This window comes from Moschus berezovskii, chromosome 17 (genome assembly GCF_049115385.1).
Source record: "Moschus berezovskii isolate FMDL1 chromosome 17, NW_MosBer_1.0, whole genome shotgun sequence".
Lineage (NCBI taxonomy): Eukaryota > Metazoa > Chordata > Mammalia > Artiodactyla > Moschidae > Moschus > Moschus berezovskii.
Window position 1 is genome coordinate 12,567,615 of NC_142476.1, and position 54,241 is coordinate 12,621,855.

Here is a 54,241-nt window from a genome sequence, read left to right on the forward strand (position 1 = left end):
GGACGGTGGGATGGTCCCAGGCAGGGCCGGTTCCAACAGGAGCAGCGGAAGACGGCGGGCGCTCACCCGGCTGACCTCTCTGGTGGCAGGAGGAACGGGCTTTCAGGACCCAGGCCTGAGTGCTGTCACCAAGCTAGTCTGGTTGGGTCAAGGACAGCAGGGTGGCACTCTGTGCAGCCACCCTGGGTCCGGAGCACAGTGTCCAGCTCTCTGACCTCCCGGGAAGTTTCAGGAGCTGACTCACGCCCTCCCATAAGTTGTTCTCTGCTTAAATCAACCAGGGAGGCCACTGTTGCCTACAACCAGGAGCCTTGCTCATACCCCCTGAATCCCATCAGTGCTTCCCTCCAGCTTTCCCATCAGCAGTTCAAGCTTATGCTCAAAGAGCCCTCTCACCCTGGCGGCCAGGCCCTGGGCAGTGCGGGCAGGGTGGGGAGAGCCGCCTAGACCCGGAGGAAGGGGAGTGGGCGGGAGTGGGCTCCAGGGAAGACAAAGCAACACCCCAGCTGGAAGTCTCCGCTTTCTCCTTTTATTTCAGAAGTTCTGCAGAGACACCCCACGTCTAGAGCAGGGCTCAGAAGCTAGGCCCCGGTCTCTGCTGCCACCAGAGGACCAGAGGACCCCGCTGCACCTCCTCTACAGTCTCATCTGACAAGCCGCGGGCTTAGAAGTAGGCCTTCCTCCGCCTCCTGGGGCAGAAGCAGGAGGTGGAGCTGGCGACACACATCTTCTCCTTGGCCTCCAGGATGTAGGAGGTCTGCGTGGCGAGGCAGCTGACTGTGGGGTCTGGGTCTGCCCGCATGTGCCTCAGGGCTGTGACAGACACACGGGCTGAGCAAGAGGGCCTAGGGTGCCGGGCTCCTGGGGGCGGGTGAGCGCTGTGCAAGAAGGGGAGCGCCGTGGCCCAGGGGCCAGCAGCTTGTGAAAGGGGAGCCAGAGTATTTCCAGGCCTGGGACCAGGCACTGCAGGGCTCCGGGAGGTGTGGCTGGGGCTTGTCCAGCCCAGGACCCACCTGGGGGTCCTGCCCGCTTCCCCGACCTGGCTCCGCCCTCCTCTCCCCAGAGCACCGCAGGAGCCCAGGTCTCCAGCTAGGGCTTCAGCCGGGACTCGCTGGCACCAGGGAAGCCCACCAGGCAGGGGTGTGGGGTTGGGAGAGAGAAGGGGAGGCGGAGAGGTGGGGGTTACAAGGCAGCCGCCCAGGCAGAAAGAAGGTGCCAGGAGCCCCCGTGTGCCCCCAAATGACAAGCCTCCCTGTCACTGTCCCCCGATGGTGACTGCTGTGAGCCCACTTGCCCTCATTTCTGAGCTCCCCCAACCACGTCTGACAGACAGGCAGCAGGCGCAGGCTTGCACTGACCTGCGTGGACCTCGTCCACCTCCCTGGCCTCCTCAGCGCCCAGGGTCTGGATGATCTGGCCTGCGGGGGGACACGGAGAGCCACACTGGCCCACAGAGGACCAGAGGACCCCGCTGCACCTCCTCTGCGCCTCTTCCCCAAACACTCGCCATGCCCGCTTTCTGTCTGTCCCTCCCACACCCGGCCTGGGGTCCTGACTTTCTCCCTGAAGCCAGGATGACTTCCCCGCTTCTCTGAAGAGTCTCGAGCAAACGGGGCGTCGCCTCTGCTGGGCTGTGCTTTCCCTGGGGACGTTGATGGAGCCGGCCACTCCAGTCTCTGAGCTGCCCGCCCAGGACGCGGCTTGTTTCGCAGGGGAAGGCCGCCCAGCCCAGGCATGGGCTCCCAGCGGGGTGGGGGTGGGGCAGGTGCGGACAGCGCTCCGCCCTGCTCGGTCACTACCCCAGGCCGTCTGCCCGCTGTCCCGGCTCCTTGGGCTGTGTGAAGGGACCCAGGACGGGGACACGCCGCCCCGGGCAAAGGGGAGGCCTGCCGTACCTGCGAACCACACGGCGGCCAGGCGGATGGGGACCTGCGGGCTCCTGAAGAGCAGCACGCTCTGCTTCAGGAACCAAAGGGCTCGGCCCGCCTCCTGCTGCAGCTGCGGGAGAGGCGCAGCTGCTTTCACCGCCCCGGCCCGGCCCCGCCCCACGCCCCTGCCCCGCCCCGGTACCACCCCGGCCCACGCCCCGCCCCGCCCCGCCCCCTCCCGCAGAGTCAGCCCCCAGGGAAGTCCGCACTCTGCCCGCAGCTCCTGCTCCGCGAAGGCCCCCCACACTGCCCGGGCTCCGGGGCCCACTTTCCCTGGGCTCGCTATTGTATCGCTGTGGCCGCGGGGAGAGGAACTCGACAGCTGGGTGCCCCAGCCACCCCCGCAAGAGCAGGTAGCGCGCGAGCTGCAACTCACCAGGGCACTAAGAATGGTCCACACGTCTTTCTCAGCGAAAGTCGCCCTGAGCTTTGACCAGCCCAGCAAGGTGGCCAGATGGCAGAGGGTGGGCCGGGCGATCTGGAGAGACAGGGAAGCCCAGCCGGAGGAGTCAGGGTGCTGGCCGGGCCGAGACCCCGAGGGCATGGGGGCAGAGACAGGCGGCCGTGAGATCAGCCCTGCGGGGACGGGACTCAGTGGACCCCGGGGACCCCCGACGGGAGGAAAGCCGGGCCATCCTTTGGCTGTTCCTGTGCCCTTCCTCCCACTGACGGGAAGCTGAAAAAATCGTGGTGGTGATTTTCCCAGTTGCTATGTTACCGCAGCGAGACCCACCTCCTCACCTACCCCACCAGCCCACAGCCCCCAAGCCACTAAAACAGCCTCTCGGAGAGTTCCCGGAAGTCCGGATCCTCCAGCTGGGGGGATCACTCCTCTCATCAAGGTCGGCTCCGCCAGAAAGGTGGCCAGCCAGCTGACTGGGACAGACCCACCCACAAAAGGGACGTCCCAGCTCCCTGGCTGGTCCAGGGCGTCCTGACACGTGCCCATGAGAGCCTCACGGGGCGAAGGAGCCTGGTGTGAGCAGGCCGGCCGCCGCGCTTCTCAGCAGCTAGGCTCAGAGCCCAGCCTGCCCACTGCAGAACCTGGGCCAGCCCTCTCTGCCCCCAGTGGGTGCCTCCCTGTCCCAGGACCCCATCTCCCGTCAGCCTCTTCAGCACCTCGACAAGTGCTCACTAACATCCCGCGAGCACCGCCCACGCGCGCCCCGTGCCTCCGCACCTGAGCTACCCTGCCGTTGGCATCCTCCAGGTGGAGCACGAGGGCGATGAGCAGGTTGAGGGCCTGGTGCCTCAAGGGGAAGACAAAGAGCCTCCTGTTGACCTTGGCCAGGAGAGCCCCGTAGACCTCAAAAGCTGTCAGGCGCAGATGCTCGGACTCCTGGGGGAGAACACACACGTGCACCCACGCGAGGGGCAGGCAGTGGAGACCCGCCTCCCAGACGGCCGCTCTGAGCCCCCCACCGTCTGCAGGCCCCAGCATGTGCTCTGGCCGCCCGGCATCACGACCCCACTGGACTGCCCTCTGCCCTCTGGACCATCCCCAGGCTGGGCACCGCAGCCGTCAGCCCCATCGCAGGCGTCCCCGTCTGGCCGGAGGGCCTCGGAGACGGTTCTGGCCACCCCGTTCCTGGACAGACGATGCCCCAGGAGGGAGACAGGCCTTGGGGGACGTACCTCCTCCAGGAAGGGCGTGAGGGTGAAGGCGAGCTGGATGAGGAAGGCGGCTGAGCGCTGCCAGGGCAGGTGGTCCACCAGGTCCCTGAGCACCTGGAAGGTCTCGGCCACGATGCTGCCGTCCGCGGAGTAGCAGCAGCTGAGCACATAGGGCTGCAGGGCACGGAGCTGCTTCCCCTGCGGACCGGGTGCCGGGCCAGTCCCACCCGCTGGGGAGCTGCCCCCACCCCACCGCACACAGGCCTGGGGGCACACCCCTCCTGTCCTGGACCCGGGTGTCAGCAGGGGCTGTGCTGGCAGAGAGGGGGTGCCAGCAAAGAGGGGGCTGGTGGCAGGGGTGCCAGCAAAGGGGGTGCCGGTGGGGATGTGCCAGCAGAGGAGAAGCCTCCCCGGGGGGCATCGCACAGCACCCCTCTCCTCATGGAGGAGGGAGGAGACACCTCTCACCCCCCAACCCGCAGCACCCTCCCCTCCGCCTCCTCATCCCTGGTGAGGACGCCCGGCTCCAGGAGACCCAGCGGGTCGGCGACCCGGGGCCCTTGTGGGAAACCTCCCCTTCTTTCCCGGGATGGTGAGAGCAGCAGGGGCTCTTTCCCCAGCCCCATCCTCAGTGGGCTGGCTTCGTGGGGACTGCCTCGGTGTGACCCTGTGAGAGGGGTCTGCCCCGTCCGCCCCTGGGCCTGCAGGTCCGGAAGCCCGCAGTGCAGCCAGCTCACCGTGTTCTCGTGCCTCGAGAGGATCTCCACCGCCCGCAGCAGCAGCTTTACAATGGCCGGCTCCTCGCGCTGGAACCAGTCGGCCAAGGTCCTGACCATCTCCTTATCGGCAGCGGCCGCCACGTCCGGGCACTGCAGCAGCTGCGCGAGGACACAGAGACAGTTGGAAAAGGCGGGCCCGGAGGAGGCGTCCTCGGCGACCCGGAGTCCACGCTCCTGCTCAAGAGTGAGGAAACGCTCTTCAGGATTTGGAAGAACTGCTACAGGGGCCAACGGTCAGCTGGAGAGTCACGTTCACAGGCTGTCGTTCCGGAAGTCGTCCCTCCAGCCTGCAAGTCTCCCTGGGGGGCCTTTGACAAGGGGAACCCCAGGGGATCAAGGTGAGAAACACTGGTGCGCACACGCGGAAGGAGGCATGTTTGGTCGCTCACATGTGAGAAGTATGGGTGCAGGACTGGTGTGGTTGGAGGGAGATGGAAAAATGGGAAGGAAAAAAAGGCGACGGTTAAAAGAAAATAGCAAATGATTTAGAAAATAGAACATAATTAGAAGAAACAGAAATTTAGAATTTGGAACACAGAATACAATTAAATTTAGAAAATAGACTCTAGTTTCAATAGAATGTACATTCAATTTAGAAAACAAAATACAATGAAAAGAAAATAGCAAACATGATTTTATTTGTATATTTATGTAAATTATAACGTATTTATATTATTTAAAATAAAAGTGAATAAGACAAAAGCTAATCCGATACGTTTAACCAACACGAGCTTGTTTTGTGTGCATGCAGGTGTGATGTGTGTGGGTCTGTGTCCCCACCTGTGGTCCTGGTGATGGGGGTGTTTTTGTGGACAGCTACTGTCTCTGACTGGCAGGCAGGCAGATCCACCCCTTGGACTCACTAGCTGAGCACTTTTCTTAAATTCTTTGAACTTCAGTTTCATCCTCTGCAAAACAGAGGTAATAACACCTTTTTTTTCACAGAGTTACAGCAAGAGTTAAAATGACTGAGCTCCCTGAGAACCCTGGACAAAAGCTCACAGCCCTGACGGCTTACATATTTCTACTATGGTCCTGCCCAGGAAACAGATGAGGATAACTGAACGATAAACAGGGCAGGTGATAAACACGTGGATTATCAGGAGTTTTCACAGCTGTTCTCTCCCCTTAACAGACCTTGATCCACTTCTTCAGCTGGTACCTAAAGCCCCACTGGTTTTCCACCTTAAAACTGACTGGACCACCCTTCAGTGGCTGGTAGTTAAGTTCACCCAGCCCCCTACCTTGTGGGGGTCCAACCTTCTCCCAAGATGCTGACTCCTCCCTTCCTGCTTCCCAGCCCAGAAGTCCAAGAAGGGTGGGAGACGCGAAGGCCCATCTCCACTGTTTTCAGCAGACATTATGCATTTGGGGGAACTTCTAGAGAGGTTCTCCGTCCTAGCTGTATTTCTAGAACACAGCTCTAAGCTTGGGGCCTTCTCAGGCAAACGCCCGCCAGGACCCCACCCCAGACCAGTGGCAGAGAGGACGCGTAGGCAGGACGGCGGAGGGGTGGCGTGGTGGTCAGCCCTTGGTGTGTTTAAAAGTTGCCTGGAGGGTTCCCAGGCACAGCCTGAGTCCAGGACCCCTCCATCCAGGGGTCCCCCTGCAGCCCCGGCGTGTGCCTCCTGCTGCCTCCCGAAGCTGGGTCCCAGGACAGCCCAGAGGTCCCAGGACCTCTGGAGTAGATCCAGAAAACGAAGCCCTCCCCCGGGCCCTCGGAGTCCAGGCCTCTGCCGATGGGGCGCAGGGGTCTGGCGTGGGCAAGCTCCCGAGAGATGAGGGGCACTCATGCTGGCCAGTCATGGCGCATGGAGTCCCCTTCTGGTCATCTGTCCACACCCTCCATCCTCAGCAGGGGTTCTGACAACATGACACGTATCCCTCTCTGCCTGGTCAGCGCCCCACCCCCCATGCACAAATCAACACAGGTTCTCGGGCGGGGTGGGGTGTGCTTCACAGACAAGACACTGATGCCCGCAGCCTGCACAGACACAGCATGACCCAGCAGGTTCTATCCGCCCAGGTTCTAGGACCAGCACCGTGCAATCTTCTCTCTCTGTTACTTCAGAAGAAATCCACTCCTATTGAAAAAAGCTCAATGGCTTCAAATTACAAAAGGAGTTTATTTAAAGCTGTGGTGAGTCAGAGATCCTGAACTCCCTTTAAACACCGCTGGTGGGATTATAAGTTGGTACAACTTTACTGGAGAACATTAGGCTAATTAGACAAATCAGACTAACTTGGCATTACCCTCAAGAGTCACAGAAGACATTGATATTTTTTGAACCAAGTCTTCCACTTATTATATTTCATAGTTAAGAAAATAATCTAGAATATGGACAAAACTTTCACAAAGATATGTTCACTATAGTGTTATTATAACAGTGTAAAGTGAGAAACCGAATGTCAAGTCAATCATAAAATACCTTTGTGATGAGACATTACATCCCCATTAGAATTTATGTATCAGTTCAGTTCAGTTCAGTCGCTCAGCTGTGTCCGACTCTTTGCGACCCCATGAATCACAGCACGCCAGGCCTCCCTGTCCATCACCAACTCCCAGAGTTCACTCAAACTCATGTCCATCGAGTCGGTGATGCCATCCAGCCATCTCATTCTCTGTCGTCCCCGTCTCCTCCCACCCCCAATCCCTCCCAGCATCAGAGTCTTTTCCAGTGAGTCAATTCGTCACATGAGGTGGCCAAAGTATTGGAGTTTCAGCTTAGCATCAGTCCTTCCAGTGAACACCCAGGACTGATCTCCTTTAGAATGGACTGGTTGGATAACACCCCAAAAAAAACACATAATGACATAGAAGATGCTCTAAGACAGCAGGATACAGAATATGAACAGTGATTTCAAACATGACAAACACACCCACAGTGGCGGATAAGTTGCTTAGTTGTGTCTGACTCTGTGTGACTCTATGGACTGCAGCCCACCAGGCTTCGCTGTCCATGGGATTCTCCGGGCAAGTACACTGGAGTGGATTGCCATTTCCTCCTCCAGGAAAACACCCCCCCCAACCCAATTCAGACCAAAATCTAGAAGTGGTTTCTTCCGAGCATCACTATTATTCATGGTTTTGTTGCTTTTAAGATTCTTTTCCATAACTTCCAAATTTCTATACCTTTTTCCTGCCAGGTGACCAGAGTACATTGAGCCAACCAGAGAGCTGAGCAGAGAGTGACCCTAAGGCAGGGCGGCTGCGGCGTGGGGTGGGGGGTGGCGTGTTGTTCTATGAAATCAGCCGAGATTCAGTCGCAGCAGGTAAACTGAAGGCCTGAGACTCCAGGTGACCAACCAGGTATCCTGAGCACCGTCTCCCAGCCTGATGTGAGTCAGGCCACGGCCCCCCGGAGTAACTGCTCCCGGAGGGGCAGGGGCAGCCCCCCCGCCCCCGCCCCCTAGCCCCTGCCACTTGCCTCGGTGAAGAACACGAGAGCCGTCATGTGGTTCTCGAGGTCGGGGTCCTGGAGGATGCGGACGGTGAGGCGGAACACCGGGCGGGTGTGCCAGCAGTTCCGGACGACCATGGCCCTGTGGCGGGGAGGGGCGCCGGGGTCAGGCCTGAGTGCAGGGGGCCCTGGGGCGGGGCGGGGCTACACCGGGGGCGGGGCTCCACGGGCGGGGGTGGGGGCGGCACGGGTCCCCTGGCAGGCACGGCCCAGGCGCACCTGCCCAGCAGGGCCACCCCCTCGTGGTGTCTCTCCGGACTCGTGAGCAGCTCCCAGCCCCGCAGTTTCTGAATGTAGGACACGTGGTCACTGTACCCTGCGCTCCTCATCAAGGTCTTCAGCGCCTCCACGGAGCAGCTGGTGGGGGGGCAGAAAGCAAAGGAAAGGTCGTCCCCTCCTCACCGGGAACCTCCTGTCCACCCAGCCTCCCGAATGGCTGCCACCTGCTGGCGCCGCGACAGCCCTCAGGGACCCTGGCAACGTCCCACGAATGAGGCACCTGAAGCCAAGACAGCTGGGGCACCAGGGTGGGGCAGGGGACTCGGGAGGTTGGGGAGCGGGGTTCTGCAGACTCGGGCGCATGGTGTCAGCTTCTGCACCGATGCCACGGAGAGACAAGATCCCTGCGTCTGCCCAGAAAGCCTGACGTACAGAGAGTCTAAGAAGCCCGGCAAGGGACCCCCCTGGCAGTCTAGTGGTTAAGACTCCGAGCTCCCAGGGCAGGGGGCCCAGGTTCCATCCCTGGTTGGGGAACTAAGATTCCACGTACCCCACGATGTGGCCAAAAATAAGTAAGAAAAAAATCATCAATAAAAAGCCTTGGCAAGAGCTGTTGGAGGGAGCGTGGGAAGCACTTCCGGGCCCGGCGGAGGTGAAAAATAACAGACGAGGTCCCTGAGCGACAGCCGGAGAGGGGGTACCTGACGGGGTCCATCCCCTGGCTCACGGGGGGCTGGGCGGCCCCCGCCCCCAGGAGGGAGGAGATGCGGAACAGCAGGGCCAGGAACAGGTGCGGGAAGAAGGTCTGCACCTCCATCCTCCTGCTGGGCTCCAGCAGCAGCTCGTGGAGGGCCCTGGTGGCCTGCGGGGAGGGGGGCGTTGTCAGCTCCAGCCCCCAGCCCGACACGACCCACGGCCAGCCCCCAGTGCCCCCCGCCACCGAAGCCGGGAAGCGCAGGGCCGTGTCTGGGTTGCTCTCCGTTTAAAGCCCTCTGGGGGCCCTGCTGGTGGCTCACTTCTCTCACCGTCCTTGAGGGGTCAGGGGACTGGGGTGCTGGTCTCACTCTGTCCTGCCGAGGAGAACGAGGAGCCGGTTCTCCAGCACAGCAGGCTCCCTGGGGCCCCACCCAAGAGGAGGCCGTGAGGGTGTTCAGCCTCCTCTGTCCACAGCAGCCGCTCGAGAGCTCCGGACAGCCTGGGACGGACCCCGGGGCACCCCGCCCACCCTGGCCCCACCGCGGGCCCGCGTACGATCAACGGAGAGATCTGCGCTCTGCAGCCGGGCTCCTGGGGCCGGGGCCTCTGCTGGGGGGTCAGCCTCTGCAGGAGGTGCTCCATGATCACTTCATAGCCTTTGGGGAAGGATGCCAGGATCTCCCAGGGCTTGCGGGCCCCCCTGCAGGGCGGAAGGCCACACGCGAGGTCAGCCTCCCGGGAGGGGCTCTGCCGCTCTGCTCAGGGCCCAGCGCCCTCTTCGACCCCTCCCTTCTCCCCTCTCCTTCCCTCCTTCAGCTCCTTCCGTCTCTCCCTCTCCTCCGCACGTCCTGTGCTCTGCCACCTCACATGCGGGTGGCTCTGAAAGTGCTCACGCGGCCTGTGAACCGACAGGAGAAAGCAGCTGAGGTCCCACTCCAGTGAGTCCCGCGGGCCGGAAGCCTCCTCTGCGGCCGTGTCCCAGCCGGCACTCCAGCCGTCGGCCCGGGCCCAGCAGGTCACCTCCCGCACAGGCCCTGCCAGCCATGCCTGAATGCATTTCACTTATGTTTTTCCTTTGCCTGGGATACCTTCCCTACTCATCCCAACCTGACCAATTCACACTCAGAGGAAGAGGACAGATCTGAAAATTATTTCTCCAAATAACAGGATACAATTTCACCAAGTTTGCTTGCTGTACCCAAGAAGCCACGACGTTTGCGAGACAGGAGGAGAGGGTCGTGAAGGAATGAAGGGGAGCCTGAAGACGGGGTGAAGCCAGTCTCCCTGCTGGTGATGCGGCGTCTCAGGGCTCTCGGGGCAAAGACGAAGGGAAGAACCCAAACAGAAAATGTGGGTGCTTGACCGGTGCCTCGAGTGTTAATCAGTGGAAGAGACAGACCAGTGATGCCTTGCTCTGTTCTGGCCAGCAGAGCCCTGGCCAGGGAAGTACATAATTTCTTAACTGGGAAATTAAGATTGCTTACTAATTTCTGATAAATGCTCTTCATCATGGTAGGGAAGTTTTTTCCCATGATAGGGGAGTTTTGGTTTTTTTTTTCAATTAGTAATAGACTTTAAATTCTTTTGCCAAATGCTTTATAGCTTCCCATGATAAGTTAAAAAATATGTATGACTATTAAAGCAAAATGGACTTCCCTGATGGCTCAGACAGTAAAGCGTCTGCCTACAATGCGGGAGACCCGGGTTTAATCCCTGGGCCGGGAAGATCTCCTGGAGAAGGAAATGGCAACCCACTACAGTATTCTTGCCTGGAAAATCCCATGTACGGAGGAGCCTGGTGGGCTACAGTCTATGTGGTCACAAAGAGTCGGACATGACTGAGCGATTTCACTTCACTTCACCAACCTTGATAGTATATTAAAAAGCAGAGACATTACTTTGCCGACCAAGGTCCGTCTAGTCAAGGCAATGGTTTTTCCCGTGGTCATGTATGGATGTGAGAGTTGGACTGTGAAGAAAGCTGATCGCCGAAGAATCGATGCTTTTGAACTGTGGTGTTGGAGAAGACTCTTGAGAGTCCCTTATACTGCAAGGAGATCCAACCAGTCCATTCTAAAGGAGATCAATCCTGGATGTTCATTGGAGGGACTGATGCTAAAGCTGAAACTCCAATACTTTGGCCACCTCATGAGACGAGTTGACTCACTGGAAAAGACTCTGATGCTGGGAAAGGTTGGGGGCGGGAGGAGAAGGGGACGACGGAGAATGAGATGGCTGGATGGCATCACCGACTCTGAGGACATGAGTTTGAGTGTACTCCGGGAGTTGGTGATGGACAGGGAGGCCTGGCGTGCTGTGATTCATGGGGTCGCGGAGAGTCGGACACGACTGAGCGACTGAACTGAACTGAACTGAAAACTATTTTTGGTGGTGTTTCTTCGTGTGTATAGATATAATATGTATGGCAACCATACCATAAGTAAGGAAGTAACTTCCTTACTTACTTCCATAAGTAAGGAAGCCAAGGAAGCTACATGTTGAAAGCTTCCATGTTTTCTTGAGGCTGTAAAATATTAATTCTAAATGAACTATGAAAGTTGGAGATATCAGTATACTATGACAATTGAGGTTTGTAAATCCCTAAGACTCCACTAAAAATTTATGGAGTCAAAATCCAATGGATAAATTAAGAAGGAATACCTTAAAAAAACCACAAATTATCCAAAATAATTCAGGAAAGTGGAAACATAGGAGCAAAAACTGGAGGAGGCAAACAGAGAACAAATCATAAAATGATAGACTGAGGACCTGGCTTGATGGTCCAGTGGTTAAGAGCCCTTCTGCCCAGACAGGGGACAGGGTTCCATCCCTGGGTGAGGAACCAGGGCCTGCATGCCACAACTAAGTCCCGGCACAGCCAAACAAATGAAAACAAAGACATAAACATTAAAAACACTTTAAAACAGTGAAAAATGCTTATAAAAAAGAAAGAAATGGGTAGAAGATTTGGAGATTTGGCCAAAGCAGATATGTGGAGGTAAATGAACACAAGAAATCATGGTCAACATCAGTTGCAATTAAGTTAGTCAAGCACAAGTAAAAACAACAAGATGCCTCTGCACACTTGTTAGAATGACTAGGTCTTTCTTACTGACGATACCAAGTGTGGACAAGGGTGGCAGCCACCCGGAAGAACTTTGGTAAGCTGCTGGTAGAAAGGCAAAAGCTGCAACCACGGGTGGAAAAGCTTGGCGGCTTCTCTGAAGCTGTTAAATGGACAGCTCCCATATTACCCCGAAACGCAACCCCTAGGAACTTAGCCAAGAGAGATGAAAGCTAATATTTACACAAAAGCCTATGCACAAATATTTATAGCAGCATTACTTGTAATGGCCCAGAACTGGGAAAAACCAGAAGGTGACTGATGAACACACTGCGGTCTGTGCACACAATGAGGTGCTGTTCGACAGGGAGCGGGATGCACTTCTGACACACACGACGCCCCGGATGAATCCCAAACACCCGTGTAAGCGAGAAGCGAGAGAAGCCAGGGTCAGACGCGCGACTCTGCTCTGTGCAGTGTGATTGCTGCGTGGTTCCACTTCTAGGCCGTCCTGGGAAAGGCCCAGCGGCAGGGTGGAGAACAGACTGGGGGCAAGGCTCGGCAGGGGCGGCGGTTGATGCCGGCAGAATGGGATCTGGGCGGCAGTGGAAGCGCTTGGTGTCTTAATTGTGGCGCTGGTGACTGTGACTGTACATTTGAGAAGACTTGTGGCGCTGTGCGGCCAAAGGGCGAATTTCACTACATGGAAAATTCAAATGTTTGATGGCCTAGTACATCCATACTATATAGTATCACATGGCTATTAAAATTATTTACAAAGTAGTTTTAATTTTGAGAAAATGCTGTGAAAAAACTGTGGGGAGTGGTATATACGAGTGTGATTGTACGTTTTTTAAAACCCTTTTTGTGTATGTTCATTTGCTGTGTTTGTAAAAATTGAACAAAATCATATTTAAGAGGTAGACACAATATAAATTATACCTAAGTAACAGCAGAGGTTGCCTTGGGGTGAGATTTAATTTTTTTTTTTTTCAAAAATGTACATGCTTTCAAAATTTTCTGCAAAAAGCCGATATTAACCGTACAGTCACCTAGCCCCAAGTAAGGAACTTACTTGTACTAATAAGTTGGATGTATTCTAACAATAAGCAGATGGGCAGAGTCTGGGGGCTTGTCCACCCCCCCCCGGGGCCCCACCCACCTCTGGGAATGCTCGTCCATCTCGAAGAGCGTCAGGACCACCTCATCCGTGTAGGTCTGTGCTAGCACGTGAAGCACCTTCCGGATGGTCTCCTGGGCTGCAGCGTCCGTGGCGCTGTGCATGTGCCGGTAAACGTGCTTGATGATCTCAGGCACCTGCGGGGGGTGGGGGCGGAGCACTTGCTTTCTGGGTGCTGGACACCCGCTCGGCAGGAGCCTTGGACCCAGGAGCCCAGGTCGGGCTGGGGCTGTCCTCCCACTGTGGTTTAAGGGGCACAGAGTAGAGGGTAGCAGGGAAGAGGCTATGGAGTCGGGCCCGGAAACCAGGTCACAAAGATCAGAGCAGGGAACCAGGGACACAGAGACTGCTGCAGGGGGAGGGCAGGCCCGTTGCCGGCCGCGTGGACGGGAGGCTGTATGGGCCTGCGGTCACTCTGCCTGGATGCGACCCCGCCTCCCTGCTGGCCATTGTGCGGCCTTGGCGACGGTTCAGCCCTCTCTGCTCTAGTTCCCCATCGGACAACGAGGGCCAGGTCAGTCTCCTCAGGGGTCTGAGTGAACGCGTCTAGTGCACGCCGCATGTGTGCTCGATAAAGTCCAGTTATCCGGGCCGTACCCCCCGTGAGCTTCTCCCCAACTGCAGTTACTTCCCTGCAGACTTGTAAGAAATAACATACCACATGACTGCGGCCAGCCCAGGGCAAGGTGCCCGGCGTCAGTAAACCTGAATAGTAACCGAAGTCAGCCTAGCGTCGGAAGCTGAGCTGGGCCCGGGAGCCACGGGGGTACAGGTTCCAGTTCACCACGGGGAGAGGGTTCCAGTGACAAAAGTGGTGCTGGAGGAGACCCGAGTTCTGCGTGGGGTGGGGAGCACAGTCCAGCTGCCCAGGAGCTGGGCAGGGACTCCACGTGGGCGCTGGGGGGCTGCCCTCCAGGGTGCCCTTCGACTCAGGAGCGTTCAGACGGCGCCCCGGGGCCAGAGAGAAACGAAGAGCCCAGGAACTGCTCGTGGAGCTCTCACTGGTATCGGGGTGAGGTGGGAGCAGGGGAGGCCACTGAAAGGAGAGCGAATCTGTCTGTCCATAGGAGCTTTGAAAATGGTCCAACGAAAAGGACTGATAAAAGAGACACTGTGCTGGCTTAACTTCTCTGTGAACAAGTCCCGCCTCCAGCGCAGGGCTGTGCTCCAGGAAGCTCGCGTCAGTGTGTCCTCGGTTTACCCGTAGAGACAGACATACAGATACCCGGATATGGACATGGGTGTAGAGAACAGACAGACAAAGAGACGGAGACAGCTGTCTCCTGATCCTGCTGGGAGTTCTCCCACCAGCCTGACAGAGCACTCAGAGGCCTCATCCCATGTCTGGGCGTGGGAGGGAGGTCTGACGTGTCTCCTGGTCCCAGGAGCCCACGCGGGGCTCCTGCTGTAGCTCTGATGCTAGTCTTCCCTTCCTGGGGGAGACAGAGGCCAGGTGATCACCCCTCCCCACGGAAGGGCCTTCCACACAATTGCAAAGCACGCCTTGTTGAACTTTTTCACCTCTGGATTCAAGGATTGCGACTCCTTAACCCCAACCAGTAGAAGGTGAAACAGAGCAAGATCCAACACGGAATGGAAAGGAAGAAGCCCCAAATCGCCCTCGGCCCTGGCATCCCTGGAGAGGATACCTTGCCGATGTCGGGCACGGAGGACTTCAGGACTGTCCGCAGCACCCTGGAGGCGGCCCGGACGTCGTGCCTGCCGGGGTCGGTCAGGGCCTCCATGGACACCAGGATCAGGTCTGCCCTCTCCTCGGGAGTCAGGTACTTCCTGAAGAACTGGGAGAGGGGAGCTGGACTGAGCCCTTCTGGGTCTGCCCGTGGCCTCCACGCCCTGGAGAGGCAGCCCTGGCCAGCACCCGGCTCCCTGCGGGGTTAAGGCTGAGGTGGGGCGGCGCCCCCTGTCCAGGCCCCAGCTGGGCCTGCGGTCCCAACAGCAGTGCACGGTCGGGAGTGACGTGAGACTCACTCAGTCGTGTCCGACTCTGACCCCAAGGACTGTACAGCCCAGAGTTCTCCAGGCCAAAATACTGGAGTGGGCAGCCTTTCCCTTCTCCAGGGGATCTTCCTGACCCAGGGATTGGACCCAGGTCTCCCGCATTGCAGATGGACTCTTTGCCAACTGAGCTATCAGGGAAGCCCAAGAATACTGGAGTGGGTAGCCTATCCCTTCTCCAGAGGATCTTCCCAGAGGTAAAGGCGTCTGGGTTTACATTTGGAACACAAGCAGGGGACTGCATCTGGGGTGAGCTCTGATGTCCAGCGGGGTGACCGCACCGCAAAGCAGGCACCGGCTTCCAAGTCTGAAGCAGACGCGGCCAGCCTCGCACAGCACTGAGCCCCGATGCGGGGCCTGCTTCTGCGGTTGGGAGCTGGGAACTCCCTCAAGGCAAGGAGGCGGGTAGTCATGGGGCGGCATGGAGATGGCAGCCAGGGACAGAGAGGGGCGTCCAATCAGCTCTGGGAGACTAGAGGAGGCTTCTGGAGGAGGCACCAGCTGAAACTGTGGGAAGGCTTCCAGGACGTGGCAACAGATTCTGCAAAGGCCTGGAGTGGATCCTGAGCCTGTCCTGCAAGGGAGCCCCGAGCTGGTGGGAAGGACTGGACGCAGGACGAGGCGGAGGTGAGGCCTAGCCAACACCAGGGGTCTCGCCGGCCGTGCGACACTGGACCTTGGTGTGAGAACAGACTCGTGCAGAGTCTGAAGGGGAGTGAGGAGATGCTGTCTGTGCCTGAGCAATGATTCTTGGACTGCGGGGCAGAAAATGGTGCCTCAGGGGGTCCGCCTGCAAACGGGGAAGGAGCAGGGGGTGGCCGCCGTGAGAGGCAGGAGGTGGGTGATGGCCATGGCAGGGTCAGAGCGGGTGGACGAGCAAGGGATTCAGGAGGCAGTGGACGGGTGTGGGGTTGAACTGAGCGTGGAGCGGAAGGGAGAGTGAAGGGTGGTGTCTGGGTTTCTGGCGGGAGTCGTGGGAGCTGGCGGAGCCTGGGGCCCCGCGCCTGGGGCCAGCAGTCCGCCTCTGCTGAGAGACCAGAAGGGAAGCCGGCCACAGACAGGCGCGTGGGGAGGAGAGTGGACCACACCTCACTGTACAGCCCCGCCCTATGACTTCAACTTCAGTCCACCCCAGGGCAGCAAGGGCAGTGGGCCTTCCCCTCCAGCACGCTGTCCACGAGACCTGGGACTTCAGGGACGCTTCCCCGCGGTGGGGATCACCCCTCGGGCCCGGCCCTCCTTCTGCCCATGCTTCCCATCCAGGCATCCCGCATTGGGTGGGGCGCACGTTACCATCGTGAGGTCCTGTATGCTGGCCAGCCACTCCCCCCGGAAGTGCTTCTGCAGGTCCTTCAGAATGTTCTCTGTCTTCTGTTTCACACCTGAGAGCCAAAACCAACAGCAGGGGAGAAAGGAGCACGCCCTGCACTCTTCCCCGGCAAACCTCAGAGCAGATCACGAGGGTTCCAGGGTGGAGTGCCGCTGGCCCATCACAGCACGCGAGGGTTCCTGGGCCATGGTGCCAGGCTGGCAGGTGGAGGTCAGCGAAGCCGGGGAGGCGGCTGGTCCTCCGGCAGCTGCTCCCGCACGCCGTTCCCCTGGCCCCTGGCTAAGTAACTGGGAAACGGGCCCAGTTTAATCACAAAAGCCAAGTCTCTGAAGCTCCCTTTGGGGAGATGTGCAAATTCCTCTGGCACCTCTGTGTGTGTGCATCTGCATCTCTGACTTCCTTGGGGCACGGGAAGCCCAGATTAGGGGTCCCCAGGTTGTCCCATGAGGAGTGAGGCTCATTTCCCAGCCCGGGCCCTTGCAGCAGCAGTGGGACAGCTGGGAACACGGAGGGGCCAAGCAGACCTCACAGGCGGCTGTAAGCCTGGCTCCCCGTCCTCCCGAGAATCCCTGGGAATCTCTCACAAGAGGGCATGGCGTCAGCATTGGGCTGGGGCTCATCCGGATAAAGCATGTTTAGGGCGTTGCCCCTAGGAGAGAGGCCGGCCCTCTGGTGCCCCCGAAACTGCGTGGGGCTCCCAGTGGGACTGTCGCTCTGTGAACCGGTGGGTCCCCGCCTCTTGCAGCCCCGAGGCCACCCAGGCCAGGATCACTCACTTCTCTGCAGCACGAGGACTTTGAACAGGTAGTGCAGCGCCTCTGAGGCCCCCATGCTGACCTCCAGGTTGGGGCTCATGCAGAGGAGACCCAGGGAGCCCATCAGCTTCCCGGTCATGGAGAACTCCGCCATGTGCTGTGGGAGTGGGCCCGGCTGTGCCCCGCAGGCCACATGGGCACTCCCCCAGCCCCGCCTGCCCAGGGGCCCTCATCCCCTCTGATTTCCCCTCCCCTCCACATGGCTTGGTATCTGCTGTGGGTGCCCCCACCTCGCCAGCTCCACACAGTACTGGCAAAGGGACCTTCCAAGTCAGCACCCAGGGGACTGGGGCAGCCAGACCCCCAGGCACGCTGCCCAGTGGGAGCTGTGGGCTCCCACCCCTGGCTCCCTGGGGCAAGGTCCTCCACCCGGGCCGGGATGTACCTGCCTGCTCAGAGCTCACAGGAGCAGGGGTACCAAGGTGCGTGGCCGCCCCCTGGGGACCCCTGCAGAGCCTCACGCGCCCCAGGCACTCACTGCCAGCTCGGGGAAATTGCAGATAAACCTCAGGATCCGGGAAACGGCCCCCAAGATCCGAGTCTGCTCATGCACTTTATCCGACTGCACCAAGCAAGGCAGCACGATCTGCAGAGGGAGCAAGGAGACCCCGCCCACACCTTCCGTGGGGTCCCACCCTGCCTGCTCAGTCCCACATCCCCGATCATCGCCCCGGGAGGTAAGCAGGCGCCACTGACGCACGCAGCATCCTGGCCACAAAGAGAACAGAAGGGTGGCCGCAGCCAGCCTGAGTTTATGTAGTTTTTATAGTTATCTAGTTTTCTGTGATCAACATGCATTGCTTGTAAAATTACCAAAAAAACAATGAATGTCATTAAAAGTGAAAAAAAAGAAACAAGAAATGATCCATCCCCCAAACGACATCCTGACACAAACGCATTTCCTCTCTACACACAGCCCTTGTTGTCGCTGTTGAGTCGCTAAGTCGTGTCCGACTCTTTGTGACTCCCTGGACTGCAGCACGCTAGGCTTCCCTGTCCTTCACTATCTCCTAGAGTTTGAGCAAACTCATGTCCATCAAGTCGGTGATGCCATCCAACCGTCTCACCCTCTGTCACCCCCTTCTTCTCCTTTCCTCAGTCCTTCCCAGCATCAGGGTCTTTTCCAATGAGTCGGCTCTTCGCATCGGGTAGCCAAAGTATTGGAGCTTCAGTGAAAGTTTAAAATAAGATATTTGGGCAATCTTGTCTCCTTATCTTCAGTCACATCTAGTATTTTATCCAAAATTATACCATCCATCTTGTCACGAAAGTTCATTTCAAGTGACTCCTGGCTATTTCTTGAATTCAAACACACCCCTCAGGGTGACAATGTATCGTGACCAAGAATGTTTGGGGACTCCGTGAAGAGGGGAGAGATGCAGGACTCTGTCTCCAGGGAACAGACATGCCTGCTGAGGTCTGAGGACCGAAGGATGGCCTTCAGCCACAGTGGTGCCCCGGGCATCCTTAGCTTCCTTTCCTCCCCCGACACCCAGGGCTTCAATCTCCCTCACCTCCAGGAAGCTCTGTAGGAAGACCATGCTCGGCTGCAGGTCCTCCATCATGAGAGCCTGTAACATGTCATCCAGGGCCTGGATTGTCTGGCAGGTGGGGGCAGGGTGTCAAACGATGGACCGCTCCCCGGGGCGCTCCCACTCCCAGGGCCTGGCTCTGCCACCACCCTCCCATCTTCAAGCGCCAGCCCCACTCGACCTCACTGAGCCCCAGAGCAGCTCCAACTGTAGGCCAGACAGTAAGAGTGGGCACTGGGCTGTTCTCTCCAACAAACGCAGCCCCGAGGGCCCCTCGCCACCAGAGGTTCATTCTCTGACATCTTCGATCAAGGAAACCTCTATCTTTCAAGCTGAAAACTCCCAGGAAGGTTTGACCAAGTCTATACAATCTTGGCCAGGGAACCTAGCCTCATTTAGGGTTTTGCTTGGTGGCTCAGAAGTTAAAGCGTCTGCCTCCAACGCGGGAGACCCGGGTTCGATCCCTGGGTCGGGAAGATCCCCTGGAGAAGGAAATGGTAACCCACTCCAGTATTCTTGCCTGGAGAATCCCATGGACGCAGAAGCCTGGTAGGCTACAGTCCACGGGGTCGCAAAGAGTCGGATATGACTGAGCGACTTCACTTTCACTTTCATTGGCCAATAATTCCCTAGAACCTGCGGGCTTATCCCTAGACTGCCTCCTCGTGGAAGGAGAGAAGCAGAGCGCTCGGGAGAGAAGGGTGTGGGCAGCACGGGAGCAGGAACCAGCCCCAAGTGGGCATAGGGGCCTGCGGATGGGCAGCGGCGGCACCTGGAGGTACAAGCTGGCGCTGTCCTTGCGGTCCAGGCTGGGCATGATTAGCGGCAGAGAGATGATGCTGGAGATGCTGGCGGTGGCCAGGTCCAGCTTCTGGGACAGGTGGAGTGGCGGGTTCACCTGGCTGTGGGGGAGGGGAGGGAGGGGGGCTCTGGAGGGCAGGTTAGCGTCCAGGGCCGGGGGAGGGGAGCACTCTGCTCTGCCCTCTTGCTGGGCCCTCACACACTTCCCTGCAGGGAAGGGGGTCCCAGCGTATCCAGGAGCCTTCCCCACACTGATGCCCTAACAGCTTTCTAACAGTGAGAGCTGGGGGTACCCTACCACAGGGGGCTGGGAGGCGAGGTGGCAGTCACGGGCCTGCCCTGCAGCCCAGAACTCAGGTACCCAAGCCTTGCCGTGCCCCCCAACCCCAAGGCTCCGGCTGCGGGGACCCAGGCACCTCAGGGCCACAACGCAGAGCATGGCTTGCTGCCTCACGGTGCTGACCAGGGCCTCCTTGGGCTCTTCAAGGATTAATTTCTAGAAGGGAGGAGGAAAGGAGAATTCCCCTCAGAGAGGGACCCCCGCCCTGCGCCTGGGTTTGTCACTCTTGTCCCCGGAGGACTGATGCCCAGAAAGAAAGGGCCTTGCTCACCACGATTTTCTCAGCCAGGGCAGTTTTGGGAAAGAAATCGTCCATGTTGCCATTTGCCTGGGCATGGACAGCGCCACTTAAGGTGTCCACTGCGCTCAGGAACTTCAGCTTGTCCATCTCGAGCTAGGAGGGAGGGACACACAAGCCCTGCCCACAGCCCGGCCTCCGCCTGCAGCCCCCTGCCTCCCCTGCCCAGACCCTGCCCCTGACCACAGAAACGTTTCCTCCACACACCCTGCACCCAGAACTGGCCACCGGCGTCCTGTCCCCTCTGTAGCTCTCCAGGGACCAAGCGGGGGGCAAGGGGTGCTTGGGGGCCCACAAGGCAGGGTTTTTTTTCCACTTCTGTGTCTGGCCTGGCCACCTAACAGGCCAGATCAGGCAGCTTCCAAGCCAGGGCTGGCATTCAGATTGAAGGAAGCCTGCGTGTGCGTGCTCAGTCATGTCTGACTCTTTATGACCCCATGGACTGCATGCAGCCTGCCAGGCGCCTCTGTCCATGGGGATTCCCCCGGCAAGAATACTGGAGCAGGTAGCCATTTCCTTCTCCAGGGGGTCTTCCCGATCCATGGCCTGAACCCCGGTCTCCTGGGTCTCCTGCGCTGGCAGGCGGGTTCTTTACCACTAGCGCCACCTGGAAACCCGAGCCCTCCTTTTTACCTACTTTCCTCCTCAGCTCTCAGAAAGCTTCAGGGAATTGCCTTACCACCTGCTCTTGTTCTAGAAATTCCCGGATGCACTCATAGGCTTCTCTTTCTGACTGGCGCAGTCCTGCAAGGGGATGTAGTTGGGAGGAGTCTGGCTGACTCTCTGGGTGGAACAGGAAAGCAGAACCCCCCACCCTCCACCCTCTTTCAAGAGGGCTCAGAAGCTGTTGGGGTCCCAGGTGACTGCCCCAGCTCCAAGAAGCCGCTTCTCCAGGCCTGGGGCCAAAGGTAGGCCACAGAAGCCTCCGTGAAAAGGGAGCTGCGTGGGGGACTCAGTCAAGAGACTTTCTGCATCAGGCACAGCCAGGAGAGACGGGAGATGGAGAGTCCTCTAAGTCACCCTGGGAGCCGCAAGTGCTGGCGCTGTCCTGGGTGGGCTCTGAAACCCTTGAATGGGAGGGAACTTGAAACCCCAAATGGGCCTGTGCATCTCCCTGGATGACTGAGCCGGTGCAACCCTGTGGAGCCGGCACCCAGATGTAGACAGAGGCTGGGGGTGAGGCTAAGAATAGTGCCTGTCCACCCGGGGTGTCAGGAGCAGGTGAAGGAAGAGGATGGAGGGGTGGCGTTCCTGGTCACCAGGCCTGAGGTCTGGCCCTTCCTCACTGCCCTGCATGGAGTGCCCTGGGGGCGGGGTGGGTTCAGAGCCAGAGCACTGCAGCTGAAGTTCAAATGCCGAGTTCCAGGCCAGCTCTTCTGTTTAATGAGCCCCTTTCCAAGTTAAAGTCTCTCAGCTCTGGTTTCCTTGTCTATACAATAGGGAGGATAACCGTCCCTATTATTACTGTGAGAATTAAATGAATGAATGCACAATAATGATAAATAACAAATGACGATAGTAATAAATAATTAATGCTTGATAACGTTACAGGAAGAAGACTCTTGAGAGTCCCTTGGACTCCAAGGAGATCAAACCAGTTTATCCTAAAGGAAATCAACACTAAATATTCATTGGAAGGACTGATGCTGAAGCTGAAACTCCAATACTTTGGCCACCTGATGCAGAGAGCCGACTCACTGGAAAAGACCCTGATGCTGGGAAAGATTGAAGGCGGGAGGAGAAGGGGACGACGGAGGATGAGATGGTTGGATGGCATCACCGACTCAATGGACATGGGTTTGAGCAAGCTCCGGGAGATGGTGAGGGACCGGGAGGCCTGGCGAGCTGCCGTCCACGGGGTTGCAAAGAGGCGGACACGACTGAGCGACTGAACAACAGTAACAACGAAACGTGAAGGCACGATCTGGAGCAAATTAAATCCTCCTTTAACAAGGGGCTGGTGCCCCCAGGGTCCATCACTGTCATGAGATTTAAATTAATTCTTTCATGTAAACAATGTAGAACGACCCCTGGCCCACAGCAGGAAGCAGTAGGTGCCTTCTTCTGCCCACGCATACTGAGCACTTTCTATGGGAAAGGGGCTCCGTAGGCAGAGCTCACAGACACAGCGCACACGGACAAACAGGCCCTGTCACGGGACACCGTCACGTGTCCTTCTAAAGGAGTCACCTCTGTTTGCTTGTACAGATGTGTGTGTATATACACACGTACATATATACATTCACAGGAGGTCAGAGAAAACCTGAGTGGCCTTGAAGGCCATGGGGAACTAGCCCAACCGATATCTGGGGAAAGAATTTTCTAGGCCAAGAGCAGTCGGTGCAAAGGCCCTGGGGCAGGACCAAGCCTGGCGGCAGCTGGACCCTAAATTGAGGCTGTAGGGGGAGTGGCCAGTGAGGAAGGCAGAGCGGTCAGGAGTCAGGTCAGGAGGGCCTTCTGAAGCTGCTGCAAGGACAGTTGTGCGGATTCTGGCTTTTGCTCTGCATAGGACAGAGCCCTAAGTAGGTTTCAGGTAAGAGAATTACTCTGGCCATTGGGTTGAGACTAGAGAGATGCAGGGTGGTGGTGGGGGCGGGCAGAGGTGGCCAGGTCACATGATAATCCAGGGGAGAGGAGACGGGGGCTGGATCCAGGATGGTAGGAGTGAGTGGTCAGATTCTGCATCTGTGTTGATGGCGGGCCCCAGAGGGAGAGCGGTGCTCTGCGTGTGAGTGAGAGACAGAAGTGCAGACAGACTTGGGGCCTGAGGACCGGTGCTAGCAAGGCAGGGCAGGCCTGGGGCTGGCAGCACAGCCGGGATGCTCTGGATCTGAGATGTGTGTGTGTGTGTTAGTCGCTCAGTTGTGTCCGACTCTTTGCGACCCCATGGACTGTAGCTCACCAGGCTCCTCCATCCATGGGATTCTCTAGGCAGGAATATTGGACTGGGTTGCCATTCCCTTCTCAAGGGGATCTTCCCAACCCAGGGATCAAACCCCAGTCTCCCGCATTGCAGGCAGATTCTTTACTGTCTGAGCCACCAGGGAAGCCCTTGAGACGCTGACTAGCACCAAACAGGGGATGTCACTGCGGCTGAAGAGTCTGGAGGTCAGGGCTGCGGTCGGGGACTTGCTGACACACTGGTGTCTAGAGGTCTGCCCTGGCTCTCCTGAAGAGTGGAGAGCCCCAGGCGACATCCTGTCCCCATCCAGCTCCAGGCCCCTCAGGGAGGCAGGTCTGAAAAGGGACTGGCGTGCAGAGACCAGAGCTCTGACCGACCTGGCAGCCAGGAGTGGGCAGACTCGCGTCCATCCACGAGTGCCCAGCGAGCGCTGGGCCATCCAGTACCATCCCCTCTGAGGCATCAGGAGCCGAGACTCGGCCGGGTCCCAGGGTAACTCACCCGCCAAGTGAGGGCTCCCAGAAACATGGTCCGGCAGTCCCGAAAAGATGACTTTGTTTAATTTTCGACGATGGTCAGGAGGGGAGTCCATCAGCATGCCTGGGCAGCAGCCAGGTCAGGCTTCCGGAAAGGACAGACAACTGGCTGAGCGGTGCCAGCTTGGGTCCACCCCGGCCCCTCTCACCCCGCCCTGGGAAGATGGGGACCATCTGAAGGGCCCTGCCTCCCACCCCCTGCCCCAGAGCTGCTTACAAGTCTTCATTCAGGGCTCTCCCTGACTGGGGACGTTTCATTTGGAGGCGGCCTCCCAGCCCTCTGCCTCCGGGAGGCCCCGCTGTTGAGATCCCGAAGCCCCTGACCCCTGGCCCGATTCACAGTCCGCGTCTGCCCTGCGGCTGGGGGGCTGAGTGCCCCCAGAGGTCTGCCCAGGTCCTGCCCATGGAGCAGAAGGAAACCGCCACCTGCCCTGGAGGCTGGGACCCCCAGCCGGGGCGGCCCCTGCCTCCATCCCAGGGGAGACCCGGGGGCCCACGTCCTCCAGCCTCCTGTCCTGCCCGCCAGAGGCCGGCGCCCCCTTTGCCGGGGCGCACCCACCTCCGCTCGCCCGCTGGCGTTCCTGACACCGGTCACAGTTTCCCCGGGCCTCCCTCCTCACAGCACCCACAGCATGTGAGTCGGCCCGGCGGACGGGGGCCAGGTCTGAGGTCGGGGGTCCAGAGAGCCGGCCGTGTCCCCTCGGAGCCCGCCCCTGCGTGGGGCGCCTCAGGCCCTGAAGCCCCAGCCCCTCGGGCCCGGGGCACCTGCCTGGCCTGCCCCGGGGGTGCTGTGAGGGCGGCGGAGGGAGCCCTCACCCGACGCAGCGCCTCAGCTCTGGGCCCACCCGGTCCCGGGATCGTGCCTCCAGAGGGCGCCGCGCCGGCTCCAGAGCGGCCCCTGAAGGGCGGGCGTGGACCTGGCTCCCCTTGCCCCGGGGTCACGTGGCAGTGCGTCCTCCCGGCCTGAAGGACCCCCCACTTCCGGCTTTGGAGACAAGGCGCTGGGGCTGTTACGCGCAAGAGCCTCCACTCGGGGCGGTGGGGGAGCCCATCGCTGAGCCACGCCCACTACGGGGCCACGCCCACCAACGAGCACCGCCCACCGCCGAGCCACGCCCATCACTGAACCCCACCCATTACCGAGCCACTCCCACCGGCGAGCCACGCCCACTACTAAGCACCGCCCATCGCCGAGCCACGCCCATCGTTGAACACAGCCACCACTGAGCAGCACCCATCACCGAGCCACGCCCATCACCGCACCACACCCACCGCCGGACCACGCCCATCACCGCGTTGGGACTCCCAGGGGCTGCCGCGGCCCCCTCCTTCCCAGGAAGGACCCTCAGAGCCCAATTCCTGGGGCCCTGTTGGGGCGGGAACCCAGGCGTTTTGAACTCTCCTCCCATCCTGCCCAGGACACTTCCCACCCACCTGCTCCCCAGGGCCCTGGCCAGACCACCCTGGGCAGACCATCAGCTGAAAACTCGGCGCATAAGAACCTTCCTCACCAGCTCGGCCTCACAAAGCACAGAGTTTATTGGGGGATTTGGCACGGAAACCCCACAGCTCCAGCCACACAGCCGAGGACACAGCCGCTTCTCGGGTGCACCGGGCATCACACAGGAGCAATGAGTTAACGTGAGGGGAGCACAGGTATGTGGGGTGCTAACCCAAGGCGTGCTGTGCTCCACTAGGACTGGGGGGTGGGTGGCTGTGCCCGGGTGGCCCCAGACTGGGAAGCTGCAGGCCAGGAAGGGCAGGGATGCGGGCTTCCCCGCAGGCCCCCTCCCTTCTCCTGACCCCTCAACCAGGCGACCCAGGCAGCGGGAGAAGTGGGTCTCATCTGGGTCAGGATGTTCCGGGACCTCAAGCAGTCTCCCCAGCTTCCACCCTGGAAATGGAGGACACCGTGTGGGCAAAGTCAGCCTAGGGCGCCCCACCCCTCCCGGCCTTGACTCAGCGTCTCTCTCCTGTGAGCAGGATCCCCCATTTGGGGGTCTGACCAGGCAGCAGAGGCCCTACTAGGACAAGAGCCCGGGACCACAGATGAGCTTGGCACAGCCAGCTGCCAGGCCTCAAGTCTCAGTGCTAGGACAATTCAGTAACACCTCCAGGGCTAGCATCCCATGTCTGTAAAGCCAGGACTTGCCCTCCTTCAAGGAGATCTGGTCTCAGGACAGAGGTACACGGGTGGGGAGAAGCAGCAACACTCCCGTCCCCGGGGAAACCCCACAAGGGGCATCTTTCTAAAAGCACGTGTGCAATGTTGGTTCTTGGGACGACGACAAAAAGATGTCGGTGGATGGGGGCCTGCCAGTCCTCATGGGGCCCAGAAGAGGTGGTCAGCCCCTACCTGGGCCTCCGGATGCTCCGAACCAGAGAGGCCTCAGACCCGAGACTCCTGGGCCTGGTTCGGTGCTGGGGGCCGCAGGACACAGGTGCACAGTGACCACGGCCCTGCAGGGTCAGGAAAAGAGCAGGGCCCAGGAAGACAAGACCCCACCGGGACACACTGACCTTTAACCCAGCCCTCGGTGCGTGCATCACAGAGCACAATAGAGAGGGCAGGACGCGCCCAGCTTGGCTCCCCCACACCCGAGCGCTGGGAACCGGGGACGGGGAACTGCCCCCAGCGGTAGTGGGGAGGAGGCCCTGGGGTTGTCCTCCAGAGCTCTGGGGGAACTCGCCGTGGCCCTCTCTGCTCCAGGCATCCCCTGCCACCCATCTGGCACATGGAGAGATGCCACCAGTCAGAGGCAAGGCCTCACATCCAGTAGGCCAGTCTCGGAAATATAGCATCCTCGTATCACAGGGATGGTGCGGACAATCCACAAACATAAATCCTTAGGCCAGGGCTTTTAAACAAAAACTGATAAAAAAAAAAGTCTCAGCTCCAGGTCATCGACCTGCGATGGGGGAAGGGAGCTGAAGAGGGCGTTGAGAGGGGGCGGTCGCAGCCCCAGCCCTGCTGGGAAACAGTTCCTTCCACCAGCCGCCAGGCGTCTGCAGCCCGGGGCTACACCTGGCTCATGATCTCGCCATTCTCAGGTACAAAAACTTGCACGGGGGCCCCCTCAGGCGATCTCCGGAGCACGCACACCGTGGGCACCTGCCAGGCCAGGAGGAAAGGAGAGGCGGGTGAGCAAATCGGGTAGAGATGTTGGGACAGCACACCTGGCCACCCCATCCTTGTCCCTGAAGGCTGCTCATTGGTGGCACCACCGGCCCAGCCACCCAGCCCCTGCCTCCCCGGAGGCTCTCTGGGCCCAGAGACGGCCCTATCCATTTCCACTCCAGTTATTTTTGGGGTGTGACGGGCACCTTGACCTTTGCTCTGGCCCCGTCTCCTGGGCTCAGTTCTCGTCACCCTCCCATCTGGAACATCAGGCTGGGCTGGGCTTGGGCCAAAGACAGGTTCCAGCTCGCGGGAAGGGGAAGGCACTTCAGCTGGAGGGTGCGGCTGGGACCGGAGCCAGGGCGCTGCCAGGCCTTGGGAGGCCAGCTGCAGCCCAGAGAACTGGGGGCAGGGAGGGAGGCACGGCAGGGCTTGCCAGAACCTCGGGTCTCAGGAAGCGGCCTGTCGGGATTTCAGGATCTTGGCCCTTGCAGAGCCCTCTGTACCAGGGGGCGAGAACAAAGGAAGGCTCCCGCCTGGTGCCCCTCTTCCAGTGGGAAGAGACTGGGCACAGAAACCAGGGCGGCCACCCTACCTCATGTTGGGGTGCTCCACCTACAAGCTGCCCACCAAGCCGGTCCCTGGTCCCGGGCCCGGGTGACAGTCACACCCCTCATCCAGGGCTTACCAAACAGGGCGCTGGTCATTTCACACGCAGTACTGCCCCTAGCGGATGGGCCCTTCACTGCTCCCGCTTTACAGAGAGGGTGACATGATAGAGTGTTGACTAACCAGCCCCATCCTGACTGCTAAGGGGCAAGGCTGGCTTGTACCAGGGCCTGAGCACTTAACCACGGGTCAGCTTGCTTCTCAGATGGGTGATGGAAGGCAGTGGGGGTGGGGAGGAGCTGACCGGTGGCCAGAGGTTCGCCTCCTGCAAACCCTTTCCAGACTCTGTCCTGGGACCTCAAATCAGGAAATCTGGGGGTGACTGGATTGGATTTGGGATTACGAATAGAGGCCTGTCTGGTAGACCCTCGGTGGAGCCATTAGGGGCAGATGTTCTAGGTGTCCGGGAGGGTCACCTCCACCGGCGCACGTGGGCACGCGCTCTTGAGCAGGCAAACTCTGGAGGCCCCCAGGGGAGTCTTCCCAAGGGTTTCGCAGAGCCGCAAGGAAACGTCCGGGGAATGTTCTTCCTAGCTGGGGGCTGCCGCGCCCCCGGGCTGCCGGCTCTGCGCTGGGCCAGCGGGGACCGCAGGGCCCGGAGATCCGGGCCGGGGCGCGTACCTGTCCGCGTGGGGTGGGCGCGCGCACGAAGCCGTCGGCGCCCGGCGGCAGGCTGCGCACGCGGAGCGCCCCCTGGCGGTCCAGCGAGTGGGGGCGCGCGCTCCGCAGCCGGGCCCGCTCGTGCCACGACTTGAGCTCCTCGGACACGGCGGCCCTGCTGAGCCCGCGGCCCGCGGGGTGGTCGCGCAGCGAGGGCGTCCGGGCCACGCGGCCGTGGGCGGGGGGCGGGCGCGGCCAGCGCGCGGGGGCCGCGTCCTCGCCGCGGCCCGGGCCCCACTCGGCCCACTGGGCGGGCGGCGGGCGGCCCTCGGCCAGCACCACGTAGCGCGCGGCCCGCAGGCAGGCGGGGGGCGGCCGGGGCCGGGGGCCGGCGGGGCCGCGGGGCGGGCGGGGCGGCGCGGGCGGGGAGAGGGGCCGCAGGAAGGAGATGTCGGGGCTGCTGCTGCCGGGCGGCGTGGGGTGCGACAGGCTGGACGCTTCGGAGCCGCTGTCCTCGGAGCACGAGTGGCAGGCGGCACGCGGCGCGGGCGCGGGGCGGGCACAGCAGGGCTCCGGCGCCGTCACCGTGTAGTAAGTGGGGCGGCGCCGCGGGAGGGCGCTGCGACCCCGGCTGTCGGGGCCCGCGCGGAAGGGGTCGCTCCTGCGGGGGAAAAGGCGGGGCACTGAGCCAGCCGTGCCTCCGGGGGTCTAGGGACCGAGGCATCGCCCGGCCCACCTAGCGTCCTACGCGCCCCTCCTGCACCCCACCCCTCCCGCTCCACTGCATGGCCAGCCGGGGTTGGGGGCGAGGAGACCACAGCTGCCTTCTGGGCTCAGCCATCTCAGGGGCAAGCGGTCCAGTGGCATTTCTTCCACACGATCTATCCAGGCGGACACTGGCAAGCATCTGAGACGAAGGCCTGAAACTGGCCCGTCGCACCAAGGGATGGGCTTGTCAAGGGCGGAGAGTCCAGGGCTGTGGCCAAGGGAGAAACCACCGCGGGACACCTGGGGCCTAGACTTCAGCCTACAGACTGGGAGACAGTGGCTTCTGTCCCAGTGAGGGGCTCTGTATGGCGACCCCAGCCAGCTGGGACAGCCTGCCCTCCCCGGGACACCAGCCCAGGAGAGCCAGCCAGGAATCCACTCTCCCCCTGCCAGCCCCTTGGGAGCGGGCAGGCCTGCCCATCCAGAGGGGGTGCCTTTCACTGATCTGCACACAGGCCCCGTGTGTTAAAGGCCCAGGTATGTACACTATAAGATGCACTGCTGGACTTCAGTGCTGCCCACAGGCAGTTAACCTGACCTGAGAACCCAGCCACGCCCTGAGACTGCCCTGGACCCCTGGGAGGGCGTGGCCAACATTGCCCATCATCCCTGGGTCACTGATCAAGCGGTGGTCACTGAAACCAGCCCCAGAGCACAGAGGACTTAGAAAGGAGGGCACAGTGGGTGCTCATCGTTCATGGTCTGTATCTGCGGATTCACCTGCTGCGCGAATGGGTTTGTAACTTCCAAATCAATACTCCCAGACTCTGTAGTCACATGTGGGTACACACAGGGTGGTGAAGACTCTGAGCTCCCCGACAGGCTCTCCAGGCTAAGACCTCAGCTCTCACCCTGCACACAAAGCCCCTTTCCACAGTCTATTTAGCATCGTGTTTTTATGCCTCTGTAGGTGATTTCACTGATTAAGACGGCCCTGAACTGGTGCTGCAGGGCTGTCTGGTGCCTGGAGCATGAGGAAGCTGGGGCGTGATTTACAGAGAAAACATGGGTTAGATGAGCTCCATGCGGGTGTGAGTTCTCGGGCTGCTGGCCCCTAGTTCAGTGAGTCAGTGGTATATATTAGATAAGGTGTCTCAACAGAAACTCCATAAAACAAGTTTATGTGTCGATCAGTTGACAGGCCAGCAGCTGTGACCCTGTGTGTCCCAGGGAGCAGTGGTTTGTGGTGACTTCACAGGACATAACTACTCAAGTAGTGAGAATCAACTAGACATCAACTGAAAAAGTGAACTGTCCAGGGACCAATACCAAAACGATCACAGACCACCGCAAAAGTCCCTACCAAGACACTGTCCTCCCCCAACAAGACGGTGTTCTGGATGGGGAGAAGGGTCATGCAAAGAGACAACACCGGAGTCTCTGGAAGAAAACAAGTTGCTTCATGAGTGACTCGCCCTTAGCTTTGCCCGCTGGGGCGCAGCCTCTGCTGAGAGGTGCTTGAGAAAGAGTCTCAAGGAGAAGCCACTGCACAAGCGCCATGTCGCCCACGGGTGTCCCACATAGCCCTGGGAGCCACCGCCCTCTAGACTCTCTCTGGATGTCTGGGGAGGCCTGGCTCTTACCTCAGGGGTTGCGAATGGCCCCTCCTGACCTGCATGTCGGGGGTGGCCGGGGCACTGGTACGGCCCTGCCGCTGCCCAGGAACACTGTGGATGGGGAGCACGCAGTAGGAGGCAGGCTCCAGCAGCCACAGGCTGGAGGTGCTCGGCCCATCCTGCGGGGTGCTGGCCGGGCTGCTGGAGGTGGAGGGATTAGAGACGGGTCAGCAGCGGGAATGCCTCCACCCAGGGGTGCCAGCCCGCAGCATCACACGGGGGAAGCCTCCCACACCGTGCCTGGCCACGCCCCCTCCTCCAGTCTCCACCTGCCCCCATCCCTCCCAGACCTCCCGTACTCCTGCCTGACCTGGACTCGCTTCCGGCCTCAGAAGACTTCCTGGGCTTCTCATAGGGGTAGTCCAGACTCGTCTCTTTCCAGGGGCTGTTCTGGATGGGGGCCCGCTCCAGGTCCCCCATCTCAGGGCCTGCTGGCTGCAGTCCCTCAAGGCTCTGGGGCGGGAGAGGCCGGGAGGGTGGATCTGGGGCCTCCGGGGGAGGTTTTGGCACTTGAGGTGCCTCTGCAGGTAAAAGAAACCCGGTGAGGGCAGCGGTGGGGGAACCGGCCCAACTAGAACCTCCACAGCCTATTCCCTGCTCTCCCTCCTGTGGCTGCTTGTCCGGCTGTGCCAGGCCATGGCTCTGGGCCCAGAAGCTCCAAAACACTTTCTTCTCCTTTGTCCAACTGTGCCAGGCCATGGCTCTGGGCCCAGATGCTCCAAAACAGTTTCTTCTCCTTTGGGACTCACTCCCTCATGGCTCCATGTTACACCTGCCTCCTCCAGGAAGCCTCCCGAGACTGACTCTCCTGGCTCAGATGACTCCACCTTCTGTCCTTTGCTCCTGGTGTCATGTCTGCAGCTGACCTCCTGTTTCCCTGTTTTTACTGTCACACTGTGCCCAGCCTGGGCCCTCCCCTGGGCAGGACCACAGCCCCCCGACCCCTGGCCAGCATCGTTAGGGTTTGTGGGTCTATGAACTCATGCTTCTTCCCTCGGCTCTGCCCTGCTTTCACAAAGGGCAGCGGCTGTGGCGGACAGCTGAGGCTGTGAATGGTGCCCACTGAAGTCGAGGCTGAGTCTCAGGCCACAGCAGGGGCCCGGCGCCCAAGGCTGTGCGGGGACTCACCTTCCCGCGCGGGTGACTGAGCGCCTGCACCAGGCCGGCCGGCCCCATGGTCAGCAGGCGTGTGCAGGTGCACGTGGGATTCAGCGACCCCAGGGAGCAGACTCCAGGCCCGCCCCGCACCTCCCAGCTCACTGAGGGGACTCTCCAGTGAACTCACGCAGGAGCCCAGCTGACAACAGTCCCGAAGCTCCCTTCTCACCTTCCTCCTGGGGCAGCCCGTCCAACAGGGAGCTGTCATCCGAGGTGCTGAGCTCTGGAGAAGCCAAAGGGGAGAGGAGGGGGTGAGGACGCCCCCTGCACTTGGCAGGCCGGCCCGCCCCTCCCCTCCTGAGGGCACTCCTTATCACGAAACACCAACCGCGGGCGCTCAACACCAGGTTGGGTGCGACTTTATTACTGGGAAGGAGAAAAAAGGCAGAAGATGGGCGTGAGGAGACGGGAAATCTGCTTCTAATGCAGGCCCTGTCACTAGCTTTGCAGCTTCGAAGAATCCTGTCAACGCTCTGGGCCTCCACTTCCCCAGGCCCTGTGCTGGCAGGCTTTCCAGGCTGGGGAGGGCAAAGGCAGAGAGGGTCATTCTAGACTCTGTTGTAGAGATTTCACTAATTTTCTATAGTCTTCTGCTATCACAAATACAATACAACTCAAGGACCCCAAACCTGAGACCCACAGAAGAGCAGTGTGGTGGGAATTGGGACTGTGGGGTCCTGGGACAATTCAAGGGTGGTCTGGCCGGCTGCATTGGGGCAGTCCTTCACTGGTGATGGGGCAGCCTCCAGAACTCACAGAGGGAGCACTTCCGTATGGCACAGCCCGGGGACCCAGGAGTTAGATGCACATTTGCCACTGCCCTGAACAAACTTCCCTGGTGGCTCGGATGGTAAAGAACCCACCTGCCAAACAGAAAACCTGGGTTCAACCCCTGAGTCGGGAAGATCCCCTGGAGAAGGGCATGGCAGCCCACTCCAGTATTCTTGCCTGAAGAATTCCACGGACAGAGGAGCCTTGTGGGCTACAGTGCATGGGACCACAGAGTCAGACATAGCTGAGCGACTAACACTTTCACTTTGAGCAAACTGAAACTTCCGACACTGGGTCTGTACCTAACACGACCCGGTCGGAACTCACAAAGCATTTTCAGCCACGTTTGAGAACAAGGATAAGGGCAAATTTGCGACAGCTAATATTTCTCTTGGGCTCTACTCAGTGCTTTGTACCCTGTGAGATTACATCTCTGTCTCCGTGTAATAGCTGAGGCCACGGAGGCTTGGATGAGCTGATAAAATAGCTCAGGTCAGTCTGGCATTCGATGGCTGAGTCAGATTCACACCCAGACAGTCTGACCAGTCTGGCTCACCGCCACCACCACTTAGGGGCTCTGCTGTCAGCTAGCTTCTCGTGTAGAGGTCCTTACTCAGAAAACTTGGAGATTTAGTTTTCAGCCATCTGAAAATTCTAACAAGGATTGGCTGATGGTAGGCCTATGGGACAAACCCAGTTAATTGGCTATTTTTATAAACTTTCATTGAAACTCAGCTACAAGTTTCTTTACGTAACGTCTGGCTGCTTTCATGATATGAGGGCAGAGTTGGGCAGTGCTCACTGAGACAGCGCAGCCCACGAGCTTAAAAGACCTACTCTCTGGACTGCACAGAAGTTTCTCAGTCTTTGCGCCTCCCTTTAAATGAAGGAGGGGGCCTGGTGGTCCAGTGGTTAAGAATCCACCTTCCAAAGCAGGGACACAGGTGTGAGCCCTGTTCGGGAAAGTAAGATTCCAGGCTGCGACTAGGGAGAAGTCCATGTGCTGCAATGAAGACCCAACACAGCCAAATATATAGTGTTTTGTTTTTTTTTTTTAAAGAAAAACTGTTGAGGACATTATTCCACTAATATATCATTCATTTTAAAAATGGGTTGTAGCCACCAAACCCCTCTGTCCATGGGATTCTCCAGGCCAGAATACTGGAGTGGGTAGCCTTTCCCTTCTCCAGGGGATCTTCCCGACCCAGGGATAGAACCCAGGTCTCCGGCATTGCAGGTGGATTCTTTACCATCTGAACCACCAGGGAAGCCCAAATAAGTAAGAACTTTTCTAAAAAAAGAAAAAACTGTTGTGGACATTATGCCATCAATATATCATCATTTAAAAAAATGATTAAAAAAAAAAAGAATGAGAAGCTTCACACAGAGTGGTTTGTAAACCACGCCACTGGACCAGCTCAGCTGACACCATTCTGTGCTTCAGGGTTCACCCGGGGAGACACCCTCTTCCTGCATTCTGCTTCCCAGCCTCTGATCTTTCACAGAGACCCGAGGAATCGAGATACTTCTGTCTCACCAGTGTCAGCTGAGGACACTGTGGGACCGCTCCCATCACAGCCCAGGAGTGCCGTGGGGTGAGTCGTGTGTTTCGGGTTGGACTACATGGTCTGGGAAGAAAGCCATCCCCCCGCCATCAGCCTGAATCCTCGTCATCAGAACCCCGTGGACTGAGGGGTGCAGTGCGCGGGTGGGAGCCCGGAGGCCTTGCCTGCTGTCAGATTACATGTGGTTCTTGAGGGCTGCTCACTGCCCTGGCCACACTGAGCCCCTGGCCCCACAGCAGCAGCAGGACCCCCCAGGCGGAGGGCACTCACTCCCACTGGGCACCCTCAAAGCGCCACCATCCAACCCGCAGCCATCAGTTGCTCGTGGTTATTTTAAATAAAACGAAGTTAGTCCCTCAGCCACACAGGCACAATCCAAGCGCCCTACAGCCCCACATGGATCTGGAACGTTTCCATCATCCAAGAAATTCTACTGCTGCTGCTGCTGCTGCTAAGTCACTTCAGTCGTGTCCGACTCTGTGTGACCCCATAGACGGAAGCCCACCAGGCTCCCCCATCCCTGGGATTCTCCAGGCAAGAACACTGGAGTGGGTTGCCATTGCCTTCTCCAATGTGTGAAAGTGAAAAGTGAAAGTGAAGTCGCTCAGTCATGTCCAACCCATAGCGACCCCACGGACTGCAGCCTACCAGGCTCCTCCATCCATGGGATTTTCTAGGCAAGAGTACTGGAGTGGCTTGCCATTGCCTTCTCCGAAAGAAATTCTACTACTGTTGCTAAAAGCGGGCGCTGTCCATCCACAGAGGCGTCCCAAGCACCTGCTGCATTAGATCCGCGCCGGGGACATTTCTCCCAGGCTCCCCGTGGGCAATGATTCCCGCACAGGACCGCTCCCCAGCACCTGCAGAGGGCCAGCCAATTACTCTCACCTGGCACAGTTACAGTTGCAAATTGATAACCAAAAGGGTGGGTGGATTTCTGTTAGTTTTTTGGTTAGTCTGTTTGCTCTTTTTTTTTCTCTTTAATTCAAAACACCTTTCAGCTACTAACTAATTATCAACTCCTCTCCACTTCCTTGTTTCAGGGCGAGCCCAGCTGGGCAGAGGAGTCACAGAGCAGGAACTACTTGTCTCCAACCACCCCCTCCTGGGCTCCGAGGACGCTGGAACCCAGGACCTCGGCCTTGTCGGGACAGGATTGCGTGTGGAGAGCAGGCCTGTTTCTCTGATCAGGAGGGTGAAAGCACCGCTGCGCTGGTCCCTTCCCCATGGCTCTCTTTCCCTTGGACTATGTGCCTGCCTCTGTCTCCCTGGGAAGGCTGGCCAAAGCCCTAGGCATGTCCTGGCCTGCTCTGCACTCCCGACAAGAAGCGTCATCGTCACAAAGGTGGCAGCGGAGCAACACCCCACACCGCCCCCCGCCCACACTGCAGGCCTGTGGTCAGGGACCCCGGGATGGAGCAAGCCCAGAAGGGATACAGGAGGCACTGAGAAACATGGATGGGACGCGCCCGCTCCCCACCTGCCCAGTGGGCCCTCGGGGCTCCAGTGCCTGGTCAGCTGCTGCCTTCCAAGGGGAGGCCGCATCCTGGGTGCGGTTGGGAAGGGAAGGGGCCGGGGGCCTCTCCCCTCAGCACCGGTCTGCCCGGGGGTCGTTGTCCAGCCGTGCTGGCTCCCTGTCTCCTGGCTCTACCGGGTCAGCCGGCATGCAGAGGCCCCCCCTCCTAGCTCGCCCCCTACTCCTGGCACCTACACCTAAGAGGTGTCTGGCCCACCCTTTCCCCCTGAATTAGAGGCGACGCACGGTGGCAGGGACTCCTGAGATGGTGTGGAGACGACTGTCTGCCGCACCGCCACGGGGCCACACAGGGACCAAGGCTTCCGGCTCCGCGGGGTGGGGGTGGGGGTGGGGGCTGGGGAGCCCGGTGAGGCCTGGAGTCCAGTTCCACTCAAAGCCACCGGCTCTCAGCAGGCCCGGGGCTCAGGGCCAGAGGCCCCAGGAGGGAGGCCTCCAAAGACCAACCCGACGAGCTGGGCTTGGGTCAAGAGAAAGAGAGAGCCGCGCTGAGGGCCCAGAACCTCCCGCCAGGAGAGGCGCTGGGCTGGACCAACTACCGTCCAGGAACTGGCCCGAGGCTCAGTAACTAGAGAGCAGGGAGCCGCTCCCGACCCGGCGGGGGGTCTAGATTCGGCAGGGCTTTGGGGATGGCGGGTGCGGCTGGACTTCCAGCAGAGCCGCGGTCCCTGAAGCGGTCCACTGGGCAGACACGCTCAGGACGGGACCCCGGGAGCACCCACAGCGGACAGCAGAGCCTCACGCCACCCGCCCCGTGGGCTGGGGGCAGCAGGGCTGAACAGGCCCTGGAGGTAAGCGGACAGCCTGCGAGAGCGCTGTGCAGGCGGTGCATTTCAATCAGGAAGCAGGAGGGAGGAGCGGGGCGGGGTCTGCGGTGGGGGTGTCCGGGGGAAGGGGTGGGGCCGACGAGCGGGGCGGGGCTGCGCCGGGGGGCGGTCCCCGGGGCGGGGCTCACCTGGGCGGGGCGGGGGACGCCCCCGCCGTTCCCCCAGGCAGCGCTGCAGGTGCCGCAGCTTCTCCTCCTCTAGGCGCGCCGCGTGCTGGCGCTGCCGGCGCACCTGGCGGCCCAGGTTCCCCTCGCGGCACAGGCGCCGCGCCGCCTCGGCGATCTGCAGCTGCAGGGCCAGCTGGCGCTCCAGGCCGCTCAGCGGGTCCTGGGGGAGGACGCGGTCAGCGACGCCGGGCAGCCCTCCACGCCCGCCCCAGGACCCAACTGGCAGCCTCGAGCCAAGCCCCGCGGGGGCGGGGACCGAGGTGGACACGTTCCCGTCCAACCGGAAGGGCAGACGAGTCCAGGGGCTCTGCAACCCCGCACAGCACAGGGCGGGGCTGAGGGCCCGATCCACCCCCACGGTCCTCCACCCGAGCTGAGAAAGGGGAAGACAGGCCAAGGGCCGAGAAACCCACCCGTACAGGCGGCTGCCCTTCGGCCCTGGCGGGGACTGGCCCAGCCTCCTCCCTTGAGGCCCCGGCCCTTCCAGTTTCTGCCCAGGCAGGGCTTCCCCGAGGCCCCTGTGGGTGACGCGTGGGCGGGGCCCCTCGTCCACCAGGAGACAAGGGCCCGCAGCGGTGGGACGGTGGCCTGGGGACAGGGCTGTCCGCCTCGGGAACCCAGGACGGCGCCCGGCAGACTCACCTCCCTGTGCAGGGCCCACTCGTCCAGCTTATAAGCAGCTCCGATCCTGCGGCGGACCTTGGGGGCCTTCTCCCCGGGTTTGAGGGGGAACTCCGCAGGCAGGATGCCCGTCAGCTCCTGCAGGGGGGAATGAGGACGCGCCAGGCGGCTCCCACAGGCCCAGCCCTGGGCGGAGCACGAGCAGCCTGTCCAGCAGGCGTGCGTGACCCATGTCCGCCCAGCCCCAGTGGCCCCGGCCACCTCCACCAGCCCCGTGTCCAGGGCTGTCCCTCCTGCTCCCCGTGGCCAGGCCTCTGCACGGGCCGGGCTGTGGTGCCCTGGGTGCCTCCATCTGCGTGGCCCCTGCGGGCCCTCCCAGGAAGAGCTGCAGGCAGGTGCACCCCCCGGCTCTCAGCCCCACCCCACAACTGCGCAGCCCTTACCGCCTCCCGCAGGCAGAGCCTCCTCAGCTCCTCCAGGCAGGCTTCCAGCTGCTCCTCCAGGGCCCGCTGCTGCTTCCGCACGGCATGGGTCAGCTCTTTTGCGGGGGACACCGGGCTGTCAGGGCCTGCTGGGGACAGGGCCGTGTGCTCAGGGGTCCAGTCCCAGCAGCCTCCCTGCCTGCCCCAGGCTGACCGCGGGCTCAGTCTCACGCCTGTCCAGACCGTGGGCTGGCCGCCACAGCCCCGTGTCACAGCCTCAAACCAGCTCGTCTCCCACCACCGATGGCCCGTGACTGCTTGGAGGCCAGGCCGCCCCACCAGCCTTGTGTGGGGCCAGCTGCAGTCAGGGCTCACCCCTTCCCATCCCACCCTCCACCCACTGCCGCTGACTGCTTTCTCTGCTGCCTCTCCTCCTCTCTCTCACACGCGCACGCACACACACGCACCTCTTCTCTCTGGTCCTCCGTCCAAACCAGTCCCCACTGGGCCCACCAGCTTGCACCGACCAGAGCCTCAGCCCCTCACCCCAACCAGATACGATTTTCCAGCCTCTGAGGGATCGTGGTGCCAAGGGAGAGCACTGCAGATACTTGCCCAGACAGGACCCACGCTCCCGGCCAGACCCCCAGCAAGGAAAGCCCTTCAGCACTTCCGGTGTCTGCCCTGCAACCCTCGGGGCCCAGAGCCCAGGACTCGGGGGCTCGGGGAATGGAGGACTCTGGGATTCGGGGGCTCGGGGAATGGAGGACTCGGGGAAGGGAGGACTCGGGGGCTCGGGGAATGGAGGACTCGGGGGCTTGGGGACTCGGGGAGTGGAGGACTCAGGGACTCGGGGGCTCGGGGAAAGGACTCGGGGGCTCGGGGAATGGAGGACTCGGGGGCTCGGGGGCTCGGGGAATGGAGGACTCGGGGGCTCGGGGACTCGGGGAGTGGAGGACTCGGGGACTAGGGGAGTAGAGGACTCGGGGGCTCGGGGAATGGAGGACTCGGGGGCTCGGGGACTTGGGGAGTGGAGGACTCGGGGGCTCGGGGAATGGAGGGCTCGGGGGCTCGGGTACTCGGGGAGTGGAGGACTCGGGGACTTGGGGAATGGAGGGCTCGGGGAAGGGAGGACTCGGGGGCTCGGGGAATGGAGGGCTCGGGGGCTCGGGGACCCGGGGCCTGAAGCGCTCACCTGACTGCAGGATGACGCCGCTGTCCGTGTCACTGACCTCGTCCGTGCTGCCCATGGTGGGCTTCTGGGAGGAGGGGGCGAGGATGAGGAGGTGCGGACACTCTTCCCAGCCCAGGCCAGGACACGGAGGTGGCCTGGAGTTTCCCCAGCTTTTAAAAGAACAACAATAAATGACAGAGGTAAAGCCCTGTGCTTCCAGACAGAGATGATTAGTCGGATGTGTGAGGGCGGGGCTTCGGAGTGGCGACCCGGCCTCTGGGGGAGGGAGTCTGGGGGTGGGGCGGCCTCGGTGCAGGGGTGACCTGGCCCTGGGTGGACCCTCAGCCCAGCCTAGACAGCCACCGCCGCCTCGAAGCCCGGGAGGCAACAGCAGGGCTGGCCCCGGGGACCATGACACTGGGGAGAAAAACCAGGAGAGCAAAGGAGAGGATGAAGCGGGTGGGGAGTGTCTGTGCCAGTGGGCACCATGCCCACTGCCCCGTGGGGAGGGCGCTGGCACGTGGCCAGGCCCGTGTGTGCACCCACAGCCCAGGCCCCCTGCCCTGTCTGCACCAGGCCGTCCACCCGAAGGCAGGTGCCCAAAGTGTCCCGCCAGCTCTGGGCTACCCACGACACCTGGGAGACCCCTCGGATGGGAGGAGTCCAGGGCATCACACCCCCAGCCAGGAGAGACACAGCGTGCACACGTGTGTGTCTGTGTGTGTGTGTGTCTGGGTATGTGGGTGTCTGTGCATGTATATGTGTCTGTGTGTGTGTGTGTGTGCAGAGGGTGACCAGAGCAGAAGCTGCCGAAGCGCAGGCACAGGAAGGTCATGGCCACCTTGCCTCCCTGGCCCAGGAACACATGTGCAGCTCAGGAGTGCTCCCAGGTGAGTGTCTGCCAGCACCAGTGACCACGCCATCCCTGCGGGCGGCCGCTGTGCCCGCCGAGCCTGGGGGCCAGCCAAGGCCTGGCGGCTGTTGTCTAAAGCAATGGTGGGGAGGCTGGGCGGGGCCCCGGCAGGCGGCCTGGAAAGAGAGCCAGCCACCTCCTCACTGAGTCAGCTGTTGAGCAACAGTCCAAAAGTCCTTCTGAGTTTCTGTCTGGAGCTTATCCTGCCTCTCCTCGGGGCACACCGCCGCGCGGGGGAGGTGGGCTGGTCAGCTGAGGGAGGAGGCAGCCTCGGAGGCTGCACCCAAGAGGGGCAGGTGTGGGGAGGGACCCCGCCAGGACCCCGCCCAGCAGGCTGGGAGCACCCCGCTGCCCGCGCACAGCCGGCAGAGCGCCCTGGGCATCAGCTAAGCCTAACCCTGAAACAATTTGTGCCTGCAGGTCGGAGTTCCAGTCCTCCACGGAGGCCTAGAGAACGCACAGCGGGATCATGGGGGCCCTCCACAGAGACGCCGCAGAGAGGAACCGAGACCAGGGCACTCAGGGTGAGCTACCTCTCCCGGCCCATCCTTCCCAGACGCTCCTTCCTCCTGGAGCTGGAGCCGGACAGAGGGCAGGCAGCTCCCCTGACGCCCCGTCCCCCACGTCCAGCCCAAGCCTCCCCAAAGGCTGGGCTCGGCCCGGCCTGAGCGACAAAGCGAGGCTGTCTGGGCGAGCACGCCTGCCTGGCTGAGCATGCCTGCCTGGCCAGGGGAGGGAAGCCATCAATTAGTCACACTTACTAATTAATTATTAACCACTCAGGAGTCGCCCTGGGAAGCAGTGACACCTCGGCCGGCTTCTCAGGTCCCTGTGCTGTTGCGGGGAGCGAGCGGGGATGGTGGGGACCAAGGGTGAGGGCTGGCCGGCCACTTCCCTCAGGGCCCCGTCTCTCCGTCCAAGGTCAGGGGTGGGCACTCTGGGCCCCCTGACTCCAGCACGGACCTCGGAACCCGGGATTCAAGTCTGGGTCCTGCCGCTGGCATCTAGGGAGCTCACCTCACCCGCCGGGGCCTCCATCCTCACCAGTGACCACTGGACAGCACCCCAGCTGCTGGCCACTCCCCACACTAAACATGAACCTCTGGGCCAGCGCCAGGCTGAGACGGAAGCCTCAGCCGTGCAGTAGCCCCTCCGGAGGCCCCCCCCCCCACCCCATGGCTGCAGGGACCCTGCCCTAGGTCCCGCGGGTGGGAAACACACGGCTTTCAGAGAAAGACTGTTCCGTGACCATCCCTGCCTCTCTGCACTGGAAACCTTCCCTGCCCTCCAGACCTGCGGCCCCAGTGGCGACCCCATCCGGGGTCCTAAGCCGTCCACCCAGTAAGCAGTGTCCCCAGGAGAGGGCAGAGGACAGCAGCGGTCCAGGTGGAGGAAGGGGCGCCCTGCGCACCTTCCCTCCAGCAGAGCCACGGGGACCCTCTCCCACACAAACGTGGCCCCATAGCCGAGCCCCGGGCCTGTCTCCCCTGGCCCATAGGAACAGAGCAAGGCCCGGAACCAGCACGTCGGGGCCTCGTCCCAGCCCAGGAGCACCCCCGCCCCCTGCGCCCCAGACACGAGCAGGGCCACAGCTGGGGCTCCCTACTCCCGGGCCGGCTGGCTCCTTGCCCCAAAGACCCGTGCCGGCTGCCTCGCCTCACCTGCGTCCAGGTTTCCGTCCAGGCGTCAGGGAAACATCCCCCGGTCCCAGTCAGGGGGCAGAGGGGCCCGGCATGTGGCCCCAGGGCGTCCCGGCCGCCCCGCGCTCTGACCCAGGGTGGCTCCGTGCGCTGACGGCCGACAGCTGGCCCTCCCCAGGGCCCGCCCGCGTCCCTCCCAGGCTGCCGGGCCAGGGGAACCAGGTTACTTGTTCCGACTTGAGTCAGAGGGAGGAGCGGTGAGCAAGCCCTTCCCTGCACAAATCCTGCCGCCCAGGCAGCTCGGGCCTCTGCACTTCCGGGGGCAGCGGGGGATGGGACCAAGGGCTCCCCGCAGGAACCCCAGGAGAAGGCAGCGGGTCGGGCCTTTGGGGCCTCCAGGGCCCTGCCCGCCCCCCAGGTTCCCGACACACACAGCGCCCGCATGTGGGGAGCACCAGTGAGAAGCTTGCCCGCTGACAAGACTGCCTGCTGACAAGACTGAAGTGGGGCCCAGGCCAAGCCAGGTTAGAAACCCCAGGCCGGGCCGTGACCCTGGAACTCCAAGAGGGGAGGCTCCGTCCCAAAGGAGGCCAGGCTGTTCCCTCCTCTGACCCCAGACTTCTCCCGCCAGGATCATCAAGGCCACACCTGCCCTGCTTGTCACTGATGTCCAGCCCCACAGGGCCCGCCCTGAACCCCAGTCCTGCCCCTAGTCCACAGGAGGGCTGCTGGGACCCTGGGCTCTAAGCCCACTCCCCAAACACCGGGGGCCAGAGCCCAAAGTGGAGCTTCCTGAACCCCCGGGTCCCCACCCCACCGACCCTCAGGCAAACCCAGCACTGTTGGAGTTCAGCCTGTTCCATCTGGAAAGCAGGGCCAAGGCAGCCAGTGGTCCATCCCCAGCAGAAAGAAGGCCTTCCCTGGTGGCTCAGCTGGTAAAGAATCTGCCTGGAAGGCAGGAGACCCTGGTTCCATTCCTGGGTCGGGAAGATCCCCTGGAGAGGTGAATGGCTACCCAGTCCAGTGTTCTGCCCTGGAGAATCCCATGGACTGAAACAGCCTAACAGGTTACAGTCCACGGGTGGCAAAGAGCCGAACGGCTGAGCGGCTAAGCACACAGGCACGGCACAGGAGGAAGAAGCCGGACAGGTGCTGCCCATGCAGAGATCCCCCAAGGCTGCCCCCAGCACCTCCCTCCCCGCCACGGCCCTCGGCCCGGGGTCCCAGCACTACACACATTTCCAGATAGCTCCCCAACACCCAGCCCCCAGTCCACAACCCCCCGTCCCAAGACCACCTCCCCAGCTCCCGAACCCAAAGACCACCTTCCTCCCCCAGCCCCCTGGGAAGGGACAACAGAGGACATCACCACAAGCATCTCCCACGGAGCCGTGTCAGGGACACAGGCAGCCCCTCCCGCCCTACACACCCCCAACGCCCCTCACATTCCTGTACACACCCTCTTTCCAAAGTGCGAGCCAGCACCCTCCAGGCTGATCACCCCTGTCTTTCCCAGGTTGAGGCTGAGGGGATCCAGCAGGGGGCAGCCCCCTGTGCTGGGGGGCCTGCCCTGGGTCCCCAAAACGCCGGCAGCCCACAACCCCTGTCCCTCCCCATCCCCTCCAGGTTTATCAGTCTTCCCCCAACAAACAGAGGAGACCCTGAGGCACACCCAGCCTCTACCTTGCCCCTCCCCTAGCAAGGGGAGGTGATGGAAGCTTCTAGAATCAGCTTGTAGCTTATTTTTTAATACATTATATAAGATGAAGAAAATCACTAAGAGAATCAATTATAATGAAATACAGTTCTAAAAATGAGACAGAGTAAACTATATATGTTTCTCTATTAATATTAAACAGGATCCAGTAGTCTGGCAATTCTGTATGGCTGACAGCAACCCAGGTTCCTAGACAGCTATCACAACGGCTCGGTGACCTGACGCCCTCTGGCATCTATTAATGGCAACTGAAGGCAATGTTAACTTTCAGTCAAGGCTGATGAAAAATAAACCTTTCCCAACTGAGTACAAGACCCTCGGAATTCATTCTATCCACGATGCTCCGGTGCCCATTTGTTGCTGTTCAGTGGGTCAGTCGTGTCTGACTCTTTGCAACTGCGTGGACTGCAGGCTGCCAGGCCTCCCTGCCTTCACCATCTCCCGGAGCTTGCTCAAACTCACGTCCATTGAGTCGGTGATGCTATCCAACCGTCTCATCCTCTGTTGTCCCCTTCTCCTCCTGCCCTCAATCTTTCCCAACATCAGGGTCTTTTCCATGCCCATGGACGCAGTTAAGAACCCTGTTCTGGGGCAACGCCCCATCTCTGAGTTCAGGAAGAGAAGGACGAGGATCAGTTCGTATGCTGACCCTCAGGAAGCCTCAAAGATCCTGTCTCCCTCCAATTCACCCGTAGCATTTCCCAGCCCAGCATGATGTGAGGCTCCGAGTGGGGCTGGTAACCCAGCTTTCCCAAGGACCCTGAGATATGGGTCTCCCTGGACTCCATGCCCTTCGATTCCTGGGACCCAGGGGGAGGTGGGCATTCCAGAGGCCTGCTGGACGGCAGCGCCCTGCTTCCAGCCAGCACCCTGAGACCCACACGCCAGAGCATCTCACCAGGGCTACCAGTCGGTGAGGAAGTGGGGTTTCCTGGAATACTTGGAATCTGATCTTTGAAAGGAGAAGCTGCATCCCTGTTGGGTTTTCATTTCCTAAGGAGAAGTCCTGAATCAGAGGACTCTTCCACCTCCGGCCTCCGGCCACTCTCCATTATGTTTCTAAAGTTTCTCCCCTAAGTTCCGTGTGACACAGGAGGTTGGAAGTTCAAGCAAGGGGGTGTGACCGCCCCCCCCCCATCCTCACCAGCACGCAGCAAACACCAGTCTCGGGGACTCCGAAATTTCCAACAGTCACCGAACTGGTGGTCAGCGGCTGTCCTCCCTTTCCAGCAGTGAAATGAGAACGGAGGGAGTCATCCCGGGACCCTCCAGGCCCAGGGGGTGGGAGACGGTTCCTTAAACTGTTTCCTTTCCCCTGCGCTCCCCTCCCGCTGGGAAAGGCGCTCGCCTGCAGCGAGCGACGGGGGAGTGGGCAGGGACGGCGGACTCCACGACGGCCTGGAATGCGCCCTGGAAGCAGACCTCCAGGCTCGCCTCCGAAAGCCCCTTTGTCCGGTCCACCCCGCTCCCCTCCCCCACGCGCCCTCCACGTCCCGGCGGCCCGAGGCTCTGCTCCTTTTGTCTGGCTTGCCGGAACCTGCCAGGGGGTCCGCAGGCGTGGGCAAGGTCGGAGGACAAAGGTCGAGGAGACGGAAACGCGCCTTTTCGGTAAGGACTCGGAATTCCCACCCCCCCCCCCGGCGAATGCGCCCCCTGCCCGCCGGGGCCCCTCCGCCTCGGCTGAGCACCGGGCGGTGGGGGCTCGGCCGCCCCGGCGCCCGCGCCGCGCCCCGGCGCCGCCCTTACCTGTGCCATGGAGGTCCCACGCCGCCCGCCTGCCCCCGCGCCCCCCGCGCGCGCCCCGCCGCCCCGGGACCTGCTCGTCCAGGCCGGCTCTGCTCCCGCCGCGACTCCTCCCGGCCTCCCCGCCCCGGAGGTATTTCATTTAACTTCGGCATTCGCAGCATCCCAAATGTTAAAGATCCCAAGACATCTGTCCCCTGGGGCGTACCAAGGCCCAGAGGAAGGGGGGGAGGCCGCGCGCAGAGACCCGAGATCCCGCTCCAGGCGCCGGCGCGGGGCCGCGCGGGGGGCGGGGAGGCGCCCGCGGGCGGGGGGCGCCCCGCGGGGACCCGGGCGCGGCGGGGCCGGCCGCCTGCCCCCGCCTCCGGACGCGCGCGCTGCGGGAGCCCCCCGCGCCGCCAGTTCCCGCGGCCCGGCGGGGCAGGCTCCTCCCGGGCCCGGGGCCGCCTTCCCTCCGCGCGCTCCGGCCGGCCCGGCGGTTTCCGCGCCTGGAGAGCCAGGCCGAGCGGAGGGGGCGCCGCGCCCACCCCCGGGGCCCTCCCCGCCCCGCCCCTCCCCCTCGCCCGGCCCCCGCCCCCCGCCCCGCCGGCCGCGGCCCGGCCCCTCCCGCGGGGGGCGGCCCGGCCGGGAGCTGGGGGCGCGCTCGGGGGCTGCGGGGCCTCCTGCGGCGCCGGAGCCGGCGCCCCGCCCGTCATTCATTCGCTCCCCCGCCGGTGCGGGCCACGCGGATGGACCGCCTACTAGTGCCCCTGCCGGGGTCAGAGCTCAAGCGCCCCCGGCATCCCCGAGCGAGAGGCGCGGCCCTCGGCAGCAGGGTCAGAGAAGGAAGGCCCACAGCACCCGGCGCGGGGACCGGGGGCTGACCCCGGCCGAGGACCGCACGGCCTGCCGGAGGGGCCGTGCCGGGAGCCGGGGGTTGGGCATGAGAGGAGCCCAGGGCAGCAGCGACGGGACGCACAGAAGCCCAACGGCAAAGGACCCCGGGAGGGTCCGGGAGCTGAGGGAACTTGGGGTGTGGGTTGAGGAGCAGGTGAGGGTCCAGGAGACTGGAGCCGCCGGCAGGGGGCCCAGGACGCAGGGCCGCTCCGTGCGGCTGTCCAGGTTGTGCATCAAACTAGGAGGAAAAGCGCACCCAGGCTCCACCCATCAAGCCCTGGGCCTCTGCCAGAGCCACATCTGCCTAGAGGCAGTGGCTTTTTCCAATTTGTACAGAGGCACTAGGTGAGCTGGGCTTCCCTAGTAGCTCAGACAGTAAAATATCTATCTGCAATGCAGGACTGATCCCTGGATCCGGAAGATTCCCTGGAGAAGGAAATGGCAACCCACTCCAGTATTCTTGCCTGGAGAATCCATGGACAGTGGAGCCTGGTGGGCTACAGTCCATGGGGTCACAAAGAGTCGCACATGACTGGGCAACTAACACACACACGGTGAGCTAAGCTGGTTGTAAAGCCATGTGGGCTAAGGATTTAAGATTTTTATCCTGAATGGAAGAAAAGCTCCAGGGAAACAGAATTAATAGGATTTTCCAACCCCCCATCTGTGTGTGTGTACAGACATACAGAGAGAGTAGTTGGTCCGTGATACTCCAGAGGCTGACAAGGCCACAGCCTGCAGGATGGACTGGCAGACTGAAGGCCCAGGAAGGGGTCACAGCCCAGCTCCAGAGGCTGGCTGCTTGCAGAACCCCCTATTTATTAGAAGTCAATCTTTTTGCTATTCTGGACTTCACATGATTGGACGTGGCCCACCACACCATGGCAGGTCATTTGCTTGACCTGCCAGCATCTATTGTTTATTTCAATGTTAGTAGTAGTAGTAAAGTCGTTCAGTCGTGTCCGACTCTTTGCAACAAAACAGACTCACAGGCTTAGAGAACAAACTTAGGTTTGTTATTTGTTATTCCAGGGGCATCTGGAATAACGTTCGACCAAATCTCTGGGTAGGGCTTCCCTGGTGGCTCAGAGGTTAACGCGTCTGCCTCCAATGCAGGAGACCTGGGTTCGATCCCTGGGTCGGGAAGATCCCCTGGAGAAGGAAATGGTAACCCACTCCAGTATTCTTGCCTGGATAATCCCATGGACAGAGAAGCCTGGTAGGCTACAGTCCACGGGGTTGCAAAGAGTCGGACACGACAGAGCGACTGAACAGAACAGAACAGAAATCTCTGGGTACCATGGCCTAGCCAAGTTGACACGTAAAATTAACCATCACACTGCTGAAGACTGCTCTTCCTAGGACAAGCTGGGCGGAGTGGTGCGAGTGATTGGCATGGGGAGGGTTGCAAAACAAGGGAACCACAAGAGCCAGTATCCAGACAAGGGGTGACGGGGCCTGAATTCACCCTGTGGCTTTGGGTGGGGAGGGGATGGGAGAGTCCGGAGCTATCTGGGAGCAAGACCTGGCCTGACTTGTGAGTGACTTACTAAAGACATGGCAGGAGGAAGGGGAGGAGCTGGGGTTTCCCGGTTTCTGGACTGAGCTCAGGGGCAGGTGCGTTCATTTCAGGCCATGAGTGGTGATCAGCAGTCTGGCTGCAGGAAGGGCTTGGGAGCCACGGCATGGCTGCAGCTGCTATGCCGGGTGAGACTGCCAGGAAGGGTGTGCAGGATGACGAAGGACCAGTGGGGAAACTCCAGGAATGCTTGAGGGTGAACAGGCTGTCAAGTAACTCCAGTGCTAAGCATTACTGTCATTATTTTTTTTGTTACCAGTTTGGGCCCATCGTTTTTATTTTTATGATTGTACTAGTTTCTCTTCATTAAGCTTTTTACTTTGTATTGGAGTATAACCAGTTAACAACTGAGAGAGCTTCAGGTGTATAGCAAAGGGGCTCAGCCTAACATTCACATGTCTCCCTTCTCCCCCAGACTCCCCTCCCATCCAAGCTGCCACACAACACTGAGCAGAGTTCCTGGTGCTTATAGTAGGACCTTGTGAGCTATCCATTTTAAACAGAGCAGTGTGTACATGTCCACCCCAGACTCCCTAGCTATCCCTTCCCCCAGCCACCTAAGTTTGTTCTCTAAGCCTGTGAGTCTGTTTTGTAAATAAGTTCATCTGTGTCATGTCTTTTCAGATTCCCATGTACGTGACGTCATACAGTATTTGTCCTTCTCTGACTTACTTCACTCGTGACAATCTTTAGGTCCATCCATATTGCTGCAAATGGCAGAATTTAATTATTTTTAATGGCTGAGTAATATTCCATTATATATATGTGCCTCATCTTTATCTACTCCTCTGTCAATACATGTTTAGGTTGGTAAGCATTATTATTACTCACACAACAGAATGGTTTGTTGAGATGTTGCTTTGTAGCTCTGCCCCCCCCCCGCAGTCACCTTTGTCGTTTCTCTGGGTGGGACGCAGTGGCCTCCTGCAGGTTTCAGCTTTGAGCCCACTGGGACAATGCCAGGGGTCCTGAGGAGCAAGGGCAGGGATGTGGCTTTGAGGGAAGATGGACTGTGAGCAGGAGAGAAGATGCCCTGTGCAGCAAGCACCCCGTGCCTCCCTGTGTGGTCCCCGGGAGAGGACAAGACCCCCCCAGGGATGGAGGTTGGGAGGTGGGCCCCCGATTGCTGGCCTTGACAGATTCTTGCACTGCACCATCCAGGGGGCAGGAGCCCTGGTTACCAGAGACTCCTGCGGGCCAGAGCAACTATGAATTGGATGGCAGCCCTCCCCTGCTTCCTGGGCTCCCCTAAGCCTTCAAGGACTCTCTGAGAAAACAGAATTTTTTGCCATCCCAGAAGGCCCAGGACAGAATCAGACTGGTTTAATCAGAATAGGGGGAAACTGGAAGCAATGACAGACTTTATTTTCTTGGGCTCCAAAATCACTGCAGATGGTGATTGCAGCCATGAAATTGAAAGACACTTGCTCCTTGGAAGAAAAGCCATGACTAACCTGCTGCTGCTAAGTCACTTCAGTCGTGTCCGACTCTGTGTGACGCCATAGACGGCAGCCCACAAGGCTCCCGCGTCCCTGGGATTCTCCAGGCAAGAACACTGGAGTGGGTTGCCATTTCCTTCTCCAATGTCTGGAAGTGAAAAGTGAAAGTGAAGTCGCTCAGTTGTGTCTGACTCGTAGCGACTCCATGGACTGCAGCCCACCAGGATCCTCCGTCCATGGGATTTTCCAGGCAAGAGTACTGGAGTGGCTTGCCATTGCCTTCTCCGTATGACCAACCTAGACAGCATATTAAAAAGCAGAGACAATACTTTGCTGACAAAGGTCCAAATATATAGTCAGAGGTCCATTTAGTCAAAGCTATGGTTTTTCCAGTAGTCATGTATGGATGTGAGAGTTGGACCATAAAGAAGGCAGAGCACCGAAGATTTTATGCTTCTGAATCACACTGCTGGAGAAGACTCTAGAGAGTCCCTCATACTGCAAGGAGATCAAACCAGTCAATCCTAAAGAAAAGCAACCCTGAATATTCGTTGGAAGGACTGATGCTGAGTTGAAGCTCCAATACTTTGGCCACCTGATGTGAAGAGCTGACTCATTGGAAAAGATTCTAATGCTGGAAAGACTGAAGACGGGAGGAGAAGGGGACGACAGAGGATGAGGTGGTTGGATGGCATCACTGACTCCATGGACATGAGTTTGAGCGAGCTCTGGGAGATAGTGAAGGACAGGGAGGCCTGGTGTGCTGCAGTCCATGGGTCCCAAAGAGTCGGACACAACTGAGCGACTGAACAATAACAGCAACGGGAATAATGGGGGCTTCCCCGGGGGTCCGGTGGTGAAGACTTCAGCTTCCAGTGCAGGGGGTGCAGATTCAACCCCCAATCAGGGAGCCAAGACCTGATGACCAAGAAACCAAACCTTAGCAGCAATACTGTAACAAATTCAATAAAGACTTAATTGCACAAAAGAAATAAAGTAATATGTGTGTCTTGAGAACCCAAATTTATAGATTGAATTTGTAGCAATACTGTCATCTTCCTTTACAGATAAGGAAACTGAGGCCCAGAGAAGCTGAATAGTTGAGTTAAAGGCACACTCCAACCAGGGGCTGATGTGGGATTGGAAGGTGGACCTTTCTGACGTGAGAGCCCTAACCTGTGGCCGTAAAACTCAGGAAGTGTAAAGGGACCCGAGACAGAGAGGGCAGGACGCAGGTCAGGGACAAGAGTTGTGGTCCCCAGCTCACCTGCTTGGTGTGCGAGGCAGCGGAGGGGCGAGGGCAGAAGGGCTGGTGGAGACTATGGCAAAGCAGAAAACTGGGGCTCCATCCCAAGGGGTCTGGCACCGCAAACGTGGTCACAAGAAAACGACAAAGCTGGAAATGCACATTTCCCATGCGAAATCAAATTGGTACACCTTCAGTTATCTTATTAAAAATCCAGAGGAGGCCTGGACCTGGGGGTTGGAGGTGCTGCTCCCCGCGCCCCCCGCCTCCCTAGGAGCCCCGAGCACCCGCCCGCTTGGCAGGGCGGGTCTCCATCAGATCAGGGGGCGTCTGGTGGCTGGGCGGGGCCTCTCTGCACCCCGACCCCTCCCCGCGCGCCCAGTGGAGGGGCCGGCCCGGCCGCGCTGACGGCCCTGCGGCCTCAGGCCCTGCGGAGGACGAGGCGAGGATGGGGTCGCCTCCCGCGCCCAGACGGTGCCCTGCCGGCGCCCTAGGCTAATCCGTTTGGAGACGCCAGGATGACTCGGAGCCCAGGCCCCGCGTCGCCCCCCGACCGCGTCCCGCGGCTCAGGGCGGGGCAGGTGCGGGGGCACTGCCCGGGCCGCCGCCTTTGCCGCCAGAAGCCGGGACCCTCGCTGGTGAGTGGCTCCGCACATAACCCTCTTGGGGGTCAAGCCCGGGGGCTTCATTCCTCTTATTCTCAAGGGACAGGAACCGACCCGGGGCCGGAGGCGAGGCAGAACCGCGGGGAGTGCGGGCCCGACGGCCGGGGCCGGGAGGGAGCCCACCGCCCGGGGCGCGGCACCCCCGCGCCGGGTCCGGCCCGCCCGCCCGGCGGCCCCTGTCCCGGCCCCGCCCCGCGCCGTCTCCCGTCCCCCTTCCGCCGCCCTCTCCGGGCCCTGCGTCCGCACCGCGGGGGCTGAGCACCGCCTCGGCCCCGCTCCGCTGCCGCGACCACCAGGGCCGACGGTTCCGGCCTCCGTGCGCCGCGGGCCGAGCGGGGTGGGGCGCCTGCCGGTCCCGGCGCCCTGACCCCCCACGGGCTCAGCCTCCCTCCCCGGCCCCGGGACCCCGGCCCCGGCACCACGTGTCCAGCCGGCCCCGCCGCCCCGGCCGGCCCCTCCTTTCTAGAGACACGAGAGAATTGGGAAGTGGAAGAAGAGTGCGTTGTGCTAAAAGGAAGAGAACCGCAGACATGAAGCTGAGTAGCAGCGCAGGGGAGGCGGGCGTCGTGGAGGCCTTTGCCCCGGAGGCCAGCCTCCAGACCCGAGGACGCCGGGCCCTGGGGCGGGCCCAGAGGGCGCTCTGCGCGAGCTCCCCACGTGCCTCCGGGTCTGCACCCAGAGCGCTGTCTGCCTGTCAGCCGGCAGCTGGTGGACGCTGTCTGCCTGGTCCCTGCGATTCCTCCCGGATTGGGGTGGGGGACTTGGGGACCAGGCCCTGGGGGCAGACCCCGGCCACAGGGCCTCCGGGTGCTGCCCCAGGAAAAGGCTGAGGACCGGGCAGTGGGCGGGGGTTGGGCGGGAGCTGCTGCTCTCCCCAGGGGGGGATGTCGCCAGCACTTCAGGGACCCCCGCCCTTCTCAAAGGTCTGGACTGGAGGTGCCTCTAAAATAGGCTGAACCCCCCTCCCCCAACCCAGGGCCTTTCCATCACTTGACCTGGCAGGAGCCTACAGAGCGGCTCAGGTTCACAATTTAGGAGAAATGTTGAAATACATGTATTTTGAAGTCAAACAGCCTCAGTTTCTTGCTCTGTAAAATGGGGGTGATGGGATCACTCATGTGGCAGTGATGAGGGTGAAGAAATCATGTGGATAAAAGTGCTCTGCTCACAGAAAGCTCCCAATAGAAGGTGGTGATTTGTTAAAAGACGTTTTCTCGACATTCTTATCTTAAGAAAGTTTTTCATCTTTCTCACAGTCGCGTCTCAGGAAAAAACTAATGATATTTCTGCACAATAATTGCATTTTCATGTTCCAGACCTGTTTACCAGTGGCCAGGTTTCACTTCCTCTGGTTTAGCAGCTCCAGGCTTCAAAATGCAAGCCTCCTCCAATGACCAGGCCACCGGTTTGTGGCCTTGGCACCGGTTAACTGAAAACAAGCCGGTGCCTTACTCCTTCGGAGTCTCTCAAACTCCTCAGTGATGAGAAAGGAAGGGAAAGAAAGGAGTGTTTTGAAGGGACGTTGTTTTAAACTGAGGTTAGATGCCATTGAAATGGCCCATAAAGGCGGCGACATGTGACCTTTGCCCTCCCACCCCAGAGCTGTGGTCCCAGCCGCTCCTGCTCCCCACCCTCTGGGCGAGCAGGTCGGCGTCCATTGATTTGTTCATATATACGCTCACCAAAGTGTTCTGGGCACTCTGATCGCTCTGTGGGGGGTTTGTGGGCTCCGAAGAGTGGCGGAGAGGCCCCAGACAGGCTGCTGGGTGCTGGTGACATGACTTGTGATGAGCAGAAGCCCCCAGGCGGAAATCAGAGGGAGATGCCACCCAGTTTGTTCAAGAAACCTCAAATGCTTCACTCTCGTCTTGGATGCTGGGAAGTGGGTGATTTCCACGTTCTCACCCACTGTGAGGAGCTGGGTCTCCAGCAGGAGTAGATAAGATACTGAAGAGCAGTGACTGTGCATCAAGAGGGTAGCAGGGCAGGTTGAGGGGCACACGCCTGAGCGTCACCAGGTCTGCATGAGCTTGGGTGGGAAAACGTACTCCTGTGCATGTGCGATTGCCGAGTGATTAAAATAGGTCAGAACTTAATGTGAAGATTTCCCAACGTTAGTAAAGCAGAGTCGATTAATAACATAGTGAACTCCCATTTATCCATCACCTAGACTTAATAATTATTGGTATTAATCTCTGTTTCCACAGTTTATTTTTTCCTTAGAGAAATATTTTAAACAAAATCCCAGGCTTAGTAACTTATCACTTCTAAATGTTTCAGAGTGCATCTCAGAAAAAAAAACAAACAACACACTGGACCATTTTCTTATATAATCGTGTGACTGTTAACACAGTTGCTTCTTAGCGTTGCCCAGTACCACGTCCGTTCGGAGTCCTCCAGTTGTCCCAACACTGTTTTTTGAAGTGGGTCTGCTTGTGTCCAGATCTGGTGAGGCCTGCGCATTGCACTCTGCTCTTTGAAGCTTGTGTGGGTCCCCTCCGCACCCTGAGTTTCGCTTACTCGCGTCAGTGACGTTCTGAAACGGGCCCTACATCTGGGCTCCGTCTGCTGCCTCCTCGTGTTGCATGTAACCTGCTCCTAACCCGGCGTTTCCTGCAACGCGCAAGTTTAGCCTTGACTAGGATGCTGGCTTCTTTTCAGGTGAGAACACCTTGGCAGGTGCCCTACAGCCCCGAAGTGGAGCTGACCAGGGAGTTCTGCGTGACGGCGGTCCTCCACCATCCACTGTGTTTCCCCTCATCACTGGGAGATGATCTCACTGTGAGGTGGCCACGGGGCACCCAGCCAACCTCCAGCTCCCGTCAGCTTCCACCGCACGGTTTCAGTGTCCGTCCATCTAACAAACACCCCCATTGTGGTCTGAGTCAGTATTTCATTAGTGCCTGCAAAAGGAGATTTCCTACGTCTATTTAAAATAATTTTTTTCTCTTAAAAAGTGATTAACTTCATATGATGTGAGCAATTGCCTTCTTAGTGACCCATTTCCCTATGCAGACTGTGACACATGAAAACCCCCAGAGGACGTCCACACTGGCTTGTTATGTTTTACAATAACCTCCCTGTTTGCACCACACAGCGGCATGCCCTCGGCAGGCTCTGCTGACGTGTCTTTTCTGGCACAAGTCTGAGAACACGGGGTGCGTGTGATCCCCCGGTGTGGGACCCAGAGAAGCAGCTTCTTGAATGTCAGAGAGCATTTGTGAAGCGGCTGAGGCATGAACTTTACTTGCAGACCCCGAGTAAGTTGTTTGTCTTTCTTTGGCCTCCTGTAAGTGGGCTTATTCATAGCAGTGGCTGGATTGGTTGAGTTTGTGTGTATCTGCATAGTTTTGCCTTGACATTAATCTTTAATTGATGGATATATGGTTCCACCCTTTGCTGGGTGCATTTTATAAAAGTTTATATATTAAAATATATATAAGTAAATATATCATACATGTAATAAATATATATTTAAATATTTATTTTTTAAGAGCAAAAACTAGGTAAGTCTCTGAAGAACATGCTGGACTCCCAGTCATGGGACTGTGGGCTCTGTGGGCTGACAGGGACCAGAGGGGTCCCCTCACCCAAGTCCCCCCCTGTCTGGGGTCTTGCCCACAGCTGCCCGGCTTTCCAGCAGTGGACGCAGCCCCTCGGCAGAGTGGTGGCTGCGGGGAGGCCCTCTGTCCATCCCACTGCGGGGGCCGCTCTGGCCTCCCCAGGACACTCCAGGCCCCAGGGACCACACGTCCTGGGTCTGCTCCCAGGCTTGCCCCGGAGGGCCCTGTGAGTGACTGAGAAATCAGTGATGTGCAAAAGCGACCCGGGCACAGGGCAGGCCGCCTCGTGTGACTTTCAGCTTCCAGAAAAAAGAAAAACAGAGCTTTAGCCAAGTTAAA

At 60.0% G+C, this 54,241-nt stretch overlaps 2 protein-coding genes across 4 annotated transcripts; both read right to left on the minus strand.

Moving 5' to 3' along the window:
• Positions 1–521: 521 nt before the first annotated feature.
• On the minus strand, positions 522–23,567 carry LOC129551809 (maestro heat-like repeat-containing protein family member 7). The gene is made up of 22 exons (XM_088845017.1): positions 23,477–23,567; positions 20,753–20,817; positions 20,047–20,169; positions 19,852–19,931; positions 19,407–19,536; positions 18,617–18,703; positions 17,581–17,688; positions 17,064–17,199; positions 16,251–16,339; positions 14,591–14,740; positions 12,924–13,078; positions 9,253–9,397; positions 8,703–8,863; positions 8,002–8,139; positions 7,750–7,864; positions 4,280–4,420; positions 3,564–3,740; positions 3,109–3,267; positions 2,305–2,406; positions 1,896–1,998; positions 1,359–1,418; positions 522–813 (listed from the first exon to the last, which is right to left on the minus strand). Exons 1-22 carry the CDS (start codon positions 23,565–23,567, stop codon positions 665–667), a joined length of 2,664 nt encoding a protein of 887 aa, XP_088701143.1. The 3' UTR covers positions 522–664.
• Positions 23,568–25,032: 1,465 nt separating this feature from the next.
• On the minus strand, positions 25,033–41,232 carry INAVA (innate immunity activator). Of its 3 annotated transcripts, none has more exons than XM_055418945.2 (10): positions 41,096–41,232; positions 38,543–38,691; positions 37,369–37,493; positions 36,947–37,063; positions 36,266–36,464; positions 31,610–31,663; positions 30,593–30,803; positions 30,250–30,423; positions 27,920–28,559; positions 25,033–26,623 (listed from the first exon to the last, which is right to left on the minus strand). In XM_055418945.2, the coding sequence occupies exons 2-10, from the start codon at positions 38,595–38,597 to the stop codon at positions 26,531–26,533; spliced, it is 1,668 nt and encodes a 555-aa protein (XP_055274920.2). In that variant the 5' UTR covers positions 38,598–38,691; positions 41,096–41,232; the 3' UTR covers positions 25,033–26,530. The 3 variants fall into 3 exon arrangements, with proteins under 3 accessions (XP_055274920.2, XP_055274921.2, XP_055274919.2); XM_055418946.2 differs by having other exon boundaries at positions 30,250–30,420; positions 37,369–37,496; XM_055418944.2 differs by having other exon boundaries at positions 37,369–37,496.
• Positions 41,233–54,241: the final 13,009 nt, after the last annotated feature.

Excerpts from the sequence above, each read along its gene's own strand:
- INAVA (XM_055418944.2), bottom strand. The coding sequence starts at position 38,597 with ATGGGCAGCACGGACGAGGTCAGTGACACGGACAGCGGCGTCATCCTG. Across the intron at positions 30,804-31,609 it reads CGGGCTGCCCCAGGAGGAAG|AGGCACCTCAAGTGCCAAAA; the intron begins GTGAGAAGGGAG and ends TTTTACCTGCAG. Across the intron at positions 26,624-27,919 it reads CGCCCACCCCACGCGGACAG|GTGCCCACGGTGTGCGTGCT; the intron begins GTACGCGCCCCG and ends CTGGCCTGGCAG.
- LOC129551809 (XM_088845017.1), bottom strand. The coding sequence starts at position 23,567 with ATGGACTCCCCTCCTGACCATCGTCGAAAATTAAACAAAGTCATCTTT. Across the intron at positions 17,689-18,616 it reads TCCTACAGAGCTTCCTGGAG|ATCGTGCTGCCTTGCTTGGT; the intron begins GTGAGGGAGATT and ends CTCCCTCTGCAG. Across the intron at positions 14,741-16,250 it reads GCATACAGGACCTCACGATG|TTCTTCAGGAAGTACCTGAC; the intron begins GTAACGTGCGCC and ends CCCCTCTCCCAG.